Source organism: Aquarana catesbeiana, linkage group LG02, assembly GCF_042186555.1.
Source record: "Aquarana catesbeiana isolate 2022-GZ linkage group LG02, ASM4218655v1, whole genome shotgun sequence".
Lineage (NCBI taxonomy): Eukaryota > Metazoa > Chordata > Amphibia > Anura > Ranidae > Aquarana > Aquarana catesbeiana.
In genome coordinates, this window is record NC_133325.1 from 417,683,811 (window position 1) to 417,755,899 (window position 72,089).

Here is a 72,089-nt window from a genome sequence, read left to right on the forward strand (position 1 = left end):
GTTGATTCCACTTATAATTGGGCGACCAGGAGGTTGGGTGATGTTCTTGTGTACTTTAGGCAGATAGTACATTATAGGGATGCGCGGAGCTACTGGGACCAGGAAATTTTTTTCTTTTTTGTCTAGTATGCCAAGCTGGAAGCCAGTATCAATCAAGTCTACTAGTCTTCTTTTGAAGCTTGTAGTGGGGTTGGATCCGAGAGGCAGGTACGTTTCTGTGTCACTTAGGATTCTCGTCATCTCAGCATGATAATCTTTACTGTCAAGAACGACTATCCCTCCGCCCTTATCCGCCGGGCGGATGACAAGGTCTTTGCGTTCACAAAGAGACTTTAAGCCGATTTTAATCCTGGGGGCAGAAGTCTTAGGAGGCGAAACGCGTCGGGTTCCATGATTACACCCCACCACTTATTTTGGGCCTAATTTTTACTGCCCCCCCGCCTGTAAAAATATTTTTTCCGGAGTATACTCCCTAAATAAAGTGCGTTTATGCCTTTTTGCAAACCAAAGGATTTACACTATGTGGAGTTTTTTCCCCTTTTTTGCTTATTTGCACACATGATGTCGCTCTGAGGAAACGGTGATCCTGTGACCGGAATCATATCCTGGGGACCTCGGACTCCAAATCGGTGCTTCTCATGAGGACTGCTGACAAGATGGTTTACAAGTTCTCCTACAAACTTCTACCCCACACCGTTTAACGGTATAGGCTCGTTTGACTCACCGCTACGGCCTGTGAGTCCACCGGATCTGGTAAGGGCATTCTTTTGCTTTTCTCTCTCTCCTGGTGGGAATTATCCATTTGAGCCGAGATTTAGCCTATTGGTCGTGACCTTTCTCAATAATCCTCAGATCATTTCCTGAGAAGACAGTTTACATCCAGTTACCTGTAGGACTGAATGGGACTATCCGATTTTGTTATCTAGAGACTTTTTGAGCCCCCATGTTTGTCCTATTTCTCCCTAGAGATATCGATGTCCTCGTATCTGTCTGCCACCTCCATTGAATTCTGGTTCTGTGGATTAACACATTCAGCTCCTCTAGATATTCTGCACCGTTATTGGTCATATCCTGCATGTTTGATTGTCTCCCAATTTATATACATATTTTTCCTTATTTTTTCTCACTGTGTCTTTCTTTGTTAAGCACACACTGTGTTTCCACCTGCATTGTGTATACCATTTAGTATATATATATTTTTATATGTCCTACAAACACCTTTACCTTATCACACTAAAGGTATTTTGATTTTCCCCCAAACCACTCTTTTTACCTGTTTAAATAACAGGAGTCTCACTGCCTATTAGCGCCACACTTTTCTATTTCAATTTTCACTTGCAACGGTCATATTGCTGTGTTGGCTGCTTTATCCCTGTCTAGGAGCTGGCGCAATTTTTACATTTTTTCTTACACATTTATTCACATATTCTTGGATTTTTCTTTTACTGAAAAGATATAATACGCCCAGAGGTAGGGATAGACTTTTTTCAAGTTTACCTTAGTTCATTTTCTTTAGAAGTGTAGCGCTGGTAGATTTTATTCTACTGCTGATAGGTAAATCTAGTGGGTTACTTATTATAGGAAGTTATATTTGCCTCTGTTCCAGCTTGGCTGACGTTGCGTGTAGTTCCACACTGTGCTGGTGGGTGTCGTTGTCACCATGGGCCAGTGTTGGAAAAGCAACGTGTTGAAGCGTATGAGTGCTCCTCTGTCCGGGAGATAACTCGGTGGAGGTGGTCCTCCGAGTTGCATTCTGGGAGAGGGTATTTATGGGACAGACGCCATGTTCTGGGGTTCATTTTCAGCCACCTGCTGGCCCTCCTGGCCGACAGGTATGTGTTAAGAGTACCATCTCGTGGTCCTCCATTCCGGAGGCCCGCGTCGCTGCGGCATGTGGGTGGGCCCAGAAGCCTGTCTGGGGCCTACCACAGCAGCAGAGGAATGGTCCTGAGCTGTCTATCCTGAGTGAAGAAGCTGGACAACCGAGAAGATCCCAGGGGAGGACCCGTCATAGAAGGATCATGCAGAGTGCTGGTCTGTAGAGGGGCCTGGTGACTCGGTTGGAGGACGTATCCTGAAGTAGTCTTACTGCATAGTACTACCGGGTTGGCTTAAAGGTTCAAGTACTGTGTCTGAAATTCATTGCAAACCATTACATCTTGTGGCAGAGGATCGTACCGGTTTTATTTCAAACAAGTCTGTGGAAGAGACTTTTGTTCGTGCTACGTACTGGCTGCTAGACAAGTGAGAGAGGTCTATCCAGGCGGGCAAAGATTGAATCCCACAAGGGAAGCGCATTCAACTACAAGTGTTCAATTACAAAGAATGTTCTGAAGAATACTAAGGAAAGGTATTTGAGCTTCCCTGCAGCTTTCCTTCTGCCTCTTTCCTGCTACTTCCTTTATTTGTTCATTAAAGCATTGGAAAACCTACTCAAGTGTTTGGTACTTATATCATCCAGAGGTAAACTCAATGGAACCCTAGACCCGGTGCCAGTAAAACAGAGGTATCGAGAGTGAAGGTAACAAGCCCGCTTTAAACCAGCAGCTCCACCGAGAGTTATTGCTACATGTGGGGGCGTCGTCCGGGATTTGTTGGCCGTCAATTCTCGCAACCTAGAGGTGTTTCACCGGGAGTTTACGGTGAGAGCTGGACTTTGTCAATTTCTCAGGAAAAGAAGAGGTTAAAAGTTGCAGGACTTTATTTCTGACTGCGTAGGCGGTGAGCGCCAGTAAAAGCCCGGGAGCTACGTGATCAGAAGAACAAGTGGGAGGAGCCTACCCTACTTGATACCGCGTGGGACGTGTGTATGTGTTTGGCGCCAGAGAAGAAGAGAGGCCTTGTGATCGTGCTGAGAAATTCAGAGTGTGGCCATGTCTTTTTCAGCGATGCAGCCAATTATGGGACCAAAAATGTTCCCTGCGAGCAGCGTGTTGAGTACTGTGCTGAGTACTGTGCTGACTGGAACCCTGCTTACAGATACTGGTATTTGTCTGAAGCCGCAGGGGAGGTTTGTTCTCTATACCGCCGGAGATATCGGAGGGCTGGGCATGATTTGCCACAAATGTGAAGGACTGTCCGTACATCTCCTTCCATTTGTTCACTGACCGCAATGTGGAGAATATCTGTTTGTGGTGGAGCAACCTACCATGTCGCCCCGTGTTTATCGAATGGATTGGGCTACAGATATCGCCACAGTAGAAGCTGCTACTGCTGCGGAAAGAGAATAGCAGGCCGTGACTTTGCCTGTTGTTGCCGAGAATGTTCCAGAGAGAGACACTGCTGTTGCCGTCTCATCAGCGGACATTACCTTAATTTATACGTCCACCACACCTGTCCCTGTTGTACCTGTACAGAAGAAGGTGGGATATGTGAAGGCTTCCCGCGGCCATGGTCGAGGCCTACCCCAGAGACTACCCGAACCGGATCCAACAAAGTCCACGACAGGAACGGGTGAGCAATTGACGGGAAATGTATCTGGGACTGTAAATAAATATCTGCCAGCAGAAGAGCTGGGATATTCGGAGATAGAATCCATGTCGGATCTCTCTGATGATGACCTGTTTGAGACTATGTCACAAGAGCTTTTATGGGCCCAAGGCGAAGATGTCACCTCTGCTATGACTTTCCCTGAATGGACAGCCCTGAGTTCTGGGAAGACGTCACCTTGTGTGGAGCCAAATAGCACTGTAAATGAGACATTGTCAAAAGTTGCTAGTTCACTTCAGACACCAGCTGTGTCTATGGTGAGCAAATCATTGAGCTCATGTGTGCCTCCTGCTATAGGGAAAAATAGATCCTTACCGAAACTTGCACGTTTGCAGAGAATGTTGAACAAGCGTGTAGCTACGGAATATGGTTTGGAGTTCCCTTATGTCCCTCGGGACATAAGGCAAGTGATTGAAGCTAACTGGGAGCTTTGGTACAGTGAAGTTGTTTGGGACTATTTGTCTGTGTCTAAGCCTTTCCGAAAGACTGGATGTTCTGTTAAAATGGATGAACATTACAGTGGATGTTTTATGCACTGGAATTTCGGTCGGCACATCTATGCTGACAGAGTGGTCATCTGCAGGCCCGGAAAAGATGACATTGTATATTTCATCACTACAGTGGATAAACTGGGAAAAGCACGGACATTACCAGATCCCCGGTTTTATTGGTAATTATGGACAAAGGAACTTTGGGGTAGTTAGTTAGTTAGTGTCAGTATATAGAGATCTTCGTGGTCAAGATCTGAATGCTCATCTCAGTGTTTCAAATCCAAGGACTTCTTTTTGCTAGCAGTATTTCTTTCATTTAACCACTTCAGCCCCGGAAGGATTTACCCCCTTCCTGACCAGAGCACTTTTTACAATTTGGCACTGCGTCGCTTTAACTGCTAATTGCGCGGTCATGCAATGCTGTTCCCAAACTAAATTTGTGTCCTTTTCTTCCCACAAATAGAGCTTTCTTTTGATGGTATTTGATCACCTCTGCCGTTTTTATTTTTTGCGCTATAAACGGAAAAAGACCGAAAATTTTGAAAAAAAATGATATTTTCTACTTTTTGTTATAAAAAAACCTCAACTTTAGTCATACATTTAGGCCAAAATGTATTCGGCCACATGTCTTTGGTAAAAAAAAATGTCAATAAGTGTATATTTATTGGTTTGCGCAAAAGTTATAATGATTGGTATATATGCACCGTTTATATATGCCGAAGCATGGGGGCATCCTCCTGCAAAAGGTAGGAGCAAATCGCTCCTCCACCCCTGCTGCCCCCATGCTTCGGCATATATCACCTCCGCTGGAGTCACGGCTTTATATATCGTGGGAGCAAACGCTGTTGCTGTCAAGATAAATAAATCTGCGCTGCAGCTGAATGGCGTACCTGAAGACAAAAAAAAAATGGTTAACAATAAAACACAGTAAACAGTAAAGTATAAAAAATTGCATACTTGAAAAGCAAACATGATAAAACATAATAACAATAAAACATTGCAGAATAGAATACAGTAAAAAAGAGCAGAACAATAGAGAGAGAATAGAGAGCGAGAGAACAATAAAAACGACAACTATTTTTTATTTTTTTTATTTTATATATATATATATATATATATATATATATATATATATATATTTTTTTTACACTTTTTTTTGTAACAGTAACTTTTGTAACTGTAACCGGTTCTAGGTGATGGCATCTTGGGAGACCCTGTGAAAGTGTGCCTAGTCTGTGCAATGCTGTACGCTACGCTAATACTCAACTAGTGTATGGTAGTGCTCAAAACATTCACCAATGCAAAGACCAGGATTGTCAGGACAGGAGGGACAATAATAGCGGGTGTCATGCCTATATCCGCGCTTGCTGCAGACACGACATCTTTTTTGGGGGGGTTCGTTGGGTAGGGGTACTCGAAGGACATAAAGAAAATGCCTCTCATGCAGCCAACTGCATTTGGTTGGGGATGTGAATGGGGGGAAGTACGGGTGCTGCAGAAGTGGTGGGTTCCCAATTAGGATTGGCGAATGCAGCAGGAAGGGCATTATGGGCACGACGGGCCTGTGTTTGTCTTCTTCTTGGTGGCAGCGGGACACTGCTTGTGCTTGCCACCTCGCCAGCTTGAACTGCACTTATGGGACTCGCCACGTCACCAAGTGTTACTGCAGTGCTGGTTTGACTATGACCGGGGTGTACTAGGCCACTGGTGCTTGCCAGTTCACCAAAACGCTACCAAAAAAACTGTTAGCAATCACCAGGGATCAGGCCTGACTCTGCGAATGCTGCAGTTATGTGTTTAGTGTTTTGTAAGTGACAGTGATCGATCGATACTGCACTTGAGTGGGCTGGACTGGGCCGGGCGGAGGGGCAAAACGCAGGTGCTAACAGGTATCTGGGCTGATCCCGCTAACACTGCGCTTTTGGGAACCCTAAACTGCTGGGGACACTAGTATAGATCTGATCGGATCAGATATTCATCCGTTCAGATACTATACCACTAAGGGAGGTGTACAGTGCGTGGGTGTTAGCGCTACTGGCACTAACCTGACGCTGCCTGGGGCTGGTGCTTGCCAGTTCACCAAAACGCTACCAAAAAAACTGTTAGCGATCGCAGGGATCAGGCCTGACTCTGCGAACACTGCAGTTATGCGTTTAGTGTTTTGTAAGTGACAGTGATCGATCGATACTGCACTTGGGTGGGCTGGGCTGGGCCGGGCGGAGGGGCAAAACGCAGGTGCTAGCAGGTATCTGGGCTGATACCATTGACACTGCGTTTTTGGGAACCCTAAACTGCTGGGGACGCTAGTATAGATCTGATCGGATCAGATATTGATCCGTTCAGATACTATACCACTAAGGGAGGTGTACGGTGCGTGCGTGGGTGTTAGCGGTACTGGCGCCAACCTGACGCTGCCTGGGGCGACGCAGACCCTATCTGACCCTAAAACCTTTTTATATCACCGCCGGGTGATCAGGGGCCTAAACCTTTATTCGGTAATAAGCGGCGGGTGCCCTGACACTATATAAAATAAACTAACCAGCGTCATCCGTAACAGTTATACGGGGATCACTGGTGAAAGGGTTAACTAGGGGGCAATCAAGGGGTTAAAACATTTATTAGATAGTATATGGGGGTCCCTATCGCTATAAAACACTGACGGCGAACCTATATATTTATCTCCCTAACTAGCGTCACCAGTGACACTAATACACCGATCAGAAAAATGATCGCTTAGTGACACTGGCGACAGGGGGGTGATCAAGGGGTTAAAACTTTATTGGGGGGGTTAGTGGGGTATCCTAGACCTAAAGGGGGCCTAACACTAACTGCCCTACCACACTAACTGTCACAAACTGACAGCAATGCAGTAATCAGAAAAAAAAACTGCTTGGTGTCAGTGTGACGGGGGGGTGGTGATCGGGGGGTGATGGGGGGTGTACAGTATGCCTGGTGTGTTCTACTGTGTGTGTGTGTGTGTATGTGTTTGTGCACTCACTAGGATGTCTTCTCTCCTCGGCGCCAGGACGGAAAATACCGAGCCGAGGAGCAATGACATCACTTCCTCCGCTTCTGTTTACTATACAGAAGCCGAGGAAGCATTTCATTCGCCAGGAGCGATCGCGAGGGACCGCCCGCGGGAAGGCAAGGACGTAATGGTAAGTCCTTTTGCCTGCCCGTGCCATTCTGCCGACGTACATCGTTGTGCGGCGGTCGGCAACTGGTTAAAGAAAAAAAAATGTATATATAGGGATGGACTCCTAAAGATTATTCTGGTGTAGATAACGGGAAGAGAGTTTCATTTTTTCAAATGAGACTTTGCTCCTGAAATTGTATTAGGTCGTATGTGTGTTTAACATGTTTTCTTTTCAGGAACCATTTGATCTCCTATCAAGCTGTTAGGCTTTTCAGCTAAGATAGATAGTGAAGAAATGTACAGTCATAGGATGGTTTTGTTTGCGGATGTGAACATATTGTTTTACAAATGTTAATCTTATAATGTCTTTCTACTGTCTTTCCTTCTTCTTTACCTAAATCCAAGTTATAAGCTCAAATACCTACTCTCAGGTTTGGGAGTTATTATTTTTGTGACAGACGTTGAGGACAACATCTATTGTACTGGGGGGAGTATGTAGCGCTGGTAGATTTTAATCTACCGCTGATAGGTAAATCTAGTGGGTTACTTATTATAGGAAGTTATATTTGCCTCTGTTCCAGCTTGGCTGACGTTGCGTGTAGTTCCACACTGTGCCGGTGGGAACCGTTGTCGCCATGGGCCAGTGTTTTGGAAAGCAATGTGTTGAAGCGTATGAGTGCTCCTCTGTCCCGGAGATAAATCGGTGGAGGTGGTCCTCCGAGTTGCATTCTGGGAGAGGGTCCTGGCCGACAGGTATGTGTTAAGAGTACCACCTCGTGGTCCTCTGTTCTGGAGGCCCACGTCGCTGCGGCATGTGGGTGGGCCCAGAAGCCTGTCTGGAGCCTACCACAGCAGCAGAGGAATGGTCCTGAGCTGTCTATCCTGAGTGAAGAAGCTGGACAACCGAGAAGATCCTAGGGGAGGACCCGTCATGGAAGGATCATGCAGAGTGCTGGTCTGGAGAGGGGCCTGGTGACTCGGTTGGAGGATGTATCCTGAAGTAGTCTTACTGCATAGTACTGCCGGGTTGGCTTAAAGGTTCAAGTACTGTGTCTGACATTCATCACAAACCATTACATCCTGTGGCAGAGGATCGTACGGGTTTTATTTCAAACAAGTCTGTGGCAGAGACTTTTGTTCGTGCTACGTACTGGATGCTAGACAAGTGAGAGAGGTCTATCCAGGCGGGCAAAGATTGAATCCCACAAGGGGAGCGCATTCAACTACAAGTGTTCAATAACAAAGAATGTTCTAAAGAATACGAAGTAAAGGTATTTGAGCTTCCCTGCAGATTTCCTTCTGCCTCTTTCCTGCTACTTCCTTTATTTATTCATTAAAGCATTGGAAAACCTACTCAAGTGTTTGGTGCTTATATCGTCCAGAGGTAAACTCAACAGAACCCTAGACCCGGTGCCGGTGAAACAGAGGTATCGAGAGTGAAGGTAACAGGCCCGCTTTAAACCAGCAGCTCCACCGAGAGTTATTGCTACAGAAGGAAAATATGTGGGGAAGAAAGTGTCATTCTCCAGGGAATGAGGCTTTGCTCCTAAACTGTTTAGTGATGCTACTGTACATTTTTGTGTGTGTTTAACTTTGTTGTTTTTCAGGAACTACTAGATCTCCTATCAAGTTGTTAAGCGTTTCACCTAGGTAGATAGTGGGGTTTGTGACATGACTAATGTGACTTCTTTTTGTTGAAATGATATGTCGTTGTATAAATGTTTGAAGCTGTAACATTTCTTACTGCCTTTCTTCTTTCTCATCCAAGATCATTAAGTTCAAATACAGTACCTACTCTCAGGCTTGAGAGTTATATTTTGGCAGACATTGAGGACAACGTCTATTATAGTGGGGGGAGTATGTAGCGCTGGTAGATTTTTAATCTACTGCTTATATGTAAATTTAGTGGGTCATCTGTTCTGTACATGGTTCAGATTTAATCTATAGCTAAATTAGCTTCTGTTTCAACCTTGGTTGTGTTGCGTGCAGTTCCACTCCGTCGCCTGTAGATGTCGGTGTCACTACAGACCGGAGCTGGAAAGCAACAGACTGATGTGTATTGAATGCTCTTCTTTCTCAGAAAAAACTCGGCAGAGGTTGTCCTCCTGCAGTGCATTCTGGGAAGGAGTATTTAAGGGACAGACGCCATATTTCTTGGTTCTTTTCATTTCACCTGCTGGCCCTCCTGGCCAACAGGTATGTGCTAGGAGTCCTACCTCATGGTCCTCTGGGCCGGAGGACTACGTTGCTGCAGCGCGTGGGTGGGCCCAGAAGTCTGTCTGGGGCCTACTACAACTGCTGCGGAGATGGTCCTGTGCTGTCTGTCCTATGGGAAGAAGCTGGACAATTGAGAAGAATCCAGGGGAGGACCCGTCATGGAAGGATCATGCGGAGCGCTGGTCTGGAGAGGGGCCTGGTGACTCAATTGGAGGACGCTTCTTAAGTTAACCTACCACATAGTACTGCCGGGTCGGCTTAAAGGTTCTGGTACTGTGTTGCTGTTCACTGAAAACTACTACATCCTGTGGCAGAGGATCGTACAGTTTTGTTTTACTCAAGTCTGTGGCAGAGACTTTCTGTTCGTGCTGTGTACCAGCTGCTAGGTTAGTGAGAGCGGCCTATCCGGGCGAGCAAAGATTTAATCCTGAACCGAAGATATATTCATTCCTGAGATTTCAATTCCTTAGTGCTACAACAAGAAAAGGTATTTGAACTTCCCTGCAACTCTTCTTCTACCTCTTTCCTGCTACTTCTTCCAGTTATCTCCCATTAAAGCATTGGAAAAGTACTCAAGTGACTGGTGCCTACATTGTTAAATGATAAGTTCAACGTGGACTCTAAATCTGGTATTGGTGAAACTACAGGTAAAAAGGTGACAGAAACAGCCCACTTTAAATCAGCAGCTCCACCAGGAGTTATTGCTACATTATTATGTGTTGCAGCTCTTTAACCGCTTCCCTACCCGGCCATAGACAAATGACGTCCACAGATGGGATCTCCCATCCTGGGTGGACGTCATATGACGGCCTCGGGTTCGCGATGTCCGCCGGCACCCGCGATTGCCCGTTAAGCGGGCCGGACCGTGGATCTCTGTGTGTAAACACAGAGATCCACGTCCTGTCAGCTCAGAGGAGAGCGATCTGTGTTCCCAGAATGGAGGAACACTGATCGGTCTCCTCCCCTTGTGCGTCCCCTCCCCCTACAGTTAGAAGCATTCCCTAGGAAACACATTTAACCCCTCCCCGCCCCCTAGTGGTTAACCCCTTCACTGCCTGTCACATTTACACAGTAATCAATGCAATTTTATAGCATTAATCGCTGTATAAATGTGAATGGTCCCAAAAATGTGTCAAAAGTGTCCGATGTGTCCGCCATAATGTCGCAGTCACGAAAAAAAATTGCGATTGCGCTATTACTAGTAAAAAAAATAAATCTATCCCGTATTTTATACACGCTATAACTTTTGCGCAAACCAATCAATATACGCTTATTGTGATTTTTTTTTACCAAAAATATGTAGAAGAATACGTATCGGCCGAAACTGAGGAAAAAATTCGTTTTTTTTTTTTTTAAATTGGGATATTTATTATAGCAAAAAGTAAAAAATATTGTGTTTTTTTCAAAATTGGCGCTCTTCTTTTGTTTATAGCGCAAAAAATAAAAACCGCAGAGGTGATCAAATACCACCAAAAGAAAGCTCTATTTGTGGGGGAAAAAAGAACATCAATTTTGTTTAGGTACAACGTCGCACGACCGCGCAATTGTCGTTTAAAGTGCGACAGCGCTGAAAACTAAAAATTGGTCTGGGAAGGAAGGGGGTGAAAATGCCCGGTATTGAACCGGTTAATTATCTTTTTTTTGCCTTGTAGTGGTGGATTGTGTGTGGCTACTAAAAGGTACATGTTTTTTTTTTTTTCTCTTTGTATTGTAGAAGATTTTCTCTTTAGGTTTTCAAGGCAGTATTAATGCTAGTACTGATTATTTTGTTCTTGTAACTTTTCTCATTGAAGGAGTCTGCTAGTACTATTCTGAGATGTTTAATTCTGGGTCAGAGGATATGTGGTGGCATCTAGTGGCCTGGCTGTGTATAATGGGTCATTTGGTTTTGAGGGTGGAAGCTGGAACTGTGGGGATAGTTGCATAGGTCTGTCGGTTTTTGGTATATTTCCTGTATATTGAAGTCAGCAGTTTGTCATCTCTGATGAATACTGTGGTTCCCATGTGTGCTTAAATCAACCATTTTAGCTTGATTGATGGGTGAAATGTATTAAGCAGTACCCATACACTGTAGATAAATGTCATTATTGAAAATGAAATAGTTGTGTGTTCCTATTAATTCAGTAATCTGGGTAACATCCTCAGCACTGCATTTGTGGTTTGAGCAAGATAATGAGAAACTGTGACATGCAACAATCGCATCCTTGTCAAACATGTTGCTGTACATAGATTCTACATACATAGTCACTAGAATTGTTTTAGTAGTAATTGCTGTTAATTATTGGGCTTGTCCAGGAAATCAGTTGTATCCTGCAGGAAAATAGCAGTATTTTGACTATTTGTTTTAGCATTTTTTCGACATCTCCGAAATACCTAAAAGTAGGCACCAATATGGCCCAAGAAAAGAACAATAATAACAAAAATACATTTTAAAAAAATCACCTTATTCTAGTGGTTATGCTATCATGGGAGAAAGACTAAGTTACAGAAAGGATTGTTGTAATTGGCCTTAATTTAATATTGTATTTATTGTAATTAATTTAAGCAAGCAAAAACACCAAAAATTATAATATATTATAAATTACTCTCAAAGTATACAATGTAGGCTTTAAGGTGGCTGATGACCAGACCCAAAGATGGCTGCCAATTAATGGGTGGAGTTTGTCTTTCCCAAAATGGTGTCTAGCTACTGTATGGTGGAGCTGAGTGTCCTAGATGTCAGATAATGGGATGTGATGATTCTCAAATGAGGTGAAGGTGTTCTTCATGGTATATTTGTGTCTAGATGTAGGGTGTGTGTCTGTTTTCTGTCTACCTGACTTGCTCTCTTTTTTGAGTGGCAGACAATACACCCAACATTTTCATTCTAATTAAAAACCCTGTGTTTACTTATGTACTAGCTCCCTTGGCCACTAGATGGCTCTGCAAGACAATGCATTACTATCCTGAGTCTGGAAATTTCCTGGTGATTAACCCTTATATAATTTATCTTTTCCTACCCAGCTACAATTATGTCAGTTTTATCCAAAATGTATAGAACGCCTTGGAGAGTCTGGTGATTTTCTATTTTATGGTAGCAGCATTTAAATGGTAACTTTTAATCATAAAAAGGTGGCATTTCATACATAACAATCAAAATAATGGTTGTGCAGTACACATGCAGAGAAAAGAAGATTAAAAAAAGTTATACTTAAACTACGTATTGATTATAGCTACCCTATAACACACATATATTTTTAACACTGGGAATCACTAACAAACTATGTTGAAATTGAGAAACCCTTTTTCCAGTAATGGGAAATATTGTAATGATAAAATATTTTTGTATCTGATCACCCTATACACCTTGCAATATTGTATTACAATTTCCGTATATAATCCATTAACTTTTAAGCAGGCGCAGATAGATATATTTATTACACAATGTCATAAGGGCTTAACCTCATGACTTGCAATATAGAGTCTATGAACTGACTTATACTATAGAAATACTTTGAGCTAGGGAAATAGTAGATTCTTATTAGCAGTTCATTTCTGTGAGTGGGGTCTTGTTCCGTGTTTGTCTTTCCCAAAGCTGAGACAATGGTGGACAACCAGGTTTTTATATTTGTTGTGTCCATGCAGTGGACCTCTCTCTATACAAGGATTCCTTTCTCGTCTATCTGGTCAAATAAGGTTTGTTGGTTCATTAGGAAATAGCCCAATCTCAAGGTAATAAAAGATCCCAAATTTCAGGTGTGTGTGCATACCAGAAGTTCCATTGTTCAGAGACAACAAGGAACCTTGACTTAATTAGACATGTGCGATTAGTTTCGTACGAATAAGAAATTTGTACATTTGCGAGGATCCGAAATACGAATTTTTATGCATACGAATTTTGTACAAAATATGAAATTTCCTTTACGAACTTCAGATCCATTACAACAGAATCAGACAAAATAAGAATGTTCGTTAATTATGATTATCCGTTATGATGAAGTTAAAAACCCCAGGAAGTCAGCACAGCACAGGGATAGTGGGAGCCCCTCATAATGATAAATTCATCATAACGAACATTTGTAATTATTACGAAAAGTTAACGAACCTAAAAGTTAAAAACCCAGTAAGTCAGCACAGCACAGGGATGGTGGGAGCCCCTCATAATGGGCACAGTGGGTGTACAGACCCAGGAACTCAGCACAGGGATGGTGGGAGTCCCTCATAATGGGCATAGCGGGTGTACACTCAGACCAAGGAACTCAGCACAGGGATGGTGGGAACCCCTCATAATAATCTGATGTTTGTGAAGTACAATCTTTGAAAATGCTTCGGCAGTGGCAAGTAACAGCAGGAGAATTCAGATCTCTTCCAAGGAAACTTCTTGAGAAGCGGATCATGAGCTCTGCTTTTTGCGAGCCACTGGCCTTGAGGGATTGCCCAAGCCTGGTTTTGGGGGTGGGTTTGCAATTGATTAATTTGGAGAGAATCCCAATGAAGTTTAGGGATCAGGCTTGGCTTGCCTTTCATGGAAAACTATATGTGAAGGGCAACTTGAAGTTTCTTTCCATGCGTGATCGGGGCTGCCCGAGAGTGGAGTGTGGAGGAGTGGTGGAGTCCATGGATCACTTTCTACTTCAATGCCCTTTTAATATAGAGGTGTACAAGAGGGTTGGGAGGGCTCGGAGTATACCCTTCCTCCCCCATATGAGTTATGCAGAGTGGGTGTATGGGGCATTCCAGACTCGTCGGGATTATGATTTGGAAACACTTTTTTTAGTTAGTCTAGTAGTCCGTTATTTCACGTGGAGTGCACAGTGTCAGGTATCCTTACGGAGTAAAATCCTCCCTGTGGAAGTGGTGGTGCAGGACATTCTGGGTGAGGTTGGGAAGATTCGGGGTCTTGAGAAAGGCAGGTGGCAGCAGGAGGCCTGGATAAGGGCGTGGAGGAATATCAGGACTCTGTAGCTGCTGCCTGTTGATCTCGGGGTGTGCGGCTTTTCTTTGTATTCTTGATTCACTCCCCTAGATTTTCAAGATGAAATATATTTTTGATAAAAGGCTACATGCATGGTGACGGTGATGTTCCTTAGTCTGGCTCTCCCGTAGGGATTGTGTTGTGTGCAATTTGGTTTGTACCATTTATGTTCTTGTTTTGTATTATCAAATTCAATTATTTTGTAAATATGTTTTATTTATTTATTATGGTTTTATTGTATATAAGTTGTTGTTTGTAAGATTTTTTCAATAAACAAAATTAACCCCTCATAATGAACACAGCGGGTGTACACACCCGGGAACTCAGCACAGGGATGGTGGGAACCCCTCATAATGGACACAGAGGGTGTACAGACCGGGGAACTCAGCACAGAGATGGTGGGAACCCCTCATAATGGGCACAGCGGGTGTACACTCAGACCCAGGAACTCAGCACAGGGATGGTGGGAAACTGCTATTCCGCTCCTTGACAGCGAGGTGTGAGGTTTCTGGTTCCTTTGCTCCTGTGCTTCCAGAGACCAGGAGCTAGAGTTGCTCCTCTGCCACAGGAGTGATGCTGGATCCTGGGGAGGACCCTGGTGGAGGCCCCCTAGATAGGCCTCAGCCTGTGGAAGACACTGGGCCTGGCCCAAGGAAAGATGAGTCCCTGTCTGCCTTTAGACGGAGGATTGTTGAAACACTGAAGGGGATTGAGAAGGAAGAGGAGAAATTGGTAGCTTTAAAAAATGAATTTAAAAAGAAAAAACAGATTTGTGCCAAATTGTTCAGCAAGAAAAGACCAGCTCTGAGGCCTGAGTTGAAAGACCTGGAACAAGCTCTGCGGAAACAGAAAGAACTGGTGAGTTCTCTGAAGGAGAGTAGTGGAGCATTTAAAGAAAAATATAAGAATGAAGAAAGATTTAGCCAAATGAGAAGAGGAGCCGCTTCCTGCATGGAGGGTGAGGAGACCAGTGAGGAGATGTAGGTACAGACAGACTCAGCAGTGAGTGAGAAAGTGGGCCCGAAAAGGAGCCTAGCTTTTCAACACCTCAGACATCTGCTGAGCCCTCAATGGTGGAGGCCCCTGTCCCCTTCCCTCCCCAGCAATGTGGAACATCTGAGCAGGAGGTTGAAGGTACTGGCATGCTGAATTTTATCAATAAGCTTGAATCACCTCCAGATATGGCTTCCCAGGATGATGAGGAGAAGATGGACACCGGTCCTAGCCCTGTGGAAGAAAGACCTGTGAAGAAAGCAGGTGCAGGTACAGTGTGTGTGCAAGATGGTGCGAACTTTAATAACAATGTGCTTGCTGAGGGTTGTAGTGCTGCAGGCAGTCAGCCCAGACCCATAGACAATGTACAGCATGCAATAACATCTGCTAATAACTGTCAGCTTCAGTCTGCAGAGAGATCCATGGACAATACAGTGACTTTGCCTGGACCAGGCACAGCAGTTGTTCCTGTGAATGATGGAGGACATGCTGGGTGCAGTAGTGCTGCAACTCTCCAGCAGTCTGCAGCAGCTAGGACTGTGATTGATCCCAGAAAAGAAGTGGGTGTTCAGAGCAGGGGGAGGGGGCGGGTCCTGCCTCTGCTAATCAGAAGACTGCTATCCCAGCTGATTCAGACTCTCTGCCAGCAGGTTTGAATGTGTCTAAGGACAAGACTTCAAATGCTGCTGGTGTAAGAAAAACTTATGCTGGTGTTGCTGCCACAGGTTCTGGGAAGGGGCAGCAAGCAGGGAAGGAGCATGAAAATGGTTTATCTTCCTACCTGTTTAAAAGGAGTAATGTTGTCCAGTTAAAATGGGAAGGTGGTGGAATCCCACAACATAGGAGGGCAGTGGTGGATAAAATCCTGCAGATGGGGTTTACACCCACAGATATCTTCGCCCTGATCAGTCCGGCAGGTTCCTATGAGCATGATTTGTCCTTTATCCGCCCGGAGTCTTTGGACATATTTTGGGAGAAGTATGAGCACGTGTGTAGGGGTCTGCCGGACGGGAAAGGACTCATCCCCAAGCTTGTTTCATGACAGCCCCTCATTAAAATGGTGACAATTCTTGTCCGTAATGAATCTATAACGCAAGGGGATTTAACTGTTTGGTTGAGGAGGTATGGAGACGTTCTGAGCCCCCCAAAAAAGATTGTGGACGATCGGGGAATATGGACGGGGGATGGTCTGTGCAGCTAAAATTAAAGGTCATTGACAAGGTCGTCCAGCATCTGCCATCCTCAGCTTTCCTGGGGAGGGACAGGCTGACCATCTTCTATCCAGGCCAGCCAAAGCGCTGCAACAAGTGTGGTGATAAAGGGCATCTTGCATCCTCCTGTCCAGTGATGAAGTGCTCTCTGTGTCAGGGTTAGGGATGAGCTTCGTGTTCGAGTCGAACCCATGTTCGACTCGAACATCATCTGTTCGATCGTTCGTCGAATTGCGAACGATATGGGCCGTTCGTGCCAAATTCGTGTGGCGCGTCATGGCCCATAATTCACTGTGGCATCGCAGTGCATTGCTGGCTGATGATTGGCCAAGCATGCACTATGACCCGCATGCTTGGCCAATCACAGCGCCGTCAGTAGAGAGAGCTGTAATTGGCCAAAGCCAGGGTGGCTTTGGCCAATTATGGCTCAGGGGTTTAGAACACGCCCCACACTATATAAGGCCGCCTGCACGGCGGCCCTGTGTAGTGTGTTCCAGCGTGCTGAGAGATAGAGAGAGACAGTGCCATTTGATTTAAGTTAGATAGATTAGGCAGGACAGTCAGTGAGTTAGCTGCACTTACAGTGTATTGTATTATATATATATATATATATATATATATATATATATATATATATATACACATACACACACACACACACACACACACACACTGCATTCAGTTTAGCTAGATCCGTTCCTGTTATCTTGCTACTGACAGGCAGGCTTGTGTTGTTACAGTATTTACAGCTACCTGAAGAAAATTGCTGGTGTTCTTTTGATCCTATTTGATCCTAGTACCACAGTCAGGCAGCTAGACTATTTACAGTTAGTGTAGTGCATCCTCCTCACAGTGTTCAGTTAAAGCTACAAGTTAGTTTAGTGAGACCTCTGCACAGTGTTCAGCTAAAGCTACAAGTTAGTGTATTGCACAGTGTTGAGCTAAAGCTACAAGTTAGGGTAGTGCGTCCTCCTCACAGTGTTCAGCTAAAGCTACAAGTTGTCGTAGTGCGTCCTAATCACAGTGTTAAACTAAAACTACAAGTTAGTGTAGTGCGACCTCTGCACAGTGTCCAGCTAAAGCTACCTGTAGAAGGTTGGTGGTGTTCTCATACTACAGGCAGGCAGTTGATTTTGCTAGCTGCAGTATCACTAAAATATATATATATATATATATATATATATATATATATATATATATATATATATATATATATATATATATATATATATATATCCCAGCTTAGTGCAGCTACAGGCCATTAGTATGTCTGGAAGGCCAACAAGGAGAGGCAGACAGTCACAAGCCAATAAAAGAGGGCAAGCAGGCTCTGTGTCTAGAGGCAACAGTGCTGGTCGTGGAGACGGTGCATCCTCATCAGCACGTGGCTGTGGGACACACTTGGCCTTTTTTTCGGCAGCTGGCCGTGTTGAGCCGCAACATGCGGAAGACTCGGTTGAGTGAATGACCAAGCCGTCCTCATCCTCTCTCACTAATGATCAGGGTACTTTGTCTGGCAAAGCAGCTGCCAACGCGGCCTCCTCCCTCGGCTCAATGGCATCAGTTACTCCTTCCCTAGCCCCACCATGTCCTCCTGAGGAGTCCCTCGCACTGTTTGACCACAGTGTTGGGTACATTCTCCAGGAGGATGCCCAGCGTTTAGAAGGCTCTGATGATGATACTGAGCTAGATGAAGGCAGTAACGTGAGCACGGACAGAGGGGGTGCCCAAGAAGGACAGCAATCTGGCAGTCATGCTCTCCCTGCTGCAGCATACTGCCAGGTTTGCTCCAGTGATGAGGAGGGAGGGGATGATGAGGACACTGACTCAAAGTGGGTGCCTGATAGGAGAGAGGAGGAAGGAGGAGGCACATCACCAACGAGGCAAGATGCCCTCCAGGGGTCAGCCTAAGGGCAGCACACTGACTGCATCACACCGCAAAGCATCGCATGTGCAGGGCGCTGCTGTCTCTGCGCGTTATTTTAAAAGTTCTTTGGTCTGGGCCTTTGAGACGAGTGCATCAGATCGCACTGCTGCTATTTGCAAAATATGTCTCAAGCGTATCTCGCGTGGCCAAAACATCTCCCGCTTGGGCACCACATGCTTGACCAGACATATGTTGACCTGCCATGCAGTTCGTTGGCAAGCGTATCTAAAAGACCCACACCAAAGAACAAAGAGGACCTCTTCTTGCTCCTCATCAGCTGAGATCTTCAACCCCACTATACCTTCAGTCCTCTCTGAGACCTGCACTGAGAGGAATGAAGGTGTAGAATTAGGTGTGTCACAGCCAAGTACTTGTGGGCAATCTGCTTTTGGTACACCGATGTCAGATTGTACCAGGCAAATTTCCCTGCCCCAGCTGCTGCACTGCCGAAAGAAGTTCACTCCCAGTCATCCACATGCCCAGTGGTTGAATGCTAGCTTGGCAAAATTGATAGCACTTCAACTGCTACCTTTTCAGTTGGTAGACTCTGCCCCCTTCCGTGAGTTTGTGGAATGTGCGGTTCCCCAGTGGCAGGTACCCAAACGCCACTTTCTCACGGAAGGCGATTCCGGCTCTCTACCGGCATGTGGAAGGCAATGTCTTGGCCTCGCTGGGCAGGGCGGTCAGCGGTAAGGTGCATATTACCGCTGACTCATGGTCCAGCAGGCATGGACAGGGACGTTACCTAAGTTTCACGGCGCATTGGGTGACTCTGCTGGCAGCTGGGAAGGATGCAGGACAAGGTGCAGTAGTGTTGGAGGTTGTTCCGCCACTACGCCTCCAAAATGCCACTACTACTGATTGTGACATACCTCAGGGACAACTGACCCATGTGCCCTGTTTGGCTCACGTCCTTAACTTGGTGGTGCAGCGGTTCTTGGGCAGGTACCCGGGCTTACAGGATGTCCTGAGGCAGGCCAGGAAAGTCTGTGTGCATATCCGCCGGTCATATAATGCCAGTGCTCGGCTGGCAGACCTCCAAAAAGGAGTTTAACCTGCCCAAGAACCGCCTAATCTGTGACATGCCCACCAGGTGGAGCTCAACATTGGCCATGCTGCAGCAGCTGCACATGCAGCAGATGGCCATCAATGAGTACCTGTGCGATTATGGCACCAGGACAGGGTCAGGGGAGCTTGTTTTTTTTTCCCCACGCCAGTGGGCCATGATCAGGGATGCATGCACTGTCCTGTCACCATTTGAGGAGGTCACGAGGATGGTGAGCAGTGACAGTGCATGCATCAGTGACACTGTCCCCCTTGTCCACCTGTTGAAGCACATGCTGCATGGAATAATGGACAGGGCACTTGAGGCAGAACAGAGGCAGGAAGAGGAGGACTTCCTTAGCTCTCAAGGCCCCCTTTATCCAGACAGTGTTCCTGCGTGCCCGCCGATCACACAGGAAGGAGGAGGAGGAGGAAGAGGAGGAGGATTGTGTCAGTATGGAGGTGGAGCCTGGCACTCAGCATCAGCAGCAGTCTTTAAGGGATCATTCCCAAGAAACACATGGACTTGTATGTGGCTGGGAGGAGGTGGCTGCGGACCATGTCGTCCTTAGTGACCCAGTCGCTGCATGGCCTCCCTGATCCTGCAAAGCCTGCAGAAGGATCCTCATATTCGTGGTATCAAGAAGGGGGATCGTTACTGGCTGGCAACCCTCCTTGATCCACGTTACAAGGGTAAAGTTGCGGACCTTATCTTGCCGTCGCAGAGGGAGCAGAGGATGAAACATCTTTGGGAGGCCTTGCAGAAAGGTCTGTGCAATGCGTTCCCAGAGCCTGGGAGGTTACAAACTCCTGTTTCTGGACAACGTGTTGCTGAGGCTTCGGTCAGTCAAAGAAGGAGCGGTGGAGAAGGTGGCCGTCTGACCGATGCGTTCAGACAATTTTTTAGTCCGCAGCCCCAAGGTATGATCGGTTCCAGCGACCATCGCCAGCGTCCGTTTTACATGGTGCAGGAATACCTAGGGGCAAGATCTGACTTGGACACCTTTCCCACCGAAAATCCTCTGGGTTACTGGGTCTTGAGGATGGATCACTGGCCAGAGCTTGCACAGTATGCAATTGGGCTACTGGCATGTCCTGCATCCAGCGTTCTTTCGGAACGCACATTCAGTGCTGCTGGAGGCTTTGTAACCGATCACAGGGTGCGTCTGTCCACCGATTTGGTCGATCGACTGACCTTCATAGAAATTAATCTGTCTTGGGTCACTACCAGCTACCAAGCACCTGATGCTGATGTAACCGAATAATTTTTTTTGAAATGTCAGATCCCTTCAAAGACTGCCTGTGTTGATGCTGAGTGACTATCCTGTTATGCTGAGTAATTATCCTCTTCCTCCTCAATGATCATGCTGATAGCTTGTAAGAACATTTTTGGTTCTGGGCGCCGCCACCAGTGCCTAAGGCCCAATTTTTAAGCCCCTGTTTAACAAGGGCATGTAATTACAATTTTTGATGCAATTCTTTGCAGCAGGGATAGTTCCTGCGCTCCAACTAGAGTATCTGTGAAGGGTTGCGGTGTTGTGGCACCAGTGCCTAAGGCCCAATTTTTCAGCCCCTGTTCAACAGGGACATGCAATTAGAATTCTTGATCTAATATTTCACAGCAGGGCCCGTTTCTGCGCCCACCAAGATTAACTGTGAGGAATTACAGTGTTGTGGCATCAACACCACCACCACCAAAGGCCCAATTTTTCAGCCCCTGTTCAACAGGAGCATGTAATTACAATTCTTGATTGAATATTTCACAGCAGGGCCCATTTCTGCGCCCACCAAGATTAACTGTGAGGACTTACAGTGTTGTGGCACCAGCACCACCACCACCAAAGGCCCAATTTTTCTGGCCCTGTTCAACAGGGGCATGTAATTACAATTCTTGATCTAATATTTCACAGCAGGGCCCTGTGAGGGCTTAAAGTGTTGAGACCACAACAACACCTAAGGCCCAAATTTCTGCTGAGTATATAGAGCAGGCCCCTACTTTCAAACATCCAACTTACAAACGACTCCTACTTGCAAACGGAGACAACAGGAAGTGAGATGAAATCTACCCCATAGGAAGGGAAATTCTCTCCTGTAAGAGTTAATATGGGAAAAACTTTTCTCCTTTCCACTGATGCTTTATCACCAATCCTTGTTTCACTAAAAACCCCAAATTTTCAAAAAACATTTGTCATTGGGACAAAAAGTGAGGTGAAATCTTCTGAAGAGGAGCACAGACAGCAAAACAAATGTCAAAGGGGTGATAACCCTTCCCTATGTTTTCCAAAAAGCTTAAAAACAGATTTTTTGGCTGGAGCTACACTTTAAAAATGTACCAGTTCAAAATTACAAACAGATTCTACTTAACAACAAACCTACAGTCCCTGTCTTGTTTGCACAGCCTGTATACTGCTGTTCAGAGTAAACAGGGCCTGGGGCCCCACGCCTTTCCTTTTTTTAATTTGGGTGCGGGGTTCTCCTTAATATCCATACAGGACCCAAAGGGCCTGGTAATGGACTAGAGGGTACCCATGCCGTTTGTCTCACTGATTTTCATCCATATTGCCTGGACCCGACATTACATTAAAGCCGCAAGCAGTTTTAAATGACTTTTTTTCTTTTAAAAATGACATTTTGTGCAGGGACTGTTCTAAGCACGGGAAACACATGCCACTTTACAGGCATTCTATAGACACCCCCCCAGGTACGATATTTAAAGGAATATTTCACTTTTTTTTTTTTTTTTACTTTAAGCATCATTAAAATCACCGCTCCCGAAAAAACGGCCGTTTAAAAGTTTTTTTTGCATTGATACATGTCCCCTGGGGCAGGACCCAGGTCCCCAAATACTTTTTAGGACAATACCATGCAAATTAGCCTTTAAAATGAGCACTTTTAATTTTGAACGTTCGAGTCCCATAGACGTCAATGGGGTTCTAACGTTCGTGCAAATTTTTGGTCCGTTCGCACGTTCTAGTGCGAACCGAACCGGGGGGTTTTCGGCTCATCCCTAGTCAGGGTATAGGACATTTGGCAAAGGACTGTAATATTATCAGGTGCAATCTGTGCAATGTGGTGGGACATCCTTACAGTCAGTGTCCTGAGGCAATGCACAACAAGCCTGAGCTCATGAGAGAGTTCTTCCGCCTGGACATGGAGGATGCTCAGAGCTCAGCAGGTGGGGTGCATGTGAGTCCATCTGAGTCTGTGCCAATACCTAATGTGTCTCCCCAGTCTGTGGTGCCCCAGTCTGTGCCAATACCTAATGTGTCTGTGTCTCCCCAGTCTGTGTGTTTACCTAGTGTGCCCATGTCTTCTGTAGGTAAGGTATCAGTTGCCGAAAATGTGTCCAAAATATCTGTGTCTGTGTCTTCTAAAATTGCAGAGGCAGCAAGAGGTGCTGAGGTAGGTGCGTCAGGGTATTTACATTCATTGCTTTTCCACCATGTCAGCGGATCACCATCCACTGTACTGCCGCTTGCTGCCGGGTAGGATGCCACCTCCTCTTTGATGATGTCAGTAGGAGTCTTGTTGTCTTTCCTGGCAAAGGTCTCTCCAAAAAGCTCTGCCATCACCGACTTCTTTTGTGGAGGAGAAAAGGAGTCCAAGTTTGCTCCTTTTGGCTCTGCAGCTTGACCCTGCAGAAAAAAAAATTGTTGCTTAATTAAACCTATTATTTATTTCCGTGTTTCATAGACATGAAAAATTTGGAAATATTATTGCTACATTTTTCATGTCTATGAAACATAAAAATAAATAAAATTTAATAAAAGCCATTATTACGAAAATAAAAAAAATGTATTTAGATTTAAATTAATCATTTTTAAATAATATTCTTTTTGTTTACCTCATCACAGTCTTCAGTGCCCAGACTGCTCACAATCTCACTGGTGAGGTCACTGTATGTCCTCTGGCGTAGGGCAGGGTCCATGTGAGACAGGACAGTAGACCTGTGAAGTTAGTCCTGTAGAGTAGGGGGTGAAGTGTATCTGTGCTGCAGGTCCTCTCTAATGGCAGTCTTGACATCTCGAGTGATGGTGCTGTCTTCGTCGCTTGGAGCCATGGATCCTTGTTTTCAGTGGCAGGATCATTGACACAGATGGTGAACTTTCAGTGCTCAGCAGACATGTAACAGTTTTGAGGGGTTTAAACACCTGGAGGACCTACTCTGCCACTCTCACATCTTCATCAGACAGGGTAATGATGTCTTTGACAATTTTCTTCAGGGTCTTATCAGTCAATGCAGGGTATATAGCTGCCTGCTGCTCCAGATAACACTCCAGCATATCATAAGTGGAGTTCCACCTTGTTGGGACATCATATATGAGCTAATGAGTAGGCAGCTTTACCATTTCTTGCTTTATCTTAAGCACATGAGCAGCTGTTGTGCTTCGGTGGAAGTAGGAAACCACCTTCCTGATCCTCCCAAGAAGGCGGTCCATCCTATTGACTGAGATTCCCTTCTGTGATGCCAAATCAACCTATCTGTGAGCCCAGTCCTGCCTCATTCACTGCATTTATTTCATTTTTGGCATTATCAGTTGTGACTGGGATATTAGTACTGGGCCTCTTCATCTTCCATTCCTCCACTGCTTGTGACAGTACCTGCGCAAGATGAGTGCTTGTGTGACTCTCCTAGAGGGGGCGTGTCTGCAGCACCGGACTTCTCATCTCCCAGTCTGCTGTGATGAAGTGAGCGGTTATCGTCACATAGCTCTCCGTTCCCCTGGACGTCCACCCGTCTGTCGTGAGCGCAACAGAGGATGCTCGGGATAGTTCATCCACAACTTTTCTCTTCTTCTGCTCATAAAGATCTGGCACAATCTTTTCGCTGAAGTGGGTGCGAGACGGGATGTTGTAACGTGGCTCAAGCACTTTCAGCATGTGTTTAAAACCCTCATTTTGCACAACCGAATATGGCCTCATGTCTGCACCTATAAACACATCGAAAGCTTTTGTGATGGCTTTAGCCCGGTCTGATTGTGCAACAAGGGGCTGCTTAAATGCCATGGTGATAAGCTGTTGAGCAGCTTTCGTTTTCACTCCTGTCAGTGAAACACCAGGGCGATGTCACTTCAAATGCGTGGCCATGTTTGATGCGTTTCCAGTGTCATATGGCTTTCTTATGCCACAGTGCCTACACACCTTCACGGTTTTATCCACTCCCCTCTCTCCTTCATCATCATATTTGACGGAGAAGCCAAAATGCTCCCATACAGGGGATTTAAATGACGCAGGGCGTTCAAGCTCCTCCGTTCCTCCGCTCGCCATGACCACGCTGTGTGTGTGTGTGTGTGTGTGTGTGTGTGTGGAGTCCTGTGGACTGATTCCTTCCCCAAAGTAGAGGCAGGATGTGGAGGCGCTTTGGTAGCCTGGAGGTCGTTCCAGGGGAGGATGAAACACTGGGCACAGTGGGCAGTTGGTTGCCCGACTCGCCAGTTAGGGAAGGCAGGAGAGCTCACCTGGAAAAAAGGAAAGAAACTGCGCTAGGACCTAGAAGCGATCTTGTGCGGCCGACCACAAAAATCACCTAAAACTCAGTGGAAGCAGCAATCCTTCTGCAAAACCCCAATACATTGAATAAAATATAGAAAAAATAGGATCGCGCTAAATGTAATATTACAATAGTGAACGACGTAAACGTAAACACATGAATTGACAAGAACACCAAAAATATTAAAAATAATTAGAAATATATATGGCTAATCTAAAAGTCAATTTGGATAAATGTGCAAAATGCAATTAATTGAATTTACAAAAACCTGTGAAAATTCCACCACCATATAGTCCCCACTGTAATATCCACAATGAATCTCCCCACTGTAATATCCACAATCTCCCCCACTGTAATATCCACAATCTCCCCCACTGCTGTAATATCCACGTCATCTCCCCCACTGTAATATCCACAATCTCCCCCACTGTAATAATATCCACATCATCCCCACTGTAATATCCACAATCTCCCCCACTGCTGTAATATCCACGTCATCTCCCCCACTGCAGTAATATCCACGTCATCTCCCCCACTGTAATATCCACGTCATCTCCCCCACTGTAATATCCACGTCATCTCCCCCACTATAATAATATCCACATCTCCCCCACTGTAATATCCACAATCTCCCCCATTGTAATAATATCCACGTCATCTCCCCCACTGTAATGATATCCACGTCATCTCCCCCACTGTAATAATATCCACGTCATCTCCCCCACTGTAATAATATCCACGTCATCTCCCCCACTGTAATAATATCCACGTCATCTCCCCCACTGTAATATCCACGTCATCTCCCCCACTGTAATAATATCCACAATCTCCCCCACTGTAATAATATCCACAATCTCCCCCACTGTAATAATATCCACAATCTCCCCCACTGTAATATCCACAATCTGCCCCACTGTAATAATATCCACAATCTGCCCCACTGTAATAATATCCACAATCTGCCCCACTGTAATATCCACATCTCCCCCACTGTAATATCCACAATCTCCCCCACTGTAATAATATCCACAATCTCCCCCACTGTAATAATATCCACATCTCCCCCACTGTAATAATATCCACGTCATCTCCCCCACTGTAATAATATCCACGTCATCTCCCCCACTGTAATATCCACGTCATCTCCCCCACTGTAATATACACGTCATCTTCCCCACTGTAATATCCACAATCTCCCCCACTGTAATAATATCCACAATCTGCCCCACTGTAATAATATCCACAATCTGCCCCACTGTAATAATATCCACAATCTGCCCCACTGTAATAATATCCACAATCTGCCCCACTGTAATAATATCCACAATCTGCCCCGCTGCTGTAATATCCACATCTCCCCCGCTGCTGTAATATCCACATCTCCCCCGCTGCTGTAATATCCACATCTCCCCCGCTGCTGTAATATCCACATCTCCCCCGCTGCTGTAATATCCACATCTCCCCCGCTGCTGTAATATCCACATCTCCCCCGCTGCTGTAATATCCACATCTCCCCCGCTGTTGTAATATCCACATCTCCCCCGCTGTTGTAATATCCACAGATTCCCCCACTGTATATACAGTATAGTATAGGAATTAGGAAGGAAGACTATTAGATGACTAGTGTTGTTTAGTGTTGTTTACCGGCTCTTACAGAATACATAATAGAAGCCGGCCGCCAAGCCAGCCAGATCAGATCCACAATGAGGGGTTAAGGGGTGATGACGTCAGCGCGTACTGCCGCCGGGTGTACCAAGACGCACCGTCGCTCCAAAGCTAGGCTGAAGCCACGGCCTTTCCTAAGCCCGAGGCAGCGGCATGCTACGCGGAGCGCATGTGTGCCGCTCCGAACAGGGTGAACCGTTTGGATCACGGATCGCTGAAGATCCGTTGCACCCCTACTCATAATGATAAATTTATCATAACGAACATTCATAATTGTTACGAAAAGTTAACGAACCTAAAAGTTAAAAAATAAAACCCAGGAAGTCAGCACTTAGCACAGCACAGGGATGGTGGGAGCCCCTCATAATGGTAAATTCATCATAACTTTTCGTAACAATTACGAATGTTCGTTAACGAACCTAACGAAAATTCATATTTCATACGAATCCAAATTTAATTTCGGACACGAATTACGAAATACAAATGAATTCTAATATGAAACGGAACGGAAGGAAGCGAAATGAATTTATTGATGGCGCACATGTCTAGACTTAATTAACCTAATCCACAACTTGTTTGTAGAGCAAATTATCTCTTGGGAAAGTTAAACAGAACTGAAAACATTTGTCTCTGCTTACTTGGGATGTGTCTCTTATAGTACAAAAATGTGAAATTGTAAAATATACAGTATCTCACAAAAGTAAGTACACCCCTCACATTTTTGTAAATATTTTATTCTATCTTTTCATGTGACAACACTGACACTTGTAGCTGACACTTTGCTACAATGTAAAGTAGTGAGTGTACAGCTTGTAAAACAGTGTAAATTTGCCATTAATGTCTAAACCAATGGCAAAAAAAGTGAGTAAACCCCTAAGTGAAAATGTCCAAATTGGGCCCATTAGGCATTTTCCCTCCCCAGTGTCATGTGACTCATTAGTGTTATAGGGTCTCAGTGTAAATGGGGAGCAGGTGTTAAATTTGGTGTTATCGCTCTCTCATACTGGTTACTGGAAGTTCAACATTGTACCTCATGGCAAAGATATCTCTGAGGATCTAAAAAAAAGAATTGTTGCTTTATATAAAGATGGCCTAGGCTATAAAAAGATTTCCAAGACCCTGAAACTGAGCTGCAGCATGGTGGCCAAGACCATACAGCGGTTTAACAGGACAAGTTCCACTCAGAACAGGCCTCGCCATGGTCGACCGAAGAAGTTGAGTGCACATGCAGCGTCATATCCAGAGGTTGTCCTTGGGAAATAGACATATGAGTGCTGCCAGCATTGCTGCAGAGATTGAAGGGGTGGGGAATCAGACTGTCAGTGCTCAGACCATACACCACACACTGCATCAAATTGGTGTGCATGGCTGTCATCCCAGAAGGAAGCCCCTTCTAAAGATGATGCACAAGAAAGCCTGCAAACAGTTTGCTGAAGACAAGCAGACTAAGGCCATGAATTACTGGAACCATGTCCTGTGGTCTGATGAGACCAAGATAAACATATTTGGTTCATATGGTGTCAAGCATGTGTGGCGGCAACCAGGTGAGGAGTACAAAGACAAGTGTGTCTTGCCTACAGTCAAGAATGGTGGTGGGAGTGTTATGGTCTGGGGCTGCATGAGTGCTGCTGGCACTGGGGAGCTACAGTTCCTTGAGGGAACCATGAATGCCAACATGTACTGTGACATACTAAAGCAGAGCATGATCACCTCCCTTCAGAGACTGGGCCACAGGGCAATATTCCAACATGATAATGACTCCAAACACACCTTCAAGATGACCACTGCCTTGCTAACCTGTGAAGTTCTGGTGAACTCCATGCCCAAGAAGGTTAAGGCAGTGCTGGAAAATAATGGCGACCACACAAAATATTGACACTTTGGGCTCCATTTGGACAAATTTCACTTAGGGGTGTACTCCTTTATGTTGCCAGTGGTTTAGACATTAATGGCTGTGTGGAGTTATTTTGAGGGGGATACCGAACATTTTGGAGCGTTCATGGCAAATTCGAGCGCCGTGGAATGCCCCATAATGCACTGCGAGATCGCAGTGCATTGATGTCTGATGATTGGCCAAAGCATGCACTTGACCTGCATGCTTTGGCCAATCACAGTGCACTCTGCTGTGAGAGCCATGATTAGCCAAAGGCAGAGTGCCCTTAGCCAATCATGGATCAGGGAGCTAAGTCCACGCCCCACACTATATAAGGCTGCTTACATGGCGGCTTTATATATAGTGTAATGATTGAGAGAACGTTAACACACATTATATATATATATATTATATATTTTTTTTTTTTTCCTCAACTCCGACCCCTATCCTCACTACAAAGTTTCCCAAAAATTATGACAAAAAATTACAACTTCAAAAAAACTCACCATGCCAAGAAAGGATCATTTTAGGTCCTTGCAAAATGAGAGGCTGTCAGAACATCAGGATTAATCAATTTTCAAATATATACTATAGTTTGTAGATTCTATAATGTTCACACATATGAAAATAATATACACTGATTTGGGTTATTTTCACCAAAGAAATGTAGCAGAATATATTTTGACCATTTAAGAAGAAAGATTACTTATTTGCAAAATTGTATAACAAACACGTGAAAGAAAAACGTGTTTTTTCTTTTTTTAATTCTTTTTTTTCCTTTTTTAATTCAGTATTTGTTTTCATTTATAAAGCAGTAAAAAAAAAAAAAAAATATGTTTTCTCTCCCCCTCACATGCTTTTTTTTTTAAATGGCAGTCTCGCTATGTTTAACACATCTGATGCTAGTTACAGTATGTATGCTCCGACTGCTGTATCTTACACATGTACCCATTTTGGGTCTCTTTTGTTATATAATAGCTGACTGCCTTGAGCTGTTCGGCATTATCTGCTGTTTGCGATTATATATATATATATATATATATATATATATATATATATATATATAATGACTGCTGCAATTTTTGCGATTCAGCACTGCGTCGCTTTCACTGACAATTGCGCAGTCATGCGACGTGGCTCCCAAACAAAATTGATGTCCTTTTTTCCCACAAATAGAGCTTTCTTTTGGTGGTATTTGATCACCCCTGCGGTTTTTATTTTTTGCGCTATAAACAAAAAAAAGAGCGACAATTTTGAAAAAAACGCATTTTTTACATTTTGCTATAATAAAAGTTATAGCATTTACAAAATAGGGGATAGTTTTATGGCATTTATATTAATAATTTTTTTTTTTTTTTTTACTAGTAATGGCGGTGATCAGCGATTTTTATCGTGACTGCGACATTATGGCGGACACATCGGAAATTTTTTACACATTTTTGGGACCATTGTCATTTATACAGCAATCAGTTCTATACAAATGCACTAATTCCTGTGTAAATGACACTGGCAGTGAAGGAGTTAACCACTAGGGGGCAGTGTAAGGGTTAAGCATGTCCTGAGGAGTAATTATAACTGTAGGGGGGCGTGGCTACATGTGACACGTAATTGATCTCTGCTCCCGATCACAGGGAGCAGAGATCAGTGACACTATCACTAGACAGAACAGGGAGATGCTTGTTTACATTAGCATCTCCCCGTCCTTCCTCTCCATGAGGCGATCGCGGGTAGTCCACGGGACCCGCAATCTGACTCATGGAGGTCCCCCGGCCGGCGTGCACCACCACTGGCACGCACGCGATGGCGCGGCGGAAAATTTAAAGGGACGTACAGGTACGCCCATTTGCCCAGCTGTGCAATTCTGTCGACGCACATCGGCATGCGCCAGTCGGGAACCGGTTAATAAAACCCTATGTAACTAAAAAAAATAAAAAAAAAACAGATTAAATACCACCAAAATAAAGCTCTATCTGTCTCAAAAAAATTATTAAAAAAAATAAAAATCTAATTATCACTGAAACCCACTTTTTTAAGAGGAAGTCTTGCTGCAAAAAAAGCTATTTACCTAAAATAAAGGCCCAATTATAATAAAATAAAAACATAATACCTCTAAAATAAACAAAGACCTGACAATACTACCCCCTGAAATAAAGGTTCAAACAACAGCAGCAAAAACATTTTCTTTGGGCAGGACAGCAGGTACAAGTGATTATAGACCAAACCAGACAATTAAATAAAGACAAAAGCTCCCATTAATATGTAAAAAGACAGCAAAGGGGTTAATTGCCCAGCAATCAGAATGAAAATAAGGCAGACAGTGTTGACAGGGGAATCCCTTGAGCCATTGTATTCTCCCTGTGGGAGGGAGCTGTCCCTGCCAGGAGAAGACAGTGATTATTGCTCATATCGAAAATCCAGCAGGCTGGTTGTACCCAAGTCAATCGATCAATCAACTTAGTACATTTAGCCTGCCTATACATGGTTCAAATCTTGGCCAGTTCCTGCTGAACCGGTCAAGATTTGAACTGTCTATGGTCGGCTTAAATATTCCTAATCTCCCTCTATGCATTTTCTTAACTTTATCTATACTTTTCCTATAGGAGCTTGGCTGATGGCTACCATGGCTGCTTTGTGCCCCCTCTTTTAGTGAGGGGTTGGCTTATCCAAAAGCCCACTTTTTGTTCACTGTAATCCTTCTGCCCATAGTTCAAAGGCCATGCAGTGCATTACTGTATCGGTAAACCCGGAGCTCATACCTTCTTACTAATAACACAAAATCACGCACAACTTGGCTGAGTGACAGAGGAGCATTTGTTGGGATTGAGGTCCTGAGCAGAGATACTCCCCCATTCTGACATCAGAGCAGAACCCACAGTCAGTGAAACACAGTGGGCATGCTACCCGTTCCCTGTTCAAACAGGTGATGATTTTGTCGGCAAGAAGGAGGTCTTTCAACATAGACTTTCCTTTGGCTCTAAGATATCACGTGGCCAAATGGTAGGAGCCATAAAAAAGTGAGTAATTGGATTAGTGAAAGATGTGTCACAATAAACCATGTGCTTTAGAAATACCCAGCTTTCACCACCAATCACTGTGGCACCATTATATACTTTGCATTGTACACTTTTTAGTCCACAGAAATTCATGTCTACCATGAAATAGCTAATTGGTTATATTTCCCTCCAAGTCAGAGGTTCCCAGTCCTCCCCTTCATATCTATGTACTTATGCCTTGATAATATAAACTCTGATCAATTGCTCTTTTCATATCCCCTTTGTTATTTTGCCTTTCTTATATGGAAAAAACATATTAGTGTATGAATAGCACAGTAAAATCTACAACCAAATGTTGAACTTTTAAAAATCAAACAAAACATAAAAGAAAATGTAAGCCATGAGGCATGTTTCTGGTCTAATCCTAGGTTTTAGAGTGACATGGGTCTTATTGTTCTCATCCGCTCTGTATTTTTGGTTAGCCATTCTTATATGCATTCAAAGCAATACCGGAAAGATCAGTAATTACTGTATATCTCCTCACCTATCAAAAATAAGTAATGGAGCGAAGATGGATTGGAGAGCTACAGAAAATGAAGGCTATATGCAACAATCATATTTTTTTTAGTCATGCATCTTTGTATTTATCTGTTTATCATATATTGCCCAGTAGTAAATGAAATTTAATTTCACTAAGATGCAATGAACATTCAGTATCACAAAACAGGGCAGTTTAGCTGTTGGCCACATGGTCACTTACTAAAATATATTTTCTTAGCACTGTAAAGACAGGATAAAAAGTGCACATTACATGGATACAAAATCTTCTCAAATACCTCAGTTGGCAGCTCAGTCCTAAAGTAAAAGCTCCATTGCTGAAGTGTAAGGCTGGGTACACACAGTCCAAAAATTGTTTGAAAATGATTGGTTTTGGCCTGTGTGTACAGCTCCCTATCCCACTGAAGCCAATCTCACAACCGGCTTCTGTCGAACAAGCATTCTGGAAAACCATCAGTATGTTCTGGCGAGGGAGCAGTCCAATTCAGTCCGAATTTTTGGGCTGAATTCAGACCTGAAACAGACCAAAAGATGCACAGGACTACTGTACAGTTCCCTCCGGAGATGTGTGAACCGGCTCCATAGAGAGCCAGTCACAATCTCCTGACATGCGAATTGGATGCGGAGAAACCCACATCCAATTCGTAATAGTGTGAACCCAGCCTTAGGCCCCTTTCACACTTATACAACTTGTCCCACGATTTTGTACTGCAAAATCGTATGAAAAGTCATTCTCTATGATTTTCAATGACTACCATTCATATTGCCACGACTTTAAGTCATGCCGACTTCAAAGTAGTCCCTGCACTACTTTGGTCCAACTTCCATGCGAGTTGATATCCATAGACCTCAATGTTAAACCCTTGAGTAGCATGCAAATCGTACCTGAATAATACAGACACGATTTCAGTACGACTTTGTAAGCACAAGCTGAGAATGGTTAATGCCAAAGTTGTGGTAAAGTCATACAAAGTAGTACTGCTTCCAAATCGTGGCAAAATTGCGGCCGTGAAATCGCTGTAAAATTGCGCGACTTTGAAGTCGCACAAGTGTGAAAGGGGCCTAAGACTACTCATACCAGGGCAAATTCAAAGTTCTGATGGATCCAGGTGGCATGTGCCACAGCTGCTTGAATTCTTCAGAATCCCTTGATAAATCTGCCTCGGAAGCAACATGAACACTAGTCTACACTGAGGTCCAGAAGGAAAAAGATTTGGATTCAGCCTGGCATGTGACCGCTTTTTTTTTAGTTAAATCGGTGTAGGGTGGGATTTCATTTATTTACCTCCCTCCTGGCCAGAGATCAGCTTTTAGATTTTTATGACTATTAGGATGGAAAGAATGGTTCATGACATCAGGAAAGTCTTAAAGCGATATTAAAGTCTTGTTTTTTTATTTAAAAAAACAAACATGTGCTCTGTGCAGTTGTTTTGCACAAAGCAGCCTGGATCCTCCTCTCCTTGGATCCCACACCGGCACTCCTTGCCCCTCCCTCCTGCTGTGTGCCCCCACATCAAGCAGCTTGCTATGTGGGCACCCGAGCTGAGTCACTGCTCTGTGTGTCCATTTACACACAGAGCTGTGGCTCAGCCCTGCCCCCTCTGTCTCCTGATTGGCTCACTGACTGTGATTGACAGCCAATAGCTCCCGCTGCTGCCAAAAGCCATTCAGAAGTGCGAGTCCCCAGAGGGGCATGGCTCTCCTGGACGTCACTGGATCTGGAGGGGGGTCAGGAGGCTGCTGAATACAGGGGGTTTTATACCTTAATGCATAGGTAAAAGTAAACAAGGTAAAGGTAAGGAAGGAAAAACAAACCTTGCGTCTTTACAACCACTTTAATGTAACCAGGTACTGCCTAAACTAGAAAATTAAGGCATATAACCCTGTACTTAACATAACCTAGTGTGTTTCAGCTGTTATTGGTACACAGTGCTTAGCTCCAGTTTTGGGGTTTAGTGCTCAGACCATGCTTGTAGTAAGATCAAACCTAATGCCCTAGAAGCAGGTAGGGTTAGCAGTTGACTTGCGGTGTGTAGGCTAAATTCGAAGAACTGATTGTTTGAAGTGGATTTTCCTTGCTAATTGTTATTGTTCCTCTAGAAAAAGGTCAGTGCAAGGTCTGTCTACTCGATGCAAAATGAGTATGCATGTTTATTGTTTTAAAGAACTACTGTACTAAGCACAAGTCAAAAAATGTTACTGCCATATAATATCTAAGGATAGCTTGTCTAGCCGGATGCCCATCGGCTGTGTGATCCTCCAGCCCACTTACCCCCCTCCCCCGAGCTGCTGTCTGCAGAGTGTGGTGGGGTGGATCAGTGGGTAAAGACACCTAAAAACTATCTCAGTTACCATGGAGTGTCCTCTGCTTTTCCTTTTGCTGTCCCAGATGTGGTGGTAAGTGTTTTGCCAGCAACAAGACGCATGCTTCCTTAGTGCCGCATCTCTCTGAGCCCGGGAACAAGCCTTTCCTCTTTACTCCCCACGGGGCTGCAGTGAACCTGAAAAATGTAGTTCCTCCACTCAGTCCAGAAAGCAGGCTTAGTCTATATGGAACTATCTCTCCCACAATCCTTTTTCCTGTTTTGGTCTTTTCCAATTTAATCACTAAATTCCGCTGAAAGTGTATCCCTGCAATTTTTGTATACATTTAACAAATGTAAATCGGTAAATCTCATGGAGAAATTAGAAAAAAATTAAAACATTTCTTAATTTATCAATCTCTAGCAATAGCCCAGATGGATGCCAGTTATCAACATGGTTGCTGGAGTCTAAATAGCATATTGCACTGGCAAAAGAAAGGTCCCTGTAAAGAAAACAATTAATACTTACCTGTTCCACTGCCCACACCGATAAATGCTGTGTTAAAGAGAGAAGCTTGAGTAAGAATGGTCTTCTGACAGTGCTAGATGCAGCTACCCCATCTGCTCTCTGTGGTTCCATCTGTCAGCCCCTACCTCACTGCAGGACATAGTAGTGACATAGATGGAGGAAGAAGAAATCACAGAGCACAGCAGGTTACCATGCAACAAAGTTCAGCAGGGTGGGCAGCATGGCAGCTAAGTATTATTTGTTTTCTTTGCAGGGAGTCCTTTTATATTTCTAAAGCAACAACAGAGTTTATTCAGAGGTTTGAACACAATTCTTTGCAACAATGGTCATAGTTTCCTTTTAGACACTGCATTAAAATAAAGAAAAAGATACTATTGGGCAAATTCTTTTGCAGCTTAAGCTTATTAAATAAATATAAGTCCGGATGTAGAGCACAAACCCCCATTCCACCTGACCATAAAGAAAACATGCAGGAGGTCATATTATTCGTGTAGAATGTACAGCAATGTCCAAACTCACACAATATACCATATCCTATTTAATGAGAATACAAAGCCCATCTACACAATATATAAACATCAAGATCTTTTGAAGAAATAGCATGCATACAGCCTGACACTTGGTAAACAGTAGATGTTTATCAACTTATCAGCTGTTTATCCAACTAATTTATCTTTCTATTGCTAACAATTAACAATGGGGTTTTGAGAAGAGTGTTTTTTTTTTAAAGATGTCTATAGACATAGGGTGAGGATGTGCCATTTGTCATATTCCGGTCACCTAAGGAAAAATTAATTCGGTGTTTGAAATTAACACAGGGTACTTTTCCTTCAGGGGCTTTACCCCACTCTGCTCTTGGATAAATAAGATTAATTTTCACTTCATCTCAGCTCAGTTTTTTCACAATTCAGGATCATTTTGAATCAGTTAGATGGTTGAAAGCTGGCTACTAGCCCTTGGCTTCTATCATGTATAAATCTATATTACTAAGCACAAAAAATATAACCTGAAATGTAAGCATATCTAAGTAGTTTTCTCCAGCATTGTTTTACGTATATGTTATATTTTAATTTTGTTATGTTAGTGTCCCTTAAAAGATTTGAGCTTTTAAACAGAGCTTTCATTAGAATCCTTGCTTTCCTACCTAAGTTAAACTGTTACTGAAGGATCACAGCCCTATAATCTACACCTTTAAAAACAAGTTAGGCATGGCAGCTCTAATACTTCTACAAAGAGAGGTTCCTTTTAAAGAAAACCTGTACTGAGAGAAAACTAAGGCTGCTGTTGACTTCCTTCTGAAATTGATAGTTGGCTGGGTATTTCTGGCCTTAGTTCTTTTTGAGTAACTGAACTTGAACAAGCATGCAACTAGTAAATCTAGAGTAAAGTTAGTACTCTTGATCTGAATACTTGTTCTGGATCATTGGCTCAAATATTGAAGCCTTTGGAGCAGTGTAACAGCTTGCCAACTGGTATTTTCAAATAGACAGCTCTGCAGTGGCAGCTTACTTTTTTTATCAGGTTTTCTTTAAACTGCTTGCCCCATAAACGGTACATGGTTTTCAATAAATCGGACCTAACTGGTAGTCAGCCGCAAATACTGTTCTGTACTACTAGCTAGGATGCAAAGCCTACAGTGGCAAGAAAAAGCATGTGAACCCATTGGAATTAACTGGTCCTCTGCAGTAAATTGCCATAAAATGCGATTTGATCCTCATCTAAGTCACAATGTGCTTAAGCTGATAACACACAAACAGTTCTAATTGATTGTATCTTTATTGAACACTTCTATTAAACATTCACAGTGCTGAAGCAAAAAGTAAGTGTACCCATAGACTAATTACTTGAGTCAGTAGTTTGCACACCAGGAATCCAATTAATGAAATTAGTTTGGAAGTGTGGTTTAGAGCTACTTTGATAAAAGGCACTCAAACTTTTTAAGATTGCTGTTCATAAGAAGCTTTAGCTCATGGGAACCATGTCCCGCAAAAAGGAGCTCTCTGAAGACAAGGCTGAAAAGGGATACAAAGCAATCTTAAAGTGTTTAGGCATTCCTCATTTGATAGTTAGACAAAATGACTATGAATGAAGATAGTAGCCACAGTACTAAACTCTTTCTAGGAGTGGGTGTCCAGCCAAGATGAATTCCAAGGCACAACGCAGAATCCTCAAAGAGGTAAATAAGAACCCACAAGTAACAGCTAAAGGCTTGAAGAACTGGCAAATATCCCTGTTCATAGATCTACCATATGTAACTCTTTGAACAGGCAGGGTGTCAATGGCAGAACTCCACAGAAGTAGCTGCTGGTCTCAAAAAAAAAAAAAACTGTGCACCTGAAATCTGTCAAAGAGCACCTTGGCAAATGGCAATGCTACTGGGAAAAGGTTTTGTGGACTGATGAAACAAAAGTTGAAGTGTTCAGGAGGAATACTCAGCACTTTGCATGACATAAAAAGGTCACAGCTTACCAACATCAAAACACCATCCCAACTGTGAAGTTTGGTGGAGAGAACATCATGATTTGGGCTTGCTTTGCTGCCTTAGGATCTGGACCACTTGGAAAATTAATTCACAAGTTTAGCAAAATATAGTATCCTACAGGTTAATGTCAGGATGGCTGCCAGCTGAAGCTTAGTAGAAGCTACTGTATATGATGCAGCATGATATTGACCCTAAGCATCAAAGTAAATCCACCACAGACTGGCTTCTGAAAAAGATAATGCAGCTTTTGGAGTGGCCCAGAGTCCAGACCTTAACCCCAAAGAGATGCTGTGAAATTACCTCAAGATAACCATTCACACCAGACATCCTACAATTGTGTTTGAGCTGAATCAGTTTTGTAAAGAGGAATGGTCATTCCTCCTGAACAGTGGTGGCCCCTAATGCAGGGCACAGGGGCGCTGCCCCCCTATTCATGCGTCTGGCCCCCTAACCCCCTAGGCTACATGCGGGGCGCCAGATGCATGGATTTCAATGGGGTTTTTCTTTTAATTTGAAGCATGTGATTAGAGCCAGAAGCTCTAGAAGGGAGCAGAGCACCCGACCGGCCACCACTGCTCCTGAAAGTTCTGTAGGTCTGATTCAGAGGTACCAAAAGTGCTTGCTTAAAGGCTAAGTTCACCTTTTTTTTCTAAATTCCAGCTCCCCTATGCACCAATATAGCATTCATGTACTTTTTTGCAAAAATATCAAGGCTTTCTATAAAATCTACAGACACGTACCTTGCTGTCCTACTTCCATGATTCAAAACTTATGTATTGCTTCTGTCTTACAGACTGTAGGTCATGACACAGGAAGGAGTTGACCAGCTAATCTTATTAGCACACACCCTGCATCATCCACCCTCCCATTCCCAGCTGCACGTTTTTTAAATGAAATGCAATCAGTGATCACCCTTCTCACTAAATACACAATATACAATCAGATTGCATAGTGTATGGCCATCTTTATAAAAGTACATAGAAGGGAGTGGACAGAAACACTCAGCTGTCAAGCCCCATTTACATCTCTGCATAGCGGGAACTCGCATTCCCACATGCGTTTTTTTTTTTTTTTGCAAGGCGGGGAGATGTTTTGGAGCATTTTCACTAATCACACATAAGGCAGTCCAGCTTCAGGGCTTTTTTTATAGCGGAGCTTGGTGCGTTTTTTACTGCACTTGTTGGTGCATTGCATTTCTGAAATGCAAGGAAACACAGAAGTGAATGAAGCCTCATTGTTGTTGTGTTATTGCTCCAATTTCACTGACATTTTGTGCCTCATTTTTTCTGTGACACGCATAGGGCAGCCTGGTGATTTAAATGGACTGTGCTATATGTGGCTTATGTGATATGTTGGTGTTTTGTGGGTTGCGTGTTTTTTACTGTGCATTTTGCTTCTGTGTTTGCTGTACAGTTAACAATTAATGGCACTAAAAGTCGGGGGCGTGGCCAACGACCGGGATGTGAGGACGTGCAAAGCCTGAGCTCCGTCCGCCTCACTCAGATCCTTCAACCATCCTGCTAGCCCGGCCGCCATCCACAACCATCCTCACACTTACTAAACTCCCAGGACTCCAGAGCACCTCGGGCCATGGTGAAATACGGTCCGGCCATGGAGGAAACCTCAGGATTCGGTCCGCCATCGCAGCCATGCCCGCCGCAGCAAAATGGCGCCGGCCGGCGCCACGCTCAGAAGCAAGGTCAGCCATCCACCTCCCTGACAATCCAGCAGCATCGAGGGAAGGGTGAGTCACAAAATATCCCTGGCAGCAGCCCTGAAAACCCCCTTCTATCCTCCTCCCCGGATGACATAGACTCAGTATCTGATCCTAATGCTGATGTGGCTGCAGGCCCTGCGGAGCCCTCTCTCTCCCAAATTATGGAGGCCATACAGCACAGCCATGCTTCCCTCACCACACAGATGGATTCAATTAAAACTGATTTATCATTCCTGAAGCATGATGTACAAAACCTAAGACATAGAGTGCAAAATGCAGAACAGCGCATAGGAGATTTAGAGGATGACACGCGCCCTTTACAGGGATCTGTAAGGGAGCTGCGCCAGGCCCAAGATTATATGGCTGATAAGCTTACAGATATGGAAGACCGTCTAAGACGTAATAATCTCCGCTTTCTAGGCTTCCCGGAAGGGGCAGAGGGCAAGGCCCCAGAAAAATTTATGGAACAATGGCTGATGTCAGTATTTGGCGCCAATGTTTTTTCCACCATGTTTGCCATCGAGAGAGCACACAGGGTCCCACTACGCCCCTTGCCCCCTGGGGCTCCCCCACGTGCTATGCTTATTAAGATGCTGCATTTCAGGGACAGAGAAGCCATCATTAGAGCAGCCAGGGAAAAAGGGAACATACTCTTCAATGGTAACGGTATTACTATCTTCCCTGACTTCTCGGTGGCCACACAGAAACAACGTGCCACTTTCCTAGCAGTCAAGAGGCGTTTGCGTGATCTGCAACTACCATACAGCATGCTATATCCTGCACGCCTTCGGGTCATTTATCAGGGTAAAGCCCATTTCTTTTCTGATCCGAAAGAAGCGGCTCACTGGGCAGACACGCTGGGACCTTTAGATCAAAGGAACCTACCACGGAGATCACCCCCCCGATGACCAATATATCCCCTTATTGTTCCAACATAAGCAAAGCTCTTTGTTCACTGATATTCTTGAACTATTGATCTTTAATATCCACAATGAAGATTGCAAATAAGCTCCAGGACATTGACATTTCCATATTAGCTCCTACTGAACTGTAGAAAGGCAGAGAAGACCAATGCTGTACGTCCCATGATGGAACTATTCATATCCTTCCACTGGCTGACCAAACTGGTTACAACTAGGCGAGCTGGAACTGGAACTTTTCTATCATCATCCAGCTGAATATTTTGCTAAGGCCGGGCTGAGGAATACTTTGATACACGGGTGGTAGCTTGTGTTTATAATCTCCATCTGTTTAGTGCTACCCCAGGTTGTTGACTACGGGACTGTTCTAAACACCCCCTGCTACGCAGGTTCAATTTAGGGTATAAAGCTCTCATGAGTTGGGGTATGGGAGCCGGGAGGGTTAGGGTGGGTTGGGAAGGTGGGAAAACCTTTTGGGTGTTGGCATCGTTTATGCCTTGGTTACATGTTTATTACTATTTTATGATATATATTTGCAGGTTCATGGATCAGACCAACCATCAAGGTGCTCAGGTATATGTACTAGATGACATACAAATTTTTCAGACAAATATCCGGAATTGCGCCGCCGCTTCTCGAGGAGCCCGGGGACCCACAGGATGGCTGACCCTGGGGTGTCTCGGGAGGCGGTCGTGCAACCTTTTGTATTACACCCAGAAATGAATAATTTACGTCTGATATCATGGAATGTTAGGGGGCTTAATTCCAAGATAAAGCGTTCAGTGATGTTTGATTATTTAGCACGCCACAAGCCGCATGTGATCCTCCTCCAGGAGACCCATCTCCAGGGCTCCAGAGTTATGGCCCTTAAAAGAGCTAAAATAGCTTATGCCCTACACTCCACCTATTCTTCATTTGCCAGGGGGACGTCTATTCTCATTGCCAAATCAGCACCAATCTCCATTAAACACATTAAACTTGACCCAAATGGCTGCTTTGTCATCTTGGTAATGGAACTTCTAGGTAAACCATATACGGTGGTAAATATTTACATCCCACCACCCTTTACGAGGAAATTCTTTGAAAGGGTGATGGGAACAATACTCGAAATCGCTGAAGGCCCACTAATCATAGCAGGGGATTATAATACGGTGCTAGACAACTCTATAGACAGATTCCGATGTTCTATTATGCCCCCAACGCCCTTAGGATCATATCTCACTCAATTTGACCTGGTGGAGGCCTGGAGGTGGAGACATGCGGGGGTAAAAGAGTATTCATGTCAATCTGACTCCCATAATACTCTATCACGAATTGATCTCTGTTTGGTCTCTTCTAACATTCTTCATTTAATAACAAGAATTAAGTATCTGCCCAGAGCACTATCGGACCACTCACCTCTGATGGTGGATCTGGCCCTTGACACGCCCTCCTCGTACAGAGTGTGGAGGCTGAGCCCGCTCTGGTTAGAGGATCAGGCCGTGGTGGACCAGAGTTCTGCTGATATGAAAATTTACTGGATAAATAACAAACATAGTGCAGACACCCTGACGGTCTGGGATGCCTTTAAGGCCACCACTCGTGGCTCCTTTACAGCTGCGATTGGGCAAGCCCGCAAGGCATCACAGTCCAGACTAATGGACGCAGAGGATGGGCTCAGGGACGCGGAGATTGCGTATTCTGACAACCCTACCTCTGCGACACACGCCACTTGGCGACATAGGGCAAGAGAGCTGGACTTGGTACTGGTGGAACGTACACAAAAAAAACTCCTATATCAAAGTCAGCGGATATTTGAATTTGGAGATAAAAATAGTAATAGTAGGTTATTAGCATACATAGCCAGACCAGAATATCAACCATGCAATATTCCCAGAATCAAAAACTCGGCGGGCATAATAGTGGAGCAGAGCAGTGATATTGTAGAAGCGTTTGTTGAGTTCTATTCCAACCTATATACAACCAGAGCTCACTATACGATAGTGGAACTAGATGACTACCTCTCCGAAATTTCACTCCCCAAACTAACAGAACTTCAGACAATCACACTTGACGCCCCATTGACGGTTGACGAAATAGGAGACGCAATCAAATCTTTTGCTAGACACAAAACTCCAGGCCTTGATGGATTTCCTATTGAGTGGTACATGCACTTTAGGGACCTGCTAATACCTCATTTATTAAAGATGTATAACTTTGCCATTAAAACAGGTCGGTTGCCACCTTCCATGTCAGAAGCATTGATAGTGTTAATCCCCAAACCTCATAAGGATCACCTCTTATGCGAGTCATACCGACCAATCTCACTTATTAACACTGATGTGAAGATTTTAGCTAAAATACTTGCTAAACGATTAAATGCAGTGATTACGACTATTGTGGGGGCGGATCAAACAGGGTTCATACCTGGAAGGTCAACCTCTATTAATTTACGTAGGCTATATACTAATCTGCAGGCAATCCATGACAAAACTGGTACCCGTGCTGTCCTGGCTTTAGATGCTCACAAGGCCTTCGATTCAGTCGAATGGCCATATCTGTTTGAAGTTTTAGCCAAATTTGGGTTTGGCTCTACTTTTATACAGTGGGTACGCCTCCTTTATTTCAATCCTACTGCTAGACTGAGAGTGAACGCATCTGTATCAAGGGCCTTCCAGATAAAGAGAGGTACAAGACAGGGGTGTCCATTGTCGCCACTCCTGTTTGCAATAGCAATAGAACCCCTGGCAGCATTGGTGAGAACCAGTGGGGAAATTAGGGGACTGATGACTGGGGGCCTGGAAGAAAAGGTGTCCTTGTATGCGGACGACATGTTGATATATTTGGAGGACCCCCAGTCGTCACTCCCAGCCCTGCTGGAAATCATCCGACGGTTTGGCCATTTTTCAGGCTTTCAGGTCAACTGGGATAAATCTTTATTGTTCCAGATTGACCGAGAGACTCAAGTAGAACTACCTCAAGATTGCCCACTACAAATAGTTCACAGCTTTAGATACCTGGGGGTACTAATTGAACAACCTATCTCTTCCTATGCCAAGATTAATTTAGACCCTCTCATTAGTAGACTGAAAAATACATTGAAAACCTGGAATAACCTCCCACTTACACTCCTAGGAAGAATAAATATCTTTAAAATGATATACCTCCCGAGATTCCTTTACGTTCTGGGCAACTCACCAATTTATGTAACAAAAGCCAAATTTAAGGAAATAGATTCTATAATCACCCAATTTATATGGAGGGGTGGTGTAGTGAGGATTGCCAAACATACCTTGCAATTGCCCACCCTAGAGGGGGGACTGGCGCTACCGTGTCTTCAAACGTATTATATTGCTTCACAACTAGCACATGCCCATTGGTGGTTCTTCCCAGAGGCCAACAATGCGGCTACTGCTCTGGAGGCAGCCATCCTCACCTCATACGAATCCCTCCAAAACCTAATACATCGCATGTCACTAAGGGGGAGAGAGGGAGTAAAGGTTCTAGCCATGACAATACAGATCTTTAAAATATCTAAACTGCTACCCCCTAGCTCTAGAGCTGTCTTGTCTCCTAATGCTCCATTATGGGGAAATCCAAACTTACCTGAATTTAATCAGAGAACTGACGGGGGATATTGGGCAAAAAAAGGGGTTAAAACTATAGCACACCTGTTTTTAGACAATACATTCCGATCTTTTACAGAATTTCAGAGGGATTATGGGCTTCCACACACGGCATACTTCCAGTATTTACAGATAAGACATACTGCAGCGGCACAATTTGGGCTTCGCAATACAGAGATGCAGCCTTCTCAACTTGAACTCCTACTGACTGACCCCTCACACGACAAACTTATATCGTTTTATTATAAGACTCTGCTACACTCTACTACTTCTAGGCTCACTGCTATTCAACATAAATGGAAATTGGACATACCTGAGCTGACGGAGGAGATTTGGGGGGAAATTTTACCCGTACAGGTCCCCTCTGTCATCTCTTCTAGAGATAAAGTGATCCAGACCAAATTATTGTACAGAGCATATTTCACACCATGACTACTATTTAAACTAAAGAGAGCACCCGACTCTCTATGTCCTCGATGCGGGATGGCTGAGGGCACGTTCTTCCATTTACTATGGGAATGCACGCCGATACGGCAATTTTGGTCAGAGGTTACGGCCCTTATCAGCACTGTAGCCAATATACCAAATATCTGTAATCCTCTTAGATGTCTGCTAGGATATATCGATGATGAAGAGTTATCCAAACATGTTCAATCATTCATACGTATAGTGATGTTTTACGCCAAAAAAACAATAACCATGCATTGGAAATCTAGTACGACCCCGACCGTGAAACTCTGGCTAACTATTGTCAACCAAGCTATACCATTATATAAGCTGACATACGAGGCAAGGGGATGCCCCAAAAAATTCACAAAAATCTGGAACTCATGGGTGAGTTCAGAGAGTACCATACCCCCTGCTTAATCAGTGAACACAACACTGGTTTAAAGATATTGCAACTCCCCATACCTACCTCTTGATAGAGACAATGTAATATAATGCAAGATGTACTGTGTGTATTACTATATAAGGTCAATCTGTATACCTGTCCACTGTACTGAACCTTGAATAATGCAATATTTGATGTGCCTTGTGAACCTGCTTAACATTTATTGTTACTGTTTATAAAACAATAAAAAATTACCCCTTTAAAAAAAAAAAAAAAAAAAAAAATGGCACTAAAAGTGCAACTAGTAATTTTAAGTGTATAAAGGTGGCTATACACTATACAATCTGATTGCACAATCTCCTTTAGATCTGACATCAATTATGTAGTGCAAGGGCCTGCCTGATTGGATACAGAGTGATTGGCTAGATAGGTGTTTCCTCCTATTTTATAAATTTGGTAAATCTAAAGGAGATTGTAATCAGATTGTATAGTGTATGACCACCTTTATACGCTTTCAGTGCCATTAATTGTTAACGACACACCAAACACAGAAGCAAACACACATTTTGCCTTGTGAAAAAAGGAGTGCCAAATGCTGCAAAACACAGTTAAAAACACACAACCCACAAAATGCCAACATGTCCCATAAGCCACATATAGCACAGCCCATTTAAATCAACGGGCTGCCCTATGCGTGTCACAGGAAAAAGGAGCCACAAAAAGGTTCGCTCCCACTATGCTACATGTAAATGGGGCCTGAAAGTGAAATTGGTGCGATAACACAAGAATAATGAGGCTCCATTCACATCTGTGTGTTTCCTTGCATTTCAGAAATGCCCTGCACCAAAAATCGCAGTAAAAAAGGCACCAAGCTCCGCTCTAAAAAAAAAAAGTCCGGAAGCTTCTTTGGGGCGATTGCTGTGTGTAGGGCAGCACATTCAGGTGGATGGGCTGCCTTATGTGTGATGAGTGAAAATGCTCTAAAACACCTTTCCCCCCTTGCTAAAAAAAAAAAAGAAACGCATTTGGGAATGCGAGTTCAGGCTATACAGAGATGTGATAGGGACTTGACACTTGACAGCTGAGTGTTTATGTCCACTACCTTCTATGTACTTGTATAAAGATGGCTATACACTATGCAATCTGATTGTGTATTTAGTGAGAAGGGTGATCACTGATTGATTGCATTTAATTTAAAAACATGCAGCTGGGAAAGCGAGGGTGGGTGATGCAGGATGTGTGCTAATGAGATCAGCTGGTCAACTCCTTCCTCTGTCATGACCTACAGTCTGTAAGGAAGTAAGACAGAAACAATAGATACGTTTTGAATCATGGATGGAGGATAGTAAGATACGTGTCTGTAGATTTTATGGAAAGATTTGATATTTTTGCAAAAAACGTACATGAATGCTATATTGGTGCATAGAGGAGCTAGGATTTAGAAAAAAAAGGTGAACTTAGCCTTTAACCACCTCAATACTGGGCACTTTCACCCCCCTCCTTCCCAGACCAATTTTCAGCTTTCAGCGCTCCCACACTTTCAATGACAATTGCGCGGTCATGCTACGCTGTACCCAAATTAAATTTTTATCATTTTGTTCACACAAATAGAGCTTTCTTTTGGTGGTATTTATTCACGACTCTGTTTTTTATTTTTTGCGATATAAGCAAAAAAATAGCGGAAATTTGGAAAAAAAAACAATATTTTCTTCTTTCTATTTTAATACAAATCCAATAAAATCAAATTTTGTCATAAATTTAAGCCAAAACGTATTCTGCTACATGTTTTTGGTAAAAAAAATCCTGTTAAGTGTATAATAATTGGTTCGTGTGATCACGGACGCATGTGTGCAAATGATCATGTACAGATGTGCGCAGGTGACATATGTGTGCAGATAAACATTGGGACATGTGATTTTACTGGGACATATGTGGGGGACAAGCGCGCGATCCCACTCCTTCTGAGAGACGTTCTTGAACGTCCACTCAGAAGGAGAGAGCTCCCACCCGGCCGTTTATGTGCAGTGGCCGGGTGGGAAGTGGTTAAAGTCATTGCTGCCAAAGGAGGTTCGACCAGCCATTAACTCCAAGGGTTCACTTACCCTTTCCTCCAGCACTGGGAATGTTTAATGAGTGTGTTCAATAAAGACACTAGAAATTAGAAAAGTTTGTGTTATCAGCTTAAGCATATTGTGTTTGTCTATTGTTGGGACTTAGATGAGGATCAGATCACATTTCATGGCAAATTACTGCAGAAAAACATTTAATTCCAAGGGGTTCCCTTACTTTTTCTTGCCACTGTACATATACAGTGAACAAAGACCTATTGTTTCCCTTTAAAAGTAGGGAATTGGAACTGCCCTTACAAAACCCTACTACCGGTAAACCAAGCTTATGATACTGCATATGTCATGTATTAAGGTAAGGAATTTGTAGTGCTTTTTATACTGCTTCATTGATGAAGTAGTATTCCTATCAAGTGCTGTAACCTGGCAATATACTGTAGGATTCCTTATAAAGTACAGGGAACTTGTAAATTACCAGACAGGCAGATCAGTGTTTTATGTGAAAAACCCTTGAGGAAATGCAATAGCTAAGCTTTATATTCCACAGGAGCCATTGCCATGCTTGCTACAGCTTAAATGGAAAATTGAAAGAGCTGCGGATCAGCAATATAAAAGTGGAGGGATAGGATGATACTATATTAAATTCACAGCTTTTTGGATGCAGATGACAAATAGGTATTTACTGATACTTTTTTATTGGGTTTCCAGTCAAATATAGTAAATGATTTTTCAGGAGTTATCGCTTCTTTCCCTCCAGAGTCAAATAGTCTTGATTTTGAGCACTTTCTTCAAAAAGAACATTAGTCTGAAAGGTAAGCACAGCTCTGCAGATTTGCTAAAAGTACCAAGTGAAATATCAACAATCAAATGGTATTTCAGTAATATTCCAGAAGTCAAACACTTACATTAGCTTAGCAGTTTCTTGCTTATACTGATAGGTACTGCTGTCTCATTTAACTGTTTTTCTAAACAAGCTTTATTTAAAGCAGTCATTCTCAATCCGGTTTCCGTAGAACCCTAGATTCGTTAAAGGTTGCTAGGGGTTCTGTGGGCAGTGAGCAATTTCTGCCTTTCATATAAGCTATCAACTCGTGTCTAGTATAATTGGTTAAATATCATATGATCAAAAAACGATTCGTCCTAAGGACGGGCTACCTCCCATGTAGCAAAAAACACTGAACAAAATAAACAAAAAGGGGGGGGGGGGGAGGGAAGAGGGAATACCCTCCCACACCCCCTGGAATGCTAACAAAGAGGAGAAGCAACCACGTAATTATGATCAAAATAGAAAACCTTTATTTAGAAAAAGCATGGAGACAATTGTTAAAAAAGTAGAGGGGGAGACAAGGAGCCCACATGCGTGGTCCCTCGCGATATCAAATGTATGTGGATAACAATTCACGAAAAAAGACTGTGGACATGAATGTAAAACAATGTTGAATATAAAAACAAAACAACAACAACACTGGTGTGCTACCCCTAACTATAACCCCCCACCCTCACATAGACACCCACAGTCTCAAGGTATTGGTATGCAATGAACCTGAGGATCTAAATTGGGGAAATGAACTCCTTGTTGGGTGGTATGGTGAATGGACTAAAACAAATCCAAAGCAAAAGTCCGTATAAACTGGTGCTCAATCGTGGGCTAATCGATGCCGTGCAGATGCAGTGTAGGCTTGTATGGAGTGAAAGTGAAAGTAATGCTGCAGCTGATGACAAGCCAAATGCACAGACGATCCTGCGGTGCACACATAGAAAGCTGTGCTAATGGGGCTAAGGTTACTGCAAGGTAAGCGAAAGCAGGGTATGTCTAAGTCTTCAGATCTCCTAAAATTTCATCATGTGATCATCCCATGTGTATGCATTGGGGAGACTGGGCTGTTCGTTCCTGAGACAAAAGCATATAGAAGCATAGACAGTATGGTGGATCCTAGGCTTATTACCCCTTCTGTTGCTTAAAAAAAAAGAGATCTCCTGTTGCAGGTCAAAGCCGTGAAAGTCCCATGCGCCGAGATGATCCCGCTGGTGGAACAGCTGACTGCACTTGAGGACGTGAGTGATGGACACGTCTGCGTGAAGTAAAGCAGTTCCTATGCTGTCTTGTGCGGCTATGACCAGCAGAGGGCTCAAATCTCAAGAGCTCAGGCTGGCGCTGCTGACATGGCTTGTAATGTAACACGATGTCATCTTAGTGGTAGTAGAAGCTGCACGGCTGATGGGGAGGGGAGGAGGGGGACCATCCAGCGTCTAGGGCATCAAATTGTCAACGCATTTCGTGCTCCTAACTGAGTACTTCATCTGGACCAGATGAAGTGCCCAGTTAGGAGCACGAAACGTATTGACATGTCCATCACTCACGTCCTCCAGCGCGGTCAGCTGTTCCTCGGACCGAGACTACACAACACACCCGCCGAATGCCTAGACTGCATCTACATGGCATCGATTAGCCCACAATTGGGCACCGGTCGCTGAGGAAGTCTATGACGAAACGCGTACGACAGCGCAACGCACGCTACGTAATTTCCGCTCAGAAGGCCGGTGGAATGCAGGTGGAACGCAAACGCTCGGTTCACTTCCACCTTGTGTTACGGGCTACCCGACCGGGGAATTTTTCTAATTATGAGAGCGGTTATGCTAGGCATTGTTTAGGCTGTTACCTAGGCCTATGTTATGATTTTAATTTTAAATAAGTCTTCGCTGCTTACTACTATAGCCAGCTGACCTGGACTATAGTTTTTTTAACTGGAAGTTTTTTACGTTGGAATAAATATATATTTTTTTACTACTACACTATGGGAGTCCACTATTTCTTTTTCTTTCTATATGAGTGACTAAGAGCCATTACTCTACACATGCTGAGGACCTTCCTGGGAAATCCATCCACCACGCCGGCAGGGAGATCGTAAAGATTACCATTATATGCGAATTACCCCTTTGGGGTGAATGGATCTGGTGAGTGGGGATCCTTGAGGGGGAGCACTAAGTCACCAAGGATGTTGAATACACTCAAGTCACAACTTAAAGTTATTTTAATGTTTATTCCTGGGTTGCTTATTCACGCAAGATTTTCTTCACAATTACGGACTGGTTAATATTTGCGGACTGCTCATATACACTTTTTAAGTGATTAAAATATTAATTAAGGTTTATATGTCTTTGTTTAATGCACTTTGTTTAATGCACATGTTTGAGGATTTATAATTTGGCAGAAGCCTAATGTGTGCTTGGGTGTTCAAGTAACATACATCTAACTGTAAAGTTATGTAATAGTTTATTGGTACCTATGTTCTTTGAGGTATCAACACTTGGTTTAGGCACAGGCATAGTATTATATATGTTTGGAGTGTGCACATGCTTATGAGTGACATACTTAATTAAGCACCATTCACGGTTGCACTTACACGGATTATGTTTAAAAAGGGTAGGTATCTCTACCAACACAATCACTTTTAATTTATATTAATTTCGAAGATTTATTTATTTCTAAATCCTTTATTTGCACATTCACGAACGCGGAGGGAGATTTGTTACTCCGCGGTTGTTTGGCATTTATTTATTTATGCAACTCACCCAGGCGGGTCTACTCGCCGTGTAGTTTGTATATTGATTCCAATTATTATTGGTACCCTATATTACTCACCTGCCCAACTACTCGTCAGGGAGCGCCATTACCCCATTCATACATATATATTAACATCTGAATATGTGTTAAAATTAATTGTCCCAAAAATCCAACAATCCCCATGCAACCAAAAATTACTAATATAATTCCTTTGTTACAGGAAAGGAAGGAGACAGTGGTTCCCTGACACATGATTATGTTCTATAGCCGCTCACAGGAACACGTTATAGGCAGGTGCAGCACACAGACATATGTCCAACCAATTTCGTGCAAGGAAGGTGGGATGCTGAAACTTCGATTGAAAATATTGTACTGGAGGATAGTGGCAGTGTTAGCAGCCCCATTCGGATTGTCCCAAAAATCCAACAATCCCCATGCAACCAAAAACTACTAATATAATTCCTTTATTACAAACAAGAGGAAGGAGACAATGGTTCCCTGAAATATGATTATGTGCTATAGCCGCTCACAGGAACATGTTAGAATAAATTCCAACTTAGAGGATTTCAGCGAGAGGTCTTTTTTAAGAAAAAATTCTGCAGCTTTATAGCCAAGTTCATGGGGTATAATAGTGTACAAGGAGGCCACGTCTGCGGTGACCAGCAAAACGTCATCCTCCACTGTGTATTCAGTCACTTCCTTTATGATCTGCATAGAGTTCCTCAGAAAGGCCGAGGTTTTATTCACAACTGGCTGCAAAAAATGATCTACAAATTTTCCTACCCTTGATGTCAGGGAGTCTATGCCGCTTACTATGGGACGCCCTGGGGGCTGTATAGGTTTTTTATGAATTTTGGGAATATAATATATTATGAGTGTTCTCGGTGCCAATGGAATTAAAAATTCACATTCCTTAGCATTAATAATCCCCTTCCTATGACCACCCTGGACTATATTTCTAAGGAATTTTTTATATTTGTCTTCTGGATCTTTGTTTAGGATAGTGTATGTATTCCTATCTGATAATAGGAGCTCCATCTCCTTCAGGTAATTATCCTTTTTGAGGACCTTTTGGCACCCAGTGTTATTGACCCTCCCCGGAAGGTACAAATGTTTGGCCATTTGAAAGGCTTTTTTCCTTGCAAAGGCTGTGCGGTCTGTAGATCGTCACAAACGTTGAAAAGTTTACTTTTACATCATTTGTTACTTCTAAGACCTACCATATCAAGGACTTCATCACATGTGGAACTATAGGGGTAATATACCTCCTTAGTTGCCCATGTGGGTTCCAGTACATCAGTAGGACCACCCGTGTCCTTAGAATCAGAATAGACGAACACTTGTCCAACATCAGGAGAGGATTTATTGGACATAGTGTTTCATGGCATTTTCGCCAAGTTCATAATCGAGATCCGTCCCTCCTAAAAGTCATTGCCATCGAGAAATATACCCCTCACTGGAGGGGAAATAATTTAAAATGCCACATTTTGCGTAGAGAAACTCGATGGATATTTGACATGCAGTGCTACAGCCCCTGGGGCCTCAACATCGAGTGGGACATAAACTGCTATATAAATAGTAGTTAAGGGGGGAAGCAGATGTCCCCCTGTTTTGAGGCATTTTTGAGGTACGATTTCACATAGATCCGAATGGGGCTGCTAACACTGCCACTATCCTCCAGTACAATATTTTTAATTGAAGTTTCGGCATCCCACCTTCCTTGCACGGAATTGGTAGGACATATGTCAGTGTGCTGCACTTGCCTATAACATGTTCTTGTGAGCGACTATAGCACATAATAATATGTCAGGGAACCATTGTCTCCTTCCTTTTCTGTAATAAAGGAATTATATTAGTAGATTTTTTTTGGTCGCATGGGGATTGTTGAGTTTTTGGGACAATCCGAATGGGGCTGCTAACACTGCCACTATCCTCCAGTACAATATTTTCAATCGAAGTTTCGGCACCCCACCTTCCTTGCACGGAATTGGTTGGACATATGTCTGTGTGCTGCACCTGCCTATAACGTGTTCCTGTGAGCGGCTATAGCACATAATCATGTGTCAGGGAACCATTGTCTCCTTCCTTTCCTGTAACAAAGGAATTATATTAGTAATTTTTGGTTGCATGGGGATTGTTGGATTTTTGGGACAATTAATTTTAACACATATTCAGATGTTGTCCCTATTTCATAGTAAATTCCTTTGGATGACTTTGGCTCATAGACATGGGTTAAGGAATTTATAAATAATTTTCCTGTTTTGTTGGTTTTAGAATAAAGTAAATAATAATTTTTATATTTTTATATTTTTACCTATTTATTTCTATCAGCTTGTTTCCATGATAAATGTCAGATTTATATATGGTGATATATTTTCCAGCGGGGCGAATTCTATAGTGAATGCTTCACTGTAAAATGCTATATTCGCTATGTTTTAGCAATAGGACTCTGAATATATTGCTTTGGTTGTAACATATTATGGTTTATGAAATTATATACACTATTTGTGATGTGCTTTAGCTAGTACATACTAATTTTTTGGCTGACAAGGAGGATGGTTGGTTTCATGTCCATGCACATAGTGGGCTGTGCAGGATGTGACTGCATCACACCGCAGAGCTCCGCATGTGCAGGGCGCTGCTGTCTCTGCGCGTTATTCCAAAAGTTCTTTGGTGTGGGCCTTTTTTGAGATGAGTGCATCAGATCACACCGCTGCTATTTGCAACATATGTTTTAAGCGTATCTTGCGTGGCCAAAACATCTCCCGCTTGGGCACCACATGCTTGACCAGACATATGTTGACCTGCCATGCAGTTCGTTGGCAAGCATACCTAAAAGACCCACACCAAAGAACAAAGAGGACCTCTCCTTGCTCCTCATCAGCTGGGATCTCCAACCCCACTATACCTTCAGTCCTCTCTGAGACCTGCACTGAGATGAATGAAGGTGTAGAATTAGGTGTGTCACAGCCAAGTACTTGGGGGCAATCTGCTATCGGTACACCGACGTCAGATTGTACCAGGAAAATTTCCCTGCCCCAGCTGCTGCACCGCAGAAAGAAGTTCGCTCCCAGCCATCCACATGCCCAACGGTTGAATGCTAGCCAGGCAAAATTGCTAGCACTTCAACTGCTACCTTTTCAGTTGGTAGACTCTGCCCCCTTCTGAATTTGTGGAATGTGCAGTTCCTCAGTGACAGGTTCCCAAACGCCACTTTTTCTCACAGAAGGTGATTTCGGCTCTTTACCGGCATGTGGAAGGCAATGTCTTGGCCTCACTGGACAGGGCGGTCAGCGGTAAGGTGCATATTACCGCTGACTCATGGTCCAGCAGGCATGGACAGGGACGTTACCAAAGTTTCACGGCGCATTGGGTGACTCTGCTGGCAGCTGGGAAGGATGCAGGACAAGGTGCAGTAGTGTTGGAGGTTGTTCTGCCACCACACCTCCAAAATGCCGGTACTGGTGATTCTGACACACCTATCTCCTCCACCCCCTCCTCTTCTTCTTCCTCCATGGCCTCTTCCTGTGCTTTATCCTCGGAACCAGTGGAGCTCCGTAGGCGTTCAAGGGGCTACGCAAGTACGCAGGCCAAAAGATGCCATGCAGTGCGTGAGCTGGTGTGCTTGAGGAACAGGAGCCACACTGGGGAAGAGATTCTGTCAGCTCTGCAGGGGCAGGTTCAGAGGTGGTTGACGCCATGCCAACTTAAGGCAGGAATGGTGGTTTGCGACAATGGCACCAACCTCCTCTCCGCCCTCTGACAGGGACAACTGAGCCCTGGTTGGCTCACATCCTTAACTTGGTGGTGCAGCGGTTCTTGGGCAGGTACCCGGGCTTACAGGATGTCCTGAGGCAGGCCAGGAAAGTCTGTGTGCATTTCAGCCAGTCATATAATGCCAGTGCTCGGCTGGCTGACCTCCAAAAGGAATTTAACCTGCCCAAGAACCGCCTAATCTGTGACATGCCCACCAGGTGGAACTCAACGTTGGCCATGCTGCAGTGGCTGCACATCAATGAGTACCTGTGCGACTATGGCACCAGGACAGGGTCAGGGGAGCTTGTTTTTTTCCCCACGCCAGTAGGCCATGATCAGGGATGCATGCACTGTCCTGTCACCATTTGAGGAGGCCACGAGGATGGTGAGCAGTGACAGTGCATGCATCAGTGACACTGTCCCCCTTGTCCACCTGTTGGAGCACACGCTGCATGGAATAATGGACAGGGCACTTGAGGCAGAACAGAGGCAGGAAGAGGAGGACTTCCTTAGCTCTCAAGGCCCCCTTTATCCAGACAGTGTTCCTGCGTGCCTGCCTATCACACAGGAAGAGGATGAGGAGGAGGAGGAGGAGGATTGTGTCAGCATGGAGGTGGAGCCTGGCACTCAGCATCAGCAGCAGTCTTTAAGGGATCATTTACAGTCCCAAGAAACCCATGGACTTGTACGTGGCTGGGAGGAGGTGGCTGCGGATCATGTTGTCCTTAGTGACCCAGAGGACTCTGGACCAAATGCCTCAGCAAACCTACGCTGCATGGCCTCCCTGATCCTGCAAAACCTGCGGAAGGATCCTTGTATTCGTGGTATCAAGGAGAGGGATCAATACTGGCTGGCAGCCCTCCTTGATCCACGTTACAAGGGTAAGGTTGCAGACCTTATCTTGCCGTAGCAGAGGTAGCAGAGGATGAAACATCTTCGGGAAGCCTTGCAGAAAGGTCTGTGCAATGCGTTCCCAGAGACTGGGAGGTTACAAACTCCTGTTCCTGCACAACGTGTTGCTGAGGCTTCGGTCAGTCACAGAAGGAGCGGTGGAGAAGGTGGCCGTCTGACCGATGCGTTCAGACAATTTTTTAGTCCGCAGCCCCAGGGTATGATCGGTTCCAGCAACCATCGCCAGCGTCTGTTTTACATGGTGCAGGAATACCTAGGGGCAAGATCTGACTTAGACACCTTTCCCACCGAAAATCCTCTGGATTACTGGGTCTTGAGGATGGATCACTGGCCAGAGCTTGCACAGTATGTCAGCCTGTCCTGCATCCAGCGTTCTTTTGGAACGCACATTCAGTGCTGCTGGAGGCTTTGTAACCGATCACAGGGTGCGTCTGTCCACCGACTCGGTCGATCGACTGACCTTCATAAAAATGAATCAGTCTTGGATCACCACCAGCAACCAAGCACCTGATTTTTTTAAATCTCAGATCCCTTCAAAACTGCCTATGCTGATGCTGAGTGACTATCCTGTTATGCTGAGTGATTATCCTCTTCCTCCTCAATGATCATGCTGATAGCTTGTAAAAACATATTGGTTCTGGGCACCGCCACCAGTGGCTAAGGCCCAATTTTTCTGCCCCTGTTTAACAGGGGCATGTAATTACAATTTTTGATGCAATACTTTGCAGCAGGGCTCGTTCCTGCGCTCCAACTAGAGTATCTGTGAGGGGTTGCAGTGTTGTGGCACCAGCACCAGTGCCTAAGGCCCAATTTTTCTGCCCCTGTTTAACAGGGGAGTGTAATTACAATTTTTGATGCAATACTTTACAGCAGGGCTCATTCCTGCGCTCCAACTAGAGTATCTGTGAGGGGTTGCAGTGTTGTGGCACCAGCACCAGTGCCCAAGGCCCAATTTTTCTGCCCCTGTTCAACAGGGACATGTAATTACAATTCTTGATCTAATATTTCACAGCAGGGCCTGTTCCAGCGCCCACCAAGAGTAACTGTGAGGACTTACAGTGTTGTGGCACCAGCACCACCACCACCAAAGGCCCAATTTTTCTGCCCCTGTTCAACAGGTGCATGTAATTACAATTCTTGATCTAATATTTCACAGCAGGGCCCGTTCCAGCGCCCACCAAGAGTAACTGTGAGGACTTATAGGGCGTACACACGGTCGGACTTTGTTCGGACATTCCGACAACAAAATCCTAGGATTTTTTCTGACGGATGTTGGCTCAAACTTGTTTTGCCTACACACGGTCCCACAAAGTTGTCGGAATTTCCGATCGCCAACCACGCGGTCACGTACACCACGTACGACGAGACTAGAAAAGGCCGGTTCAGAACCAAGCGCGGCACCCTTTGGGTTCCTTTTGTTAATCTCGTGTTAGTAAAAGTTTGGTGAGAGACGATTCGCGCTTTTTCAGACTCGTGGCTTTCTGATCGTTTTCTGCCGTTCAGTTTGTGCTTGTGGGTTTGTATCTGCTCTTCAGTGCATGCAGTCAGTTCGTATCAGAGTTTTCTGTGTGATCTTGCCTGCTCGTTGCTGTTTTTCAGGTCGCTCTTCACAGGCCTTGCTGTTCTTCAGTGCGTTCTGTTACTTCGTTCTGAGCAGCCGACCGTTTTCTAGCCATGTTTCGTATGCGTACTCCTCGTAGAGTTCGTGCTGTGCGGGGGCTTGGTGTTGGGGTCCTGACCTTGACACAAGTCCAGTCCATGAACAGGGTGGGGAGGAGTTCATGGACCAAGAATTGGTTGCTTCAGCGTGACCAGTTCTGTCATATGCCTTTGCTCCGTGAGATCCGTGAGAATAATCCTGATGATTTCAGGAACTTTCTCAGGATGACGGACCCCGTATTTCACCGTTTGTTGGCTTTGCTGACCCCCTATATCAGCAGGCAGGATACCTGCATGAGGCAAGCCATCACTCCGGAGCAGAGGTTGGTCGCTACCTTGCGGTATTTGGCCACAGGGAGAAGTCTGCAGGACTTGAAGTTCTCGACAGGCATCTCCCCCAGGCTCTGGGTATCAAAATCCCAGAGACCTGTTCTGCCATCATACAGGTCATGCAGAAGGAGTATATGAAGGTAAGATTTTTATCCTTTTATATCACATTTTATTGTCTTTAATGTTTGATAATATATTGTATTTCTTTCCTCGTTCCCTAATTACCATGCTTGTAATATGCTGTGAATGTCCCCTTTGTCCTCATGCATGCTGGATTTTTATGTAATTATTATTTTAGGTCCTTCATACATACTTGCCCTTCATAACCTCCCCAGCATGGTGTCTCCTGGCCCTATATTCACCTCATGTAGTCACTTAACAATGTATTTTATCAGCTCCATAGTAGTGCTTTACCTCAAACACCCCCTAAAATGTTTGGTAATGTTATTTTTGATTTAAATTCAGGCAGAGTGCCAGAGGCTTTTTTTTTGTGGTGCCCCCAAATAATTTTTAGTAACCCTCCCTCCCCCAACTGCTAAGTCAGCTGATCCCAATTCTCTATCTATCCTCAATCATCTATCTGCTGACTTTGCCAAACCCATACACACTATACCTACCTCTTTACTGGTCAGATTTATGGCTGAATTACCCAAAGCATATAGTGCAAGGGCCTGCCTGTATACTTTACAATGGTACTGTTTAAAGTTTTTGTATCCTATTATTATCTTGATAGGTAATAGCAGAATGTCCAAATGTCCTCAAATGTGTACAATGTGTATTTATATCTTTGTATTATGACACTTCTTACCTGTCCAGTGGGCTGCCAATAGTGTAACTAAGGAGGGGCTGTTCCAAGTAATACCCATTATTTAGGCATTCATCTCTCAATGAAGTGAAGAGGGTTACCTGTCCAAGATTTCCACACACCCCATAATGTTAGAAATGGCCCATGAGAGGGGGGGGGGAATATGATAGGTGTACCTTATACTTTGGCCATGTTAAATTCCCCTTAATAAATGCTATCCGGAGGTTGCCCCATAATGTTTGTGTCTAATCTGCTTGCCATGTTTCAGAGTAAAAATAGTAATGTTTATTGTTTTTTCCTCAACAGTTTCCTTCCACGCCACAGGAATGGCAGACTGTGGCCTCCCACTTTGCCCAGCGGTGGAACTTTCCTAACTGCGGAGGGGCAATTGATGGGAAACACGTCCACATCGTCCCACCACCCAACTCGGGGTCGTACTATTATAATTACAAGGGGTTTAATAGTATAGTGATGTTGGCGGTGGTGTCTGCTAATTACGACTTCTTGTATGTGGACGTGGGGAAGAATGGCCAGATGTCCGATGGTGGAGTCATCGCCCAGACGGAGTTCTACAGGTGTCTCCAGAATGGCAGCTTGGACTTGCCAGCTCCAGAGGACAATGTGGAAGGACTCCCATTTGTGTTCGTTGCTGATGAAGCATTTGCGCTGGGGGACCACCTGATGCGGCCATTCCCAATGAGGACCCTCACCCCGGAACAGAGGGTTTTTAATTACCGGCTGGCCAGAGCCCGAAGAGTGGTGGAGAACACATTTGGAATCCTGGCCAGCCGGTTCCGCCTATTTCTGACACCTATCCATATGGCGGAGTATAAACTGAACCATATAATACTTGCGTGCTGTGTTCTCCATAACTTTTTACGGAAACATTCGGCCAACTATGCTGGCTCAGTTGGGCCTGAGGCCGGAATCCTACATCAAACCACACTGACGGCGCTTGAAAGTGGCCGTCCTGGCTTGCCCTCCCTGAGTGCCCGTGATGTCTGGTTACGCTACCTGGAGTTCTTTGCGGGTAGGGGGGCTATCAATATGCCAGACAATATGTGAAGCCTTTTTAAAATAAAAAAAAAAGAAAATCTTTGTGGACATTTACTGCTTGTGTTTGTTTTAGCTGACCCTGACAGAAATGTTTTGAGTGCAGAAAATGTCGTGATTGGGTAACCTTATACAAAGCACTGTTGGCTGTTATTTCCTAAATGCAAAAACACATTTCACCTCAAGTGCACTTGCAACTGCACTGAAACTGCATTTGTAGTGCAAAGAGGATTTGCCCTTAGGAAATAACCCCCACTTTTGCATAAAACAGCTATTACATCACCCCAAAAGTGTTGTAGTGTTGAGACAATAATCCACACATTCTTGAGTAAGCCACTTTTTTATACCTGCACAATCACATGTGCATTTACCAAAGGTTTTTAAAACAAACCAACATGTTTGTTGTATAACAATTTTTGCAGTAGCATTAGCAAAATTCAAAATGTCCATTTCAGATAAAACAGGCCTGTGTAAAACCAACAAGAAAGCCAAAAAACTTGAACTTACAAAGTTCACATTAGGTAAAACCTGAAGGCTATATCAGACATCAGTATTTAGGAACTGGGTTTGATATAGCGTTCAGATGGGGGGAAATCACCCCTGGAAAAGCCAAATTTGGAAGATGCACACAAATTTCCCAATGTCAACATGTGCTATCTGCCATCAGGGGAGATCAAGGGACGTGTTTTGGGGGAGCAAGCCCTTCCTCAACGTGACTTTATAATTGAGGAAGGGGTTGCACCCCCAAAACGCGTCCATTGATCTCCCGTGATGGCAGATAGCACATGTTGGCACACTGTGTGCATCCTCCAAATTTGGCTTTTCAAAACATTGCAAAAAAATTTAAAAGATTGAACCACAATACAAAAAGTGATTTTGTGGGGTTTTAAATTCGCCCCAAAACATCAATGATGTTATTATTTTTTTAAATAACATCATGGATTTTTTGCTGGATGTTTTGCAGTTCGGCATTACACCCCATGATCTCCCCGATCAGGATCTGGGCACTTTCTGAAGTAAAGCGTTCTCTATCCCTCACATCACGATCACCTAAAAAGAGATAAAGAAAAAAAAAAAAGGGCCCAAAAATCTGCCACCATCCATCTCTTTTACCTGAGCCTGTGGTCGCAGACACTCACCTGTTGTGGTGCCAATCTCCACCACATCTTCTTCTTCCTTCTGCTCAGCTTGGGTTTGGGGTATTTCACCTTCTTCCAGAGGTAGGGGGTCTCTGGTCTCCTCGGATGAGGGGTGTCCTCCGAGTCTTTTCTCCCCTATGTAAAACAAAAATGGTATAATTAGCACACAGATATTTGATGGCAGAACTAGAAATAGGAAACATTGCTTGGAAGTGGGGTACAATTGTCTATTTTAGCAGAGTTCCAAGATGTATATTTTTTATTGGCCTTTGTCAAGCTGCAACACTTTACCTGTTTGGTACAAGCTTCACAGATGTAGCCCCACCTATAGTATACACTGGAGCACCTGTGTGCCCCCCCTAATAAAAATGGTGTTCTGGGGTCCCACACTAGTGCTCCAGTGTCCAGATGTGAAAACAGCTGCTCAGTGTCCTCTCCTTACACACAATCTAGTTTGCATTTCATTCTAGTAACAAACCCATCTACACAAACAAATATTTGGCATCCAAGTAGGCCCCAAAAAAATGTGGGAAAATGCATATGGCCTAAACAATGGTGTTCTAGAGGCCGAAAGAAAAATGTTTGATACGAACGAATAATGGGCCCATGAACATTAAAGTTGCCCTTTTAAACTTTACAATTAATAAAAGCATATGGAGCAGCACGAACGTAATAAAGACAGAAAGAATAGGAACACAGCACAACTACTTACTTTTTTGCAGCACTCTCCGGATCTTTCGGTACTGCTCTGGCTCTCTCAACTTCAGGTCCGACCACCGCTTCCTGAGCTGATCTTTCGATCTTCGTACCCCGAAATTCGTGTGAAGGCTTTTGACCACTTTCGCCATGATCTTGGCCTTTCTGATGTTGGGGTTGGGGTAAGGCCCATACTTTCCGTCATAGTCGGACTTCTTCATGATGTCGACCATCTCCAACATCTCCCCAAAGGACATATTTGTGGCCTTAAAACGTCTCCTTCTGGATCGGGACATGTCCGGATCCGGGCTTTCCTCCTCCTCCTCCTCGTTGCTAGAATTAGCATGCACCTCCTGTAACTCCGCCATGTGCTCTTCACCCACTGCGCCGAACGAAAAGGGGCGGGGAATAGACTAGAAAGAACGTCAGGGGCGGGCGGAGTTACACGCATGCGCAGTGTGTATAAAGCGTAACACGCGTGCGTATTACGTACGATCTGTGAGCGGAGGAAGGAGCATTGGACGCGCCGATCATAAGAACGAAGGTAAGAGACAAACTTGTGCCTATACTGCTTCTAGATTGAGGCCTATATTGTAACAAGATTAGGAGAGTTTTGTCTGACATTAGGCTTTGTCTTGTGTTGTGTCTTGCAGTGAACATGGATATGCTACTCAAAGATAATGACTTCATGTCAGTATTCCTAGAGATGCTAAGGGAGCTGCTCTGTCTGTGGGAGATTAAACACCCCCATTTCAAGAACCAAGCAAAGAGGAAGGCAGCACTGGTGCAATTGTGTGAAATTGTGAAGCAGGTGATCCCCACGGCAGACATCACCTATTTAAAGATATTAATAGGTTGCCTGAGGAGCACATATCTGAGGGAGCGCAAGAAGGTCCTGGATTCACAGAGATCCGGAGCAGCAGATGACATCTATGTCCCCAGGATGTTGTACTACGACAGGCTGCATTTTCTGGCAGGCCAGACTGAACCCAGGCCATCCCTCTCCAGTCTTCCTTCCACGCTTCCTTCCCCCCCGGCTGAGGCTTCTGATGCCCAACCTGGGCCTTCCAGGCCACATGTGGAGGAGCCCAGATTGAGCCAGGTATAGCATTCCTCTAAATATTTCTGCTTGTCCAATCAATGATGTTAACTAGATGTTAGTTGGGAGTACTAATTTAGGATTGGGATTGATGAAGCAAAACATTACAACCATGTCCCTTTTTCATACACAGGGAAGTCTCAGCCAGGAGGTGGCCGGGCCGAGCCGGCTGGCTGATCTGCAGGTCCCTCCACCCCCCCTGAAAAGAGAAAGTGGCAGTAGGAGGAGTGCCCTAGAGGAGGCTGCTATAGGATTCTTTTGGAGGGCTACAGAGGTCCTGGGAGCACCCCACACCATGGAGGAGAACATTGCTGCCTTCATTGAATATAAAATGCAGAGGATGGAGGAGGGCCAACAAGTCATGTGTGAGGCCCTCATATTGGAGGCTCTTGAGAAAGGTATGAGGGGCCAAATGACACCTCAGACACACCTTTGGGATGGTCCTCCTCCTGCAGGTCCTCCTCCTCCTCCTCCCTCTCCTCCAGGTCCCCCCAGTCCTCCTCCAGGTCCTCCCAGTCCTCCTCCAGGTCCTACTCCTCCTCCTGCCACATCTCCAACTGCACAGCCTCAGCCCGGAAGGAAGCGTGGAAGGAAGACCAGACAGTGATTGCCCTGGGTTCAGTCTGGTCGGCCAAAAGATGCAGCCTCTTGTGGTACCACAGCCTGGGGACACAGATGTCATCTGCTGCTATCCGGATCTCTGCGAATTCTGGACCAGACTGCCCTCCCTTACATATGGACTCCTCAGGCCACCAATTTTGATGTTGAAGAATTGATGTCTGCCGTGGGGGTCCCAGGCTTCGCTAATTTCTCATGTCGATCCAGTGTTGCCTCCCTCTTTGTTTGGTTCTGATCCCTTAATAAAGGAATTTTTGTTTTGAATTATACTCTCCTATGTGTTTTACTTCAAAAAGGACAGTTGGTTTGTGAGGATTCAGGTACATTTCAAATATACAATGTGAAATGAACAAGGGACACCAACACCAAACAATCTCCTTGAGATTAAATAATAAAAGATATCAATGGTGTTGGGGTAACTTGACACACAAAACACACCCAAAAATATTCTGGAGTAAAAATAAAAATAACATTGAACAAAGATCAGCCTTGGAAAAAATCCAAACATTAAAGAAAAAAAAAGGCTGAAAATCCAAAAAAAAAAAAAAATATAGAACTGTCAGATGTGACAACTAATAACAATATATTCAGGGAATCCCACTAAAAAAACACAAATAAAAGTTTGTGAGAAGTGTGTGTGAATATGAGCAGCAAAACTACTTAATTCTTGTCACATTATAAAGAAGAAGAGAGTGCGCTGTATTAAACCATTTTTAACATTGCAGCGTGAAAGTGCTGTATCCATTGCGAATGCTAAGTTTACCAGAACAAGCTGTCCCGTCTCGGAATTTCTTCTGAGCATGCGTGGCACTTTGTGCGTCGGAACAGGCCACACACGGTCGGAATTGACGCGATCGGATTTTGTTGTCGGAAAATTTTATCTCCCGCTGTCCAACTTTGTGTGTCGGAAAATCCGATGGAAAATGTCCAATGGAGCCCACACACGGTCAGAATTTCCGACAACACGCTCCGATCGGACATTTTCCATCGGAAAATCCGACCGTGTGTACGGGGCATTACAGTGTTGTGGCACCAGCACCACCACCACCAAAGGCCCAATTTGTCTGCCCCTGTTCAACAGGTGCATGTAATTACAATTCTTGATCTAATATTTCACAGCAGGGCCTGTTTCTGCGCCCACCAAAAGTAACTGTGAGGACTTACAGTGTTGTGGCACCAGCACCACCACCACCAAAGGCCCAATTTTACTGCCCCTGTTCAACAGGTGCATATAATTACAATTCTTGATCTAATATTTCACAGCAGGGCCCTGTGAGGGCTTACAGTGTTGTGGCAACACCAACACCTAAGGCCACAATTTCTGCAGAGTATATAGGGCAGGCCCCTACTTTCAGACATCCAACTTACAAATGACTCCTACTTGCAAACGGAAGGAGACAACAGGAAGTGAGATGAAATCTACCCCTAGGAAGGGAAATTCTCTCCTGTAAGAGTTAATATGGGAAAAACGTTTCTCCTTTCCACTGATGCTTTATCACCAATCCTTGTTTCACTAAAAACCCCAAATTTTCTGAAAACATTTGTCATTGGGACAGAAAGTGAGGTGAAATCTTCTGAAGAGGAGCACAGACAGCAAAACAAATGTCACAGGGGTGATAACCCTTCCATATGTTTTCCAAAAAGCTTAAAATAGATTTTTTGGGGGGCAGGAGGCGGAGCCTAGCAGAGCAGACATGCATTGTTAGAGCTCCACACCGCTGAGGAGAGAAGAGAAGGACAAAGCGGAGCCTGCAGGCTCAAAAGGTATCCATTTGAACCTTTTTGCCCCAGGGAACAAACTGTGAAAGTTTGGGCAGGAAATATGGTACTGGGAAGAAACCGTGGCAGAAATAAAAATCACCTCACAAAAAGCTCACAGGCACTCACTGCAGCTGAAGCAGCTCCAGTCACCTCACAAGATACAGCATCAGGGCGCTCTCACAGACAGAAAATGTCACAGCAAGACTCTCCATTTGAGTCAGATACAGAACAAATCCTCTCACAAACTTCTCCACAAGCCTCCTCAGTATCCCCAGTAATATTATTACAATTTGAAAAGATGCTTCATAAGGCTTTAAAACAAACCTCAGACCAAATAACAAAAAGCCTAACCAAAGAAATAAGAGAGCTGGGAAACCGCACCGCAGCCTTAGAAATAAAAATGGATGAAATTGAAATTACAACCCAAGAAAATATAACAGAATTGGAACAATTAAAAAAAGAGAATTTAATACTTCAAACTAAGCTCGAAGATTACGAAAATAGAGCCAGACGTTCAAACTTGCGCATAAGGGGAATACCTGAAACTGTGACAGACCTGCAATCTACTATTACTGCTCTATTACAAGAACTAAAGCCAGATATCCCTATTGAACGTTTAGAACTGGACAGAGTACACAGAGCCCTAACAGCCAAAAAGAAAGATGGACCCCCACGTGATATAATCACAAAATTTCATTATTACAGAACGAAAGAACAAATACTAATTGCTGCAAGAGAAAAAAAGGAACTTAATTTTCAAGGACACAATTATCAAATTTTTGCTGACCTATCCCAACTTACTATTACTAAAAGACGATCCATGAAACCCCAACTAATGGAACTGCAACGCCACAACATTATGTATCAATGGGGCTTCCCCTTTTCAGTCAGATTTAACTACCAAGGTACAATTTACAGAAGCAGATCAGCAGATGAACTACAACAAACCCTTTTAAAATTAAATCTGACAGAACCCACAAGCAGCAACACTCCCACACGCAGAAGAATGGCATCATCTTCACCTTCAGGCAGCACCCAGAAAATTTCAGAACAAAATGGGAATCATCATTCTCACAAAAGAGGCCGTTATGCCACATCATCCATGGACCAAGAAGATTCAATGGACTGACATCCTAATTCCTGATATCTCTTCATTTATTATACTAAGAGATGGTTCTCTATAAAAAACCTGTATTTATAACTGAATGTAACTGCATTCTGATAGTCACACACTGTGTGGGATCATGTTACATTCCAGTTATATTTCTTATTACTTCTGATTCATATAGCCTTAGAATATATAAGTGAAATAAGGAAATTCTTGTTCAGTTATATATTATCAGGTAATAACAATAGATTTATTACTTTTTAGGACAAAATATGTTCAATAATCCAGAAGTAAAGGAAGCTTTTTCTTTCTTCTCTTAAAACAAATATATTATTACCTAACTAGTTCCTAGAATTATGTTTTTGTTTATTCTAATCTGAAGCAATACAACCTCAATTTTATGAGTTGACATATCTAAACAGTTACATATGAATAAAATATGTAATTGTTTACTCTAAAAGGGTTAAAATCCCAAAATAATTCAAACTATCTTCATCAATACCAAAGTTATTAACAGTACCTTTCTAACTGAATTATTTAGCCTAGGGCAAGACTAACCATATACAACCACCCTGGAATAAATAATTTCAACAAAAACTATATTCTGCACTCCAATTAATGAAACATCATTTTGATGTCTTTTGACATAGCACTTCTCTCTTGTAAGCGGAAGATCCGTGTACCCCCATTAGCCCTCCTCATTCTCCCAACCATATTATGTCGGAGTGTGACGAAGGCACTTATTCCCCTGAGAGAGATATTTATTCTCTTTCACGGGTAAATTGTGATTACTTGCAAAAAATAATTTATACAATGTATCATCTAATCTCATATGTTTTTTGTTTACTCTTTACTCCAGAATTCACTGGTTTCTTTTCTATCTATTCATCTCTTCAGTCCACACAGGTTGATCTGCGCAGTCAGCTCTGCATAACAAAAAGTAAGTCAAAACTATTTGATCTATTGTCATGGCACCACTGAATATACTTTCCCTGAATGTTCAGGGAATAAATGTCCCTCAAAAAAGGACCAAAGCCTTCCGTACTTTCCATAACAAGAAGGCTCACATAGTATGCCTCCAAGAAACACACTTCACCAAAGATTCTACTCCAAAATATATTTCTCCTTTTTATCAACAAATTTACACGGCTTCTGCCTGTACCAAGCAAAGAGGAACTTTAATTGCCTTTCACCGATCCACACCATTCACCTTATCATCAGAAATTAAAGACCCAGAAGGTAGATACCTGATACTCATGGGTTATATAATGGATACAGCAATCACGGTGATTTCCTACTACGCTCCTAACAAACAACCTACACCATTCCTCTCACATATATTACAAGTGATTAATACACACAAAATAGGAACAGTGATAATGTGTGGGGATTCGAACCAGGTCCTCCTCCCATTTCTAGATAAATCACCTTTTACACCATCCAAAATAACCTCTAGATTACCTTTTTCTCAACTTCTTTCCAAATACAATCTGGTAGATTCATGGAGAGAAAGTAACCCAATGAAAAAGAAATTCACTTATTTCTCGCACCCTCATCAAACCTTCACCAGAATAGATCATATTTTTCTAACAATAGGAATGATACCAGAAATTATTGCATCGGATATAATTCCGATTCCGTGGTCTGACCATAATGCAGTATACACTACTATAGCCTCAGCCATACCAAAAGCGCATGAGCCAACGTGGTACTTATCGGACATAATGCTCAAACACCCACTACATCAGATGGCCATTGAACAAGCTTTAAAGGAATACATATCAATTAATAATACAACAGACATCTCCCCAATAACACTGTGGGAAGCTCATAAGCCTGTCTTGCGTGGTACAATACAAAGACAAATGGCACTATTTAAACGGGAACGCAAAAATCTAGCAAAAAAACTAGAACTCAATTTTAATGCAGCCTACATATCATTTCAAGATAATCCATCCCAGAGTACAAAATCTCATCTGGAAAAATCTAGATTGGAATACGATCTATTTCTCACTGAGTCAGTTGATAAATCCCTCAAACGCTCCAAACACAATTTCTACATGAATACAAACAAACCAGGTACATATTTGGCTCGGGCATTAAATTCAACTAACAAATCTTTCAAACCAATACGTTTGAAATTATCAAAAAATGTTTACACTTGTAATCCAGTTAAAATAGTCCATAAATTTCACTCACATCTCGCAACTTTATACAAGACAAACAATGAATTTAATCCTACAGAGGCTAAATCCTTCTTCTCAAAAATACTATAAAACATTCTCAGAAATACTCTCTCCCATTCTCACTGAAACTTTTAACAAACTTCTAGATGGACATTCTTTTCGGCAAGAAACACTAATGGCAATTGTTTGTATGATCCCAAAACCCCTTTCTGATGATACTTCCTGTGTGAATTATCGGCCTATCTCTCTGTTAAACCTCGATATTAAATTATTAGCAAAAATAATAGCAAAACGCCTTAATAGCATTATAGGAAAATTAATACATAGAGATCAAGTAGGCTTCATGCCAAATAGACAGGCAGGCGATAATATACGCAGGGCAGTGTTATTGGCACATATTGCTAAAAAACGGAAAATCCCTTTATGTTTTCTATCTCTCGATATTAAGAGGGCATTTGACACAGTATCCTGGCAATATATGCAATATTCATTACAAAAATGGGGTTTTGGACCCCACTTTTTAACATGGATCAAAGCATTATATAATAAACCCAAAGCCTATATAAAATATGCTGGATACAAATCTGAAGCCTTTAATATCGAAAGAGGTACCCGACAGGGTTGCCCATTATCTCCCTTATTATTTGCCCTTATACTCGAACCCATGGCCCAATACATCAGAACAAACCAAACTATAACTGGCATTGAAGTAGGAGGTATTACACACAAATTATGTATATTTGCAGACGATATATTACTTTTTCTATCATCACCACAGGTCTCTGGTCCTAACTTAATACCAGCTCTTGATGGATTTGCAGCCCTATCCGGCCTTATGATTAATCCTAAGAAATGCCTAGTGCTTAATATTTCACTCACAAACATGGAATTGATCCCGGCTAGGGCTGCACTCCCATTCACATGGGAAGAAAAATCAATCCCATATCTTGGAATTCATTTAACAGCATCTCATTCTGACTTATTCTCAACCAATTATCCTCCTGTATTAAGACAGATCACAAATCTAATAAAACAATGGTCGCAACTTCCTTTATCCTGGATAGGGAAGATTAATGCAATCAAAATGACTATTCTACCCAAATTGCTTTATCTATTCAGAGTCCTCCCTATTCCAATTCCTTCCTATTTTTTGAGAATAGAAAACAAAAAAGAGCAACTTCATTTATATGGGGCTCTTCTAAACCACGTATACCCATACACACACTACATCTTCCCAAAAATAAAGGAGGCCTGGGATACCCTAATTTTACTAACTACTACAGAGCAGCACATTTGGCCAGTCTGTCCAAATACCATGCAAAACAGGAAATCCCATTATGGGTATTTATAGAGGCTTCAGAAAATGACCCTCTATTAATATCAAATTTATTATGGCTTGATCCTAAAGACCGCTTTAAAATTCATAATCCCATAACTAAACACTTCTTATCTCTCTGGGATAAACTAAAAACCAAATATCAGTTACAATCTCCACACAATCCTCTCCTTTCTTTTATCAGAAATCCGGCCTTTTATCCGGCATGGATCTACCCAAATTCTTTTAAAGCTTGGACAACATCAGGCATTCAGACACTAAATGACTTCATAGCATCTAAATCATTCCTTTCATTCCCATCGCTTAGAGAAAAATATGATCTACCAAACTCTGAGATATTTAGATATCTCCAAATCAAAAATTTCTATACACCATTCCTAAAGGGGGATACACCATTATCCCAATTATCCATTTTTGAATCAATCTGTACAAAAGATCCATTTGCTAAAGGTACAATTTCATCACTTTATAATCAATTATATGGAGTAGCACATCTTAATAGACCCTCTTACGTTCAGAGGTGGGAGGAGGACCTGGGACGAAATTTAGAAGACACGGTCTGGTCTAACATATGGCTCACATCTAAGTCATCTTCACCCAACATCTTAGCACTGGAGACCAATTATAAAGTCCTAACTCGCTGGTACCTTGTACCCGTTAGAGTGACAAAATATTCACCTAATACCTCAGCTCTTTGTTTTCGAGGATGCCCAGAAATAGGCACATATTTACACATATGGTGGACGTGCCCAGTAATCCAAACCTTCTGGAAGGAAGTCTTCGTGATTGCATCTAAAATATTTAAAAAAATAATACAACCAGATCCATATTTAACTTTACTTAATCTAAAACCGGAATGGTTAACACTCTCTCAATTCAAACTAATGATCCAACTAATAATGGCTGCAAAACAAACAGTGGCCAAGGCATGGAAATCTCCTACATTGGTACTAGCAGAAACAATTCACAGAATGAATAATACAATGTCCCATGCTAAGATGGTAGCCATCGATCAAAATCAAATTCCAAAATTTGAAAAACTTTGGCATCCTTGGATAAAACAACAGTTCCTGTCAAACTTCAATGACTCTGTCCTGTTGCCATGGTAACAGATTAAATGACTTACAGAGACACCCATTCTAAGGCTTCAAAGAGAACTAAAAAGAATAATAAACTGACGAGCGGGACAACCTTGTGGACCATACCTCTACCTTTCAACCCTTTTTCTTCTTTCTCTTTCCTTTTCTCCACCTTACGATTAAAGCTCATTATCAGAATTTATTTGACCTATATACACGCTACTTGTAAACAATATGTATAGTAGGTATAAATCATTTAAATACCTACAAAAGTAACTAAGGAAATGATATATATCTTTAATTTAGGTTTACATGAACCCAATGTTTAATATTTGAAATTTCATGATATTTACCTATATAAACCCTACTGTAAAACAATGAGCTTACTTTATAGATCCTTGTAAACTTACTTTATGTATCTTTATAACATTGTATACTCAATAAACTTCTTTTGACAAGGAAAATAGATTTTTTGGCTGGAGCTAAACGCGTTAAAAATGTACCAGTTCAAAATTACAAACAGATTCTACTTAACAACAAACCTTGTCTTGTTTGCACCGCCTGTATACTGCTGTTCAGAGTATATAGGGCCTGGTGGCCCCACGCCTTTCCTTTTTTTATTTTAGGTGCGGGGTTCCCCTTAATATCCATACAAGACCCAAAGGGCCTGGTAATGGACTGGGGGGTACCCATGCCGTTTGTCTCACTGATTTTAATCCATATTGCCAGGACCCGACATTACATTAAAGCCACAAGCAGTTTTAAATGACTTTTTTTCCTTTAAAAATGACATTTTGTGCAGGAACTGTTCTAAGCACGCAAAACATGCACCGCTTTACAGGCATACTATAGACACCCCCCAGGTACGATATTTAAAGAAATATTTAACTTTTTTTTTTTTTTACTTTAGGCATCATTAAAATCACTGCTCCAGAAAAAATGGCCGTTTTAAAAACTTTTTTTTGCATTGATACATGTCCCCTGGGGCAGGACCCGGGTCCCCAAACCCTTTTTAGGACAATACCATGCAAATTAGCCTTTTAAATTAGCACTTTTGATTTTGAACGTTCAAGTCCCATAGACGTCAATGGGGTTCTAACGTTCGTGCGAATTTTCGGTCCGTTCGCACGTTCTGGTGCGAACCAAGCCAGGGGGTGTTCTGCTCATCCCTACTAATGACCAGTAGTTACATATGGTTAAGGAGCCTGGACTCATCTTGCCACTCAGATCCATTGTATGCAGTTAGTTGCCTGTGTGGAGGAGGCCTAAATGTACCACAGCTTATCCCAAGATACCGTTCTGTGAGAATCTACTGACACAATGTATACAATTCCATTTTTTTCCTGTTATAAAGGTGTGATGTAAGTCCAGTCATTCACTGCTAATCGCTATGAACACGGGCAGAAGACACTGCGCAAGGGGCTGCAGCAGCTACACTTTAGTATTCTGTGACTACATCTTGCTCAGACACATATTTCCAAGTGGTTTTATGCGGCAGTAAAACATTCATAAAGGGAATGAGCTTCTATTTTCTGCATGGTGCTTCTCAGGCTACATTCTGCTTTCACAGGTGTCCCACATCACAGTGCTGTATATCAGCCAAAGAGGACAGCATTTCAGATCTGCAGACTAAGGACAGCCAGCTGTGACAGTAAAGAGCCTTTGAGAAGGTACTGTGACAGGATTTCAAGAAAAGTTTTCAGAAATAAAGAGAAACTGTCAGAAAACAAGTCTCACAAACCAGGGGGGACATGTAGAATATCCTATTTACTGAACAGGTAGTAACAACCTTTTCTTCAACATCAGCATGACTAGAACACACAGGAAATCAATAACATGCAAAATTCTATTGCATAAATAATCCAGTGTCAACCATAAAATTCAACCTGGTAAAATTCATGCTTGCTTTTTACAAAAGCGAGTTAAAGGGTTACTAAACCCTCGTTTTTTGTTTTTTTTTTTAAATAACAAACATGTCACACTTAACTCCACTGTGCAGTTGGTTTTGCACAGAGTGGCCCCGATCCTCCATTTCTGGGGTCCCTCAGCGGCGCTGGTGGCTCCTCCTCTTCTGGAGTGCCCCGTCGGAGAGTCTCCTTTGGGACACCCATGCGGGTGCCCTTCTGTGTCCTGTTTCTGCATCTATTGAGACAGAAAGCAGGACTTGGCCCTGCCCCCCAGCGCCCGCGTCATTGGATTTGATTGACAGCCAATGCCTGCACTGCTATCAATCTATCCAATCAGGACACGAGACACCAGCCATAGCTGGTGTGCTCGTCCCCGGGGCAAGAAAGACAGGGCTCAGGTAAGTAAAACAGGGGATCTGGGGGGCTGCAGCACGAGAGAAGGTTTTTCATCCTAATGCATAGAATGAGGGCCCTGACAAATCCCCAACATATGGGTTGGCAGGGGGCAGGCCCCCTCAAATACTCAGGATCAGCCCAGCTGGGGCAGTGGAGTTCAGGTGGAAGCTGGAGATGGAGTGTTAGGC